The sequence below is a fragment of the Clarias gariepinus genome, chromosome 2, assembly GCF_024256425.1.
Source record: "Clarias gariepinus isolate MV-2021 ecotype Netherlands chromosome 2, CGAR_prim_01v2, whole genome shotgun sequence".
Lineage (NCBI taxonomy): Eukaryota > Metazoa > Chordata > Actinopteri > Siluriformes > Clariidae > Clarias > Clarias gariepinus.
The window spans coordinates 26,677,206-26,749,294 of NC_071101.1; the positions used below are offsets into that span (position 1 = coordinate 26,677,206).

Consider the following 72,089-nt stretch of genomic DNA (forward strand, 5'->3'; position numbering starts at 1 on the left):
GGTTGAAAAATAGTTCCAAAATGAAAGTTGAATGGACGTTTTTGGCATTATCTGATTCACAACAGCTGTCATAAATGGTCATCAATTGTCCAATTTTTTTGCTTGGATGGTATATATTAAACAATACTTAGCTACAAGTCAAAGTAACAGCTATACATGCCACCCCAGACAACTGTAGACGTGTAAAAACATCTTTAAATGTACTTTTAGGAAATGTTCTATGTCACATATTCTTACCAATTACGCCCGTCCTATCGCCTATTTTTAGCCGGGGACTCGACATCGCTATCAGACGAATGTTTGCTGGGTGACAGGTCAGCAATATCCTTACAATTTTTTTAATAATGTGTTGAAGGGTTCTAAACTTAGCTCCATTTATTTTAAATCTTAATTTTCTAAATCTTTGCTTGATGCATCCTTCTAAAATGGCACCTGTTTAGGCCAGGCTGTTTGAACAGGGATACATAAAGTCTAAAGACAAAAATAACTTTACACATTCTACAGTTTTTACATTTAAATCAAACAAATAAAACCCAACAGTCACTGAATGATCACATTAGAATGTTTAATTGTTAAAAATGATATGGAAGTGTCTTTCACTTTTCCTGACTTTCTTTTGTTTGTGAAGTAGGGCCCCTGCACTGCCAGAGAGCTCATGCAGATGGAGGGGTGTTGTGTAAAGCTAAATTCTTCCAGGGATCTTAGTTTGAACAGTGCACTTTGCTATGAATGTCAAACCTAGCATATTAAAGCTTTAACGCACAACCAAATGCCAATAGTAAAAAAATCCTTAATCTACTATATATATATATATATATATTTAGATATTTTATGAACAAATATTGCATAGGATAAAAGCCATGCTGTATAGTATGCATATGTAAAAAGCTGAGTCATAGATAGATAAGGTTTAGAATTAGAAAATGACATTATCAATTCAGAATTCATCTGAACACTTTGTGCATCAGAATGAACAACATTCAGCTAACTTTGATTATTTTCAATGGCATGTTACGTACATAAAAATAATTGATGTATAACATATGTAGAAATGAAACATTACAGGACATTGCAAAGCCCTTATCCATTATTGAAACCTATGACTTCAATAAAGTTAACTAAAGATGATAAGCCACAATACCAAAAGGTATTCAGTGAAATGATAAACTTTAAAAAACTGTCATACCATAAACATGGTGGTTGATTTGCCTGAAATATAAATATTATCTACATGGTGCTACTCTGAAATACACAAACAAAACAGATCTTCTCAAACAGCAGGTTAATATATTGCATGCACTACATATCTCTTATTGTTTAGCATGAAAAAGTAAAGGCATTGTGAATAAAAGATAAATATTGAAAGCAACACAATCATGCAATAAAATGTTCATAATATTTACACAGTTATTAATAATATTTCTCATCAGACATCCTCTTGCCATCACATTCATAAGGCATGCCTTGAGTCATGTATATTTAATCTCACCAATTAATTCTTAACATTAATATATACTTTCTTAAACATTGAACTCCTTTGTGTTACGTTCATATGGTCATGATGTGAATGTCTTCATCTGAAAAAAAAAATTAAAACACGTTTTATAACAGCAAGTGTCAATGGTATTATTATTGTTATTACTTTTAAGGTTTGTAAATAGCTTGTGTTACTTACTGTACTAATGGTTGGTTTAATTTGTATTCCTCTGACGTAGGTTTTTGTCTTTGTGATTGTTAGTTGAATTAGTTTTCCTGGAAAACATCACAGCAGCAGGTCAATCAGCCATACAAGACTACTGTATTACAATGTCTTAACAAATTCTTTACTTAAAACAAGTGCCTTGAGAAGAAGTGTAAAGGAACACATAACGTAAAAATTATAATTATAAAGATCTGCGCCAATATTTCACTGGTGTTCGGCATATTAATATTATAAAAACTGTCAAACATTAAAATATAAAAATAGACCCTTAGCTTAGTTTATAAGACATGAAGTTGGTATGTACAGAACAGTTCATTTTGAGCATGATGTAATAATATAATAATAAAGAAAAATGTCATTGCACCTAGTGCTATATATAAAATTTGCTTTTAAAACAAGTTGCGCACACACTATTAATTAAACTAGCTATTGATATATGAATGCAAATGTGTTGTCTGATACTTACATTGGCCCAGCTGATTCATCATCTTGTGCAGGATTAAGAAAACAAAATAATAACCATGTTAGACAATTATTTTTGGGAATGAAAAGTCTTAAAAACAAAGGCTATTACAGATCTAAAAGCATTAGAGCATATAAGGAATGTTCTAATGCACTGGAGTCAATCATGCACACTATCATTCATTATTCTTTTTTAGATAGATAATAGAGTGGGTTACATGTTAGTAAAACCATAACATAATGTTCACATTAAAAGACAAAAACAAATGCTATTTTTCGATCATCTAAACAATGCTTTTAATGGTATGATAATAATGACACATTTGCATTAAGAGTTTACGCGAATGATTTTCTCTAACTCTCTTACAAACACTTAAATCGAATGATGATGGCCTAATGTAAAGCATGTAGCAATGTCATGCTCGTGTCAACATAAATAATACATTTGAAAATGTATGTGAATAAAATAAAGTCCACATGATATCAGTTTAAATGCAAAGCACAAACAATGAAGAGTTTTTTTCAAATACAAGCAAAAACAGTGGATTAAAGCCACAAAACATAATGCAAAATAGTAGAAGATATTTGGTTTGACAGCAAATGTAAACACCATGCAGGTTCTCTCACTTACCACCCAGTGGTTTAGGTTATGCAAATCAGAGAGAGAAAGGTGTGTTATAGTATGATATCTATAAACTTTAAGGACTATCACTTTATGATGCACTAGAAATAATCTATTAAAAAAATAGCCACGAGATGGCGCTATTCAACAGCAATCCTGCACAATTTAACCGTAGTTAGACCCATTTAAATCCAGCCACCAAATAGAGAAAGGGCGCATGCATTTCATTTCTGGTTTTAAACAATCTAACTGTGCTATATAATTTAAAATGATTTAAAAGTGAAAATGGAGCTTTTCTACAATTACCTCAGCAGCATCAGTTATTTAATGTGGACATTTCTCCAGTCATATTAAAACCAGTTGAGTGAACTCATTTGTGTCTGTAAGTGGTGTGTGTGTGTGTGTGTGTGATGGATTTCCTTTAACTAAATTATTAAGTGTGAGACCGTATCAATATCAGTTCCATGAAAGAAACACTGTATGGCTGTAAGGACATTGAAGTCAAATCAGTCACAGGAAAGTCCCCAGGGTTTTGATCATGCAAAGCAGCTTACATGTAAACGTAAATGTATATATTTAATATTAAATGGCAATTTATCATATGCGTACCCAGATATGCAAAATTGAATGCTCATCTAGTCAAACATAATGTGTGAGTACAAAACTGTTTTAAGATTGTAAGCCTGCTTTCACATATTCACTCACCATCAGGAACATCATCAGGCTTCTTACGCTTCTCGTAGATGACAATGATGAGGACCAAGATCAGGATTTCAGCAAGAACGCCCAGGAAGGGCCAGAGGGGAGCCAGGTGACTCCGCACACGAAGCACGGAGGTCATGCGAGATGTGCCAACAATATTAGTGGCGTTGCACTCGTATTCTCCAGGATCGGACTCGATGTCTAGCTTAATAATGGACAGCTCTGTGTAGTTGTCCTTGTTGCTGATGAAAAAGCGGCCAGAGGAGTTGTCAATCTCCTGCAAGGTGATTTAAGTGGATGATTAATAGCAGTGTGATTTAATAGAGAGTCAGTAATTATGGGGTTGCACCTTGTGTGTCAAAATGCAGATGGACTAATCAGAGCAAGACTGTCCTCATTCGTATAACACTTGAATTCATAAGTTTCTCTTATTGCAGTCAATAATCCAAAGCCTGACCTTTTTAGATAAAAAAAAAATTTCTAAAAGATTCAGAGACATACAGTACTTAAAACTGCAATTGTGTTTACCAGTAGCAAATCTTTCAGGCTAAAACTAATCCTTATACAAAACAGTAGTAAGGGCAACAAACAAGCCATAAGCATAGAACATCAGTTATGAATGTAAACAAAATGAAGGCAGCTTTTTGTATTGACAGAATAAAAAGTGTCTTTGAAAAATTTATGTAGTTAGACCCTGGTTAGCCTGATGTCTTTCACAAGAAAAAACACAGCAACAGAAATTACATCCTGCTTCAGGGGGATTTAAAGAAAATGACTGTGCCAGATTTAGGCTGCATTATTTATGTAATGGCATTAATATTATTAAATTTATTTACGTAATGGAAGTCAGTGTGGTTTGATGGCTCTGTTATTCAGTTCCCGACATCATGATCATCATTATTACATCAAAGTCATAGGCTTTTTATTTGTTGCAACTGTGTGATGCGGTGGGTTTTAAGTGGTTATAATTCTAAGCAAATAAAAAATGACTGCCATAATGAGCTTGGGAAGAACAGAGTTTATACTGTATGCTGTAATAACAGTGAAACATACAAAAGAGCCACCATTGTCCAACTTGCGCCAGGACCAGACAGGATGAGGGTAGCCAACAGACTTGCAGTAAAGAACAGCGCGATCTCCCTCATTTTTATTCTCACTGCGCTTGTGTCCTGTGATGTCTGGAGCAGCTAGAGGAGAAAGACAAAAGGACATAAAGGACATAAAGGCGCAGTCACCACAAAATCCTTATTTTGAATATACCTATAACACAATTATTTGCTTATTTTAAAGTATGAAATATTTTAATATTGTCATTTAATTTAGCTTTACAATAACCTATGTGTAACGTAGGGCTGCTCGATTATGGAAAAAATCATAATCTTAATTATTTTGGTCATGATTGAAATCACGATTATTTTACACAATTACTCATTGACTTTGATAATATGTTGCATTTATTGAACAGAACAGTGAATTCTCCTTAAAACAAATTAAGACAGATAAAACAGATAAGGGCAAACAAGATCAACAATGTAGTGCACTTCCACAATCTTTTGAAAACAAGTAATAAATAAAATATAAATATTAAACAAAATTATAAATAAATTATAAATAACAAATTATTATTAATGGTGTCGAGATGGCAAAGCATAGCGCTTCTCCAGAGTATTTATAATTTTCCTGAATCCTTCGTTCATAACCGTGCTAATAGGGCACATGTCTTTGGCTAAAACTGAAGAGCGTGTCTTTGATGGATGACTGTGTTGCCGTGGATGTTGTGGGGTTTGCTCGTGTTCTTTCTGTTTCTTCATTAGTTGGTCATATGTCTGTCTGTGTTTAAATTTTAAATGGTTAGAAAGATTTGTACCAACCGGTGCCGCCACAACCGGTGCCACAACAAATCTTGCACCTAATATGTTTTTGATCCATGTCCGCATCTTTGAAACCAAACTGTTCCCAAACAACAGAATTGCTTCTACCTCTTTTGTTGACCAAAGACTTCTGTGGCTGCTCTTTTTCTGCCATCTTGCGCTGAGTTTTAAATGCGATCAGATACCACATCTTCGCTGACAGTATAGAGTTAGAAAGTTCGGGCTTCTGGAAGGGCGAAAGTGCGGATGCACAGGTCAAAATAAAGTGAATAATTGTTTTACTAGATTACACCATTTTGGTGATCGTTGAGACCCATAATCAAAATTCTATTAATTGCACAGCCCTAGTGTAACGTTTGTTGCAGTACATCCAATATTTGTGCTAAAGAATACTGTAATTACTGGATATACTGTATATACACACTAATTGTCATCAAAGATCATTGTATTTCATATCTTGTATATTATCATATTTTAAACTACAGCAGACTTTCAGCTGACTGAATTTTTTTAAGAAGAGAAACAAGTCTGCTATATTTCTAGTCAAAATTCAATTATATTATTATTTAGCCTGATGAAAATCTGCATAGTGCTACAATGAGGTCAGAATGCCACTCACATGAGGAAAGGAACCATTTTGTTCCCAATCCTTGGACAAACCACCATTTGACACTGCATTACAATTTCCTGTACACTGCCTAGCCAAATAAAAAAACTGCACATTTAGAAATCTTGTTGGATTACCTAAAATTTAATTACGGCTTACATTGTTTTGGCAACCAGATGCATTACGCCATTTATTTACGTCTAGAATTGCATTAGCTTTTTACTGAGAACCCACTTATTCACAAGTACACCTCACTGAATCTTGACTTTGTTGTCCTGTTATGTGCCCATGCTATGGCATTGAAGCACCTCAAACATGGACACGAGGCGGGGTCTTGTGGGGAAAAGTATTTATAAAAAAAGCAAAGGAAATTGTTTAAGGAAGGAGGGCGAAAAGAAAGGGAAGAAAAGTATAGGAAGGTGTGCCCAGCTGGCATGTGGGCAGAGTGGCAAAGTGGGCTCGTGTGGGCAGCAGCTCCTGCGTGTCCCATGTGCACTCTTCTTCCTGCTGACCTGGCCAGACGGCCGCTGCCAGCTCTCCATTGGGTGCGGCTTCAGGTGGGAGTCCCTTCTTGACGTCCAATGGCTGGGCGGCTTTTCCAGCAGGGAACGGCAGATGTGTAGCGGGCTTTTTCCTTTTGAGCGACAGAATCATGAAGGCTGGCTCTGTGCGGGATTTTGAGTGTCGTTGGTGCATTACATCGCCCCGTTCGCATGACACTTTTCTGGGTTTGTAGCGTCCGCCCCACAACTCTGCTCCTCGGATCCTCAGCGCGATATCAAGCAGACAGGACCAGACTGGACCGGACCGGACCAGAACAAACCACAAGCTACACTTCCTGCCCTGCTTTTATAACGTGGGTTGAAGCCCATGATCCATTAGCGCTAAGGATGCCGCAACGGTGCTCATGCTTCTAACAGCCCCACCCCTTCACTCACCTAGCCTAGGAGACTTAAGGCAGGAGGCTGGTAGCTGCTAGTACTATCCTTTCAGGTTTTAATAATAGATTAGACATTAATCTACACAGTAGATAATACAAAACAGTAAATACACTACAAAATGTAGCCTAATATGTCAAAAGCCTAATATAAATGGCATCTTATGGCACACTTCACTGTTTCTATACTGTCTGAAGCAATCACGGTAGAAACATTAAAGGGGTCATCCAGTCCCATTTTTCATAAGTTAATATGATTCTTTAGGGTCCTAATAAAAAGTTTGTAATATACTTTAATTAAAAATTCTCAATGGTTGTGTAAAAAAACCCACTACTTTTACCTGGTAAAAAGTAGCTCTGTTCTCAGCAACCTATTTTAGTACATGCTCCTTTAAATAATAACGACCTCTGCTGAGCCCGCCCCCCAGTCCTGTGGGCCGTGTCTTCACAACACACGTGGGGTATAGCCACGGGAGTGTAGTCCAGTGCGGGCAATGCTTTGTGGGTAATACAGTCCAAAGTGCGAAAACGCGAAAATGTGAGATAAACTGGATTATAGAGCCTGAGCCTGTTTTCTTAGGAAGTTTTTGGTTTGATTTAAGTACGGAACCCACCCGAAAGTTTGTAATATCGCCTGACAACGCAGAAATTAAAAGAATCAACTCGTTTGTCTTTCTCATCACTGCATGGGCATGAATTAACGGGCTGTTTTGCTGCCGCGAGCAACGACAAAAAAAAGCGGAGAAGCTAACACAGGGTAAGTAGCGTACTAAAAGAGATACGAACGCGATGTGTTTACTGATGTGTTTACATGACTTCTTAATCATTGACAGACACCGTTATAAAGGTAAGCATAATATAGTTTTCCGACTACGTACACAGTTTGCAACTAGACAATCACCTTAATGCATTGTTTATTATAAACGTGCAATTAGGGATTATATAGAGACGCATATACATAGAGAAGACGACATAGCCATGGTCTATGAAAGTGTAAGTTAACTTACATTCTGCATTCATCGTGATTATTAGAAAAGGCGATCCGCAAAGATTCATAGAAAAAGAAATTACACTCACTGAGCCTGGTGAACACCAAGCGTTAGTACAGATCCCTTTTTTAGGAGCAGCTTCCAAGCAAAACCTGCTTTATATTGACCCTCGTTTATAAAGCAGTCTAGTGAAAAATTATTAGCGCAAACATGAACGCATTTAGGTAGATCGGCGGGGACGCTAGCTTCAAAAACAAAATTCAGCCACTGCGTCCTCAGCGGCTCAGATCTCAGTAGTGAATGACGACTGCTGTGTTCGCTATTACACCCAACAACTGTACATCACACTCGCTTAGGCGACATTTTGCTCCAGCGTCGAAACAATGGCTGACAGCTCTTCTCACTCGGGTCTATGCTAAAACACCAGTGTCAATCAACTATAGTAGGAGCGGCATCTGTCGGTGTGGCATCACACCCACAGGCATTTGAGATTGGCCTGATTTCAGAAGGGGCATCTTATTTTAATAAATAAAAAGAAATCACTGGGCGGCTCTTTATCATTGTAGAGTGATTGTGTACGCACTCTCCTAACACGCATTTCAGTCCAAACTGCATGTGCATAAGTGCATGTAGGACCGTATGACCCCTTTAAGGAGACTGCAGAAGAGCTAATAATCCTGCACAGTCATCATGGCCTCTATTTTACCACCTTGTTTCATGACTTTGTCCTTCAGTCTCTTTATGCTGACTGAGTTACATGATTTTCAGCTTTTGTTGCTTGTCTGCCATAACATGAGTCAAAAACATGTAATTAGGATGATTTCTAGTGCTAATTATATAAAAGCGCCATATGGCAAACCCATTGTTAAAAAGGACATCAGAAGTGTTGCCCATTTAAATATGCTGACTCAGCGTGACCCATTTGAAATTAGACCTCTTTAAAACACATAAAGGTGCACTATACGTATTAACTAGTGAAATAACTTTTGGAATCCTTGTTTAATCCATACAGAGAAAAACAGTATAGGTCGGCATATATCTTTAAAAGGATATAAAATCTATTAAATGTTTGACAAAACATAAAAAAGTCCTACCTTTCACTTCAATGGTGGCATTGGCAGCAGGATCCAAAGGAAATTCGTATACACACATATACTCCCCTGCATCATCTGCCCTTGGTCGAGTGATTCTGTATATTTAAAATAAATTCATTAAATTCATCAATGATATAGGGTGCTATCACTTGTCCTCAACTGCAAACTCTGTGAGCTGGAGTTTTTAGTGACTGCATTCAGTGACAGCATTAATGTAAGTCAAATATTTATATCTGTCAAATAAAAGGTGATCTAAATTGGAAAAACCCGAAAAATGTAACATAAATTAGATAAACTCTATTTTAAACCTTTAGTTGAGCCATTGAGTATTGTGGATATAAACACTGTCATCCTGGAAAAAAAAACACTCTCATCAAAAGAGAAATATTTCACTTTAGGATAAAGAAAATCATTTGGAATTATGACAAATTATATAAACTAGATGAATTTTATTTTTTAACTTGTGAATGGAGTGAAGTTTCCTACAGTCTACCTGAGCTTTCAATAATGAACTGGACTCCATCTTAACTTAAAGACATTATCTGTTATATTGAACTTTCAGCCACCCAACACACAGTATGACAGCAGATCAATCCCTGCTGTCTGCTATCACCCAAATGAGGATGGATTACCTGTTCATTTAAGAATCGAGAATTATATTTTCTCATAAATTCTTCATTTATTTATTTTGCCCAAATGAATTTGCTAATAGTTTCCAGTCAAATCAAGATTATTGGGGTTGGCCAATATGAAACTTCAATGAAAATGTCAATATGTCCAAAAGAAATCATGGACATTTAAATAAAAAAAAAACTTAAAAATGTTCTTAAAAAGGTTATAGGACTTTGGGTTCAAAGGCTTAGCTTTTTAGTACAAATAGAATTCAGCAAAAAATATAAATTTAACAGGCAGGATGAAGGATCACATGCTTCCTTTGAAATGAGAGATTTTTGAACTGCTGCACATGCATTGTTAGGACTGACACGCATGATTGGCTAGTGTCGCTACAACTGAAATATAAGTACACCCCTCTTCCCTGAGATCTCATGTCATGGCCCTCAAACTCTAGATGATTGAAAGAATATCTTTCTGTTTTGCCACTTGGGATTGTGTGTGCAATTGCCATGGAATAATATCCTGATCACGGTAACGGGTCATCATTGCATCTCTACAAAAAATACACCATTCATTAAATATGCTGTCATAATTTAAGTGATATATGTCATAGTGGGCAATGCCTACGTGTACTCAATAGCCCTCTGCTCTGCCCGTGTCCCTTGGATCTCCTCTCCATTCTTCATCCAGTAGCTTTGTTGGGGGCTCAAGGAGGAAGTCAGGTTACATTGCAGTGTAACTGATGGTCCCTGTTCTGCTGGTAGGGTGAGGTGGTCTGACGCATTGATTGATGGGTCTAAAAAATGAAAAGACAATAGAAAGTGCTCCATTGTATTAAAATTGTATTAAGATAACCATATTAATTAATCTTAGAGATACTAAAATGACATTTAAAGGGATTTATGCTAACTACAGTATAAATCTGTAGTAGATAGATAGCTAGATAGATAAATAGCTAGATAGATACAGTAGATAGATAGATAGATAGATAGATAGATAGATAGATAGATAGATAGATAGATAGATAGATGTTATTTATAAGAAGGCATGTACATTTTTGTTTACTTTGACATTTTTGGTCCATTCAGGTTTTTCCATTCCAACCTTGGCAAACCATTTATGGACCACATTTTGTGCTCAAAAGCACTGTCAAGCTTTAACAGCTTTGGGCTTCCAAAATGTCCTATACAATTTTGTGCTTCAGTTTGTGGCAACTTTGTGCAACAGTTTGGGAATAGCCTCTCCTCTTATGGGTATAATCAGGTGCAAAGGTGGATAGTAATGAGTTACATTTACTCCGCTACATTTACTTGAGTAACTTGTATATGTAAATGGAAATTGTACTTCCATGAGAAGTTCAACTGCACCATACTTTTTACTTTTACTTGAGTAGATCTGTAAAGAAGAAACATTACTCTTACTCCGCTACAATCCGCTACTGTCTCCAATGCTACAACAGAAGAGGTTGAACACCTCTTGCCTCATATACAGTACAAAGCATGTTTCGCTTAACTTCTAACCTGAGGAAACGTTGAGGTAGTTTAGCCGTTTCATTGAATGTTGTTCTTTCCACTGCTGATCAGATGCTGATCAGATGTACACAACATATTGTACCTGAATGTAGCTCTTCCCGATTGAACCCAGAGATTGTCAGAAATTCTGCCTTCTTAAAACGTTATTGTTTTTGTTTGAACTTGCCTCTGATATTATCTAAAAAACTTAAGTGCTTGCAGTTCCCAAAATGTAAATTATAATTGAAACCACAGCAAACCTCACCAGATTTACGCCTTAACTGATGATTAATGAATAATTACAGTAAATCCTCACAAGCACCATACTATTAAAACTGTTCTTTAATATTAATTTACAGTATGTGGAATTTATTTGTTATAAACAATTTCTTTTTTTTTTATCTTGATGTAAGACCAGAGCAAATTATGTGATGATTGTAACAATTATTGCCACCAAATGACAAGAAATAAGCTGGTAAATTATGTTGGTTTACTATGTGCAGTGAAAACATTTTTAGTAAGCTGTAATGATAAACTCATTGTCACATTCTGAACACTAATAATAAAAAAAGCTAATGTCTTGTAGCTATTATCAAATACATAAAATATCAGGAGAACAAAAAAAATTGAAGAATAAATGTTACAAATGAATGCATCAACTATTATATAATAACGCATCAACTATTTAATACAACCACACAACAAAACTGCTAGAATGCTGAGATAATGTGTAGGATGTTCTGTTCTAGACTTTTCTCGAAATTACTTTAAACTATAGTACACATTTCACATACTCCTGCGTGTTGAATGTGTTAGAGCTTTCACCTAATTCGTAAGTATATACTTTTATCAGCCACAAAGATGAAGTAGATGTGTATCTAGATATAGTGTCTGTTAATCATTAAATCTTAATGGAGCCCATATTATTATGACTCAGCTAAAACAAATGCCAAACCAAAGTTCATCTAAATTTTGCTGCCATTACAACCTTCATTCTACTGGGAAGACTTAAGACTAGGTTTTGAATAGAAGTGTCTACAGATGCCCATTTAGCCAGAACAGCATTTATAAGTTAAGGCAGTGGTGCTAGGTGACAAGACCTGCCACAAATTCAATGTTCCAGTTCATCTCAAAGGTATCCAGTGGAGTTGGGCTCAGGACTACGTGCAGGCCGCACATATTGTTCATGAAAGAGCAACATATGGGTGTAATGGTTGGGTGTCCTTATACTTTTTGCCATAGGGTGTACAACTGAATGCAATGTACAACAAATGTACAACAAATGATGGCCCAGCCAGCAGCCAGCAGCTCCACAAGACACAAAAAAACATTTGGTATGCTTCAAAGCAAGCAGGAGGAAGCACAAGACAAGACAGCAGTGAGCAGCGACAGTGCTACTGAGCTAGCCAACAAACAAAAAATGCATTTACATAGTTTAACATGATGGATTGGTAAATGAGACAGCGGGCATGTTGGCCTAGCCTCACGGTTAGTGATGGAAAAGTAAATTTGCCTCTCTAAGAAACCAAACGTTTTATTGTTAATGCTCTCTATAACATACAGTAACAACAACTCAGAATCAGATAAAGAAACAGGTGAGAAACTAATTGAATGCTGCTCGAGACAAGAATGTAGCCCTCTCTCCTTAAGAACCACAGTGGAAGCTAGACAGGAGATCTGTCCTGAGCAGACAGGCCCACATTTCTAATTAGGTAAGTGCATCTGGCTTGGTGTCCTAAATATTTTAGTGAGATGCATTGTTTATATTGTATGGGTTAAGATAAAAATAGCTGACCACTAAGAAGCCTGAAAAAAGGTTGAAAACCTCTTGTATAAACTATGTGACATTTTTATTGTACCCTTATAAAAGACTGTGCCCATATTTTTTTTTAGTTTATCGTATGCACATTTTATGGTATACAGCTCGCAGGTTTACTGACCACCCAGTCAATTTTTGTCTTAATGTGGAAAAAACACTTTTAGTTAATCACTCTCACTGACAAGTCTTTGCCTGTTTTCCTTTAACTGATATCTACAGTGGACTGTTTCTGACATTTTGACCCTGGCCTTAATACTTCTTTGAAATGTAAACTGTTTGCAAACTTGTTTTTTACTGTCTGCTAGTAACTATAACCTATTCTGCAAAATGATTATGTAGCAATCCCAATTACAATTAATCATTCAAAAAGAATATATATATATATATATATATATATATATATATGGCAATAAACACTTATTTTCAGGGATTTTAATGAGACCATTGTGTTGATTAACATTTTTTTGCACCCACACTGGCCCTTTATGAATATATCAATTAGCCATAACAATAATATTAAATGCCTAATATTGTGTTGGTCCCTCTTGTGACACCCAAACCAATTCTGAACCATCAAGACATGGACTCCACAAGACCTGTAAAGGTGTACTGTAATATCTGGCAGCAGATCCTGCAAGTCTTGTAAGTTGCAAGGTGGGGCTTTCATGGAGCAGACAAGTTAGTCCAGTACACCCCATAGAAGCTCGATCAGTTTTAGATCTTAGGAACTTGGAGGCCAAGTTAACACCTTGAACTCTTTGTCATGTTCCGCAATGACGAACCATTGAGGATGAAACCAGTCCTAAATGATTTTTGCAGTGTACTGTAGCAGGGTGCAATATCCTGTTGAAAGAGTGTCTTGCCATCAGGCTGCAAAAATTTTGGGTAGGCGTTACATATAAAAGTAACATCCACATGAATGTCGGGACCAAGGTTTTTTTTTTTACCAGAATACTGAGTAGAGCGCATCACGTCGTCTTTCCTGAAATGCATTTTCCCATAGTGCATCATGAAGCTATCCATTGCGCAGATAAATGAGACACATGCACCCAGCCATCCACCTGATATGAAAGAAAACATGATCCATCACACAAGGCCACATTCTTCTACTGCTCAGTGGTCCAGTTTTGACATCCATCTGCCCACTGTAGGATTCTAGCATTAAACAAGTTTTGGTGGTATTCTCTGGGCATTATGAAAAGACTGTATCTTTAGTACAGTAGTATTGCTGCAAGCTGTACATCTGATAGACATCTACAACAAAGTCCAACATATACTATCCAGTATCCAGTTAAATTAAGCATTCAGGACAGAGCAGCACTCTACAGTCACTGCACCCATAAATCCGTGAATCCTCTGTAGTAAATTGCATGATGACAAGCTGTGTTATCATCAGACAATCCCTGAGGTGATGCAATAGTTTTCTAGCCACTGGCTTTAGGATCATGAAGGCTGTGATCTCAATTTGCACTGTGAAATAACGAGATGTTCAGAAGATGATACAGTCACTATACTAACCTCGTGGTTAGCACCAAGTCTTTCACATTTTTTTCAAGGCTGTGGGTTAAACAGGTTGACTGGTCTAGGACATTCCATTAAAGAAACATATCAGATAAAACTACAGGTCAGGCTAACAAATATAGATGTTTTTAAACTATTTTGTTAGTCTTATATTTAATGTTGCTCGACATATATTCAGTGTTCTATCACATAGCTGGAAAATGAACCCCCCCTACCTTTAAAAAAAAGAAAAGCTAAACCCACAACGTCACAGTAAAGTCAATGGTTTTACCAATCTTCTGTGACATAGAATCTTTGACAATGTCTATTAAAATAGGAATAAAAGTTCATGGATGAAACACGATGACCTTGAATAATGCTTCTTCATCTAGAATGCTTTGATGTTCCATGTTTCATTGAGATATTTACCTACTCTAGTGTGGGTGTGCTCTGAAAGATGACCTCTGTTTCCATAGTAGCATCCTCCACCAACAGAACAGGTAGAACCCATGTCATCAGGGAAGGGAGGGATAGGAGCCACGCACCCCCTCCACACACACACACACACACACACACCTAACCACTCAATATTCCATAACCAAATAGACGCTACTCTCAAGGCAGCAAACATTAATGTGCAGAATTTACCTTGTTGCACATTTAGCTGGGAAGTAAATCAGGTAGTCGGTATTAGTGAGTATGAGATCCAGAAGGTTAACCTTAAGCACACTCTAAGAATATGTTGTTAAAGATACTTGAAGACCCTCATAGGAATAATACAGGCCATTTCCCTACAGCTCTGAAGATATCATATTCTTTAATAATGTAAGTCATATTCTCTAATAATGTACTTTTGGTCAAATTAACTAAATGAGCAGAGAGTTGAGGCTTGTTGCATTTGGAGAAATGAAAATGTTCCAATAGGGAAAAAAATCTGGGAAAGTACTTGATCTATTTATGAAATATCCAACATTTAGGAGCTTTGCCTTCTTCCAAGGTAACATTCAACAAATTCCCATACTTTTTTTTTTTATTAGAAAGGTTTCTGCATCCACCACCTCCCTGTCTCCCTTACAAGTCAGCATTTCTTATCAAAAATGTTTTAGTTCATGAAATTGATTTCATGGTGTTAACTTTACTTACAAAATATGAAATCTTGATTTACTAGGGAAAAAATGTGGAGAATTGGAGACAATTCCTATTTACATGCGCACTGAAATTCTGCCAGAATTAATGATCAATTATCTAGCAGGTAAAATAAAAATCGCCAGCCTATAACTTCTTAAATACATAGAAATGCTTTTGAATCAGCCTTAAAAACATAGACTGTAAACAAAGTGTATTCCATTTTTTAGAAACTGGATCTATAATGAATAGGTGGCATGGTACATACATTCATGGCCACTCCATTAGGTCCACCTGTTTCACTGCTTGTCAACATAAATAACCAACCAGCCAATAACATGGTAGCAATTCACTGCATTTAGGCATTATCAAGATGTTTAGCTGAAGTTCATACCGTTTTAAAAGATTCTCTGGGTGAATCCCAGAGAATTCAAGGTGACACCATGGCAACAGTAAATCAAACATCCTGTTGAAGAGCCTCTCTGAATGCACAAGTACCAATTGAGTATAGTAAATATGCCACAGCCTACCTGAGTATTGTTGCTGATGATAGCAACTTGTGTGATGCTATCATGTCAATATGGAACAAAATCTCTAAGGAATCTATGCTATGAAGAATTAGGGCAATTCTGCAAGAACCCAGTATAAGCAATGTGTACATAATAAACTGGCTGGTGAGTGTAAATTTAGGAAATTACCACAACATCACATTTTTCATTGCATTTTGTGCATTTAACATACAGTGGAACCCTGGATTACGAGCATAATTCGCTCCGGAAGCGGACTCGTATTCCAAAACACTCATAAACCAAATCAATTTTTCCCATAAGAAATAATGAAAACTTAAATTATTCATTCCACAGCCCAAAAAAATTAATACATAAAAATAATTAACACAAAATATAAAGTAAAAATAAAACACATTAACCTGCACTTGACCTTAAAAAAAAAAATACAAATAAATCCCGACAGATAAGTGTTTCCGTCTGTGCACGCAGGCGCTGTGTATGTGTGTGTGAATCTAAAGTAAGCTCTCTCACAGTCTACACAGTTGCCCTTCCTCCACTCTTTTCACACACGCGCGCACACAACAGAAACACTGTTTTATCGGAGAAATAAACAAGAAATCTCTCTAATGACACTCGATTGAGCGACACACTGACGGAATCACCTGTAAAGTGAAATAAACCTGCTGTAAAGTAAAAATAAAACAAATTAACCTGCACTTTACCTTTAAAAAGAATCGCGACAGAGCAGTGTTTCTGTGTAGAGCAGAGAGAAAGAGTGTGTGTGTCTGTAAAGGAGAAAGTAGGAGGGGTCTGTGTGTGTGTGTGTGTGGCACGGTGTTCAATGACGTGCACACACACAGACACAAGGAGCAGGCTGAGCCTTGAGCAGAGAGAGAAAATGGATTTTTAACCTCTCTAATAATATTTGCTTTTGCTTTACAGGCGCGCTGTACACACACGCATACAGACACAAAATAAAATATGTTTTGTGCACACACACGTGGTCAGTGTTATAGTAAACTTAATTAGGCTTAGTTGTGATCATGTGATGCTCGGCGTCAAAACAAAAAGAGTATGCGTGATACATGATACTCTGTATTCGTAAACAAAGACTTCATTTTTCATAAGTCTTTCCTTGTCTTGCAGAACACTCGCAAAACGCGTTACTCGCAATCCAAGGTTTCACTGTATTTTGACTGCTGAATAGAAGTACAAGATCAACATCACGCATACTGAACAATTAGTGGAAGGGCTACGGTCCTAATTGATTTTTAAAAATGCTGACTGTCATTTTCGCTTCGTATTTATATGAAGATAATTATGAAGTTACACATTCCTACTTAAGACTACTACAAGTATATGTACACACTGGGTTTTTTTTTTTCTTCCCAAACATGGGTTAGAGCCTGTCACATCATTTTGCAATTTCTTAGCATGTGTTTTTTTTTTTTTTTTTATCCAGGACTTACCTATTACACACGTATTTATTTTCCTCTGGCACAGAAATATAAATTTAGTGAGATAATTTATTGCTATTATTATTGTTATCATTATTATTATTTTTAATTAAATATATTTTTTGAAGATCAGAACTAGCAGAATAGTCAAATTATTTAACACATAAAAAAATGTAAAAATAATGCATGTGTTGTCTCTATTTACCCTGCTTGGATCCTTTTAAACACAGAATTGTATTATATGTATTAGTGAACAAACTTAAATAAAATGGCCTGTAATAAATTACATGCAAACATTATTCAAATCATGTAATCTATTCAACAATGAGGAAAATAGTGGTGTTTAGTTCTGTTTGTGTGTGATACAGATCTGAAGAGTGGCGAGGTCATGTGGGTAAGATTTGCATGTGCTATACTGTATATAGCAGGTCAGATCAGGTACACATGACTGGAGTCAGCTTCAGAAACAGGAGTCTGAATCACAGATGCCTTTATGGTAGGCTCCCAGTTCCATACCTTTCCTCCTTTTATCTCAACTTTTATTTATTATTTATTCATATCTAGGTCAGTCTCATTTGACCTCCAAAAATTAAACTCTCCTTTTTTCAAAGAGAATTTGGTTTGTTCCTCTTTAACTAGAGTATTGACCACCAGTGCTGACGGCTCAACCCCTCCACTCTCCTGCCAACAGCCATGCCCCAACTGTCCACAGCACGCTCAAATCCATTAAAACAATACATTTACCAATTTTTATCTCTATTACACTTCTCTCTTTCTTCCCCCATGATCTCAAGATTACATGTCATATAATGTAGTATAATATAGAGTGATAGTGTTAGTTGTAGTAGTGATAGTAAGGGATAGTAATGGATTTGATTACTGATTGCTGATTCCTTTGTTTTTTAGGTTTAAAAAGAGAAGTCTGACCATCTGTGCTCTGTGTCCGAAAAAAAAAAATGGAACTGAAAGTTATTTCTATAACTTTTTTTTAAGCGTCTCTGCTAGTTTGGCAAAATACTTTCCGCTTTTTTCCATTACACTCTGTCTGCAAATTCCTTATTTCTTGCTCTACGTGTGTAGGCGTCACCCTTTGGTTATGCTCTTGTAGAGTTTTCTACAGTTTTCTACTTGATTAAGGTTAGAAAAGAATAATAATAATAAAATTATAATAATATAAAATAAATAATAATATAAATAATAATAATATAAAATAAGATAAAATTAGTAAGTATTATTAGTACATTGTAAGTTTAGATATTATATTAGGTTATAATATTTGTTGTTAATATTATGTTTTAAATCTATCTCTTCCGCCTCTGTATTTTCTACTTCCCCAATTTAAGTGTCTGGCCCACAGTAGGGCTGCTCGATTATGGAAAAAATCATAATCACGATTATTTTACATGATTACTTATTGACTTTGTAAATATGTTGCATTTATTAAACAGAGCAGTGAATTCTCCTTAAAACAGATTAAGACAGATAAAACAGATAAGGGCAAACAAGATCAACAATGTAGTGCACTTCCACAATCTTTTGAAAACAAGCAATAAATAAAATATAAATATTAAATAAAATAATTAATAAATTATAAATAAAAAATTATTATAAATAGTGTAGAGATGACAAAGCATAACGCTTGTCCAGAGTATTTATAATTTTCCTAAATCCTTCGTTCTCAACCGTGCTAATAGGGCACATGTCTTTGGCTAAAAAGTATGCAACGGCATCTTTTATTTTTTTGTGCCTTTCTGAGTTGAATGGATACGGAGTTGCACTGAAGAGCGTGTCTTTAATTGATGACTGTATGGCTGTCGTTCTTTCTGTTTCTTTATTAGTTGGTCATATGTCGGTCTGTGTTTAAATTTTAAATGGTTAGAAAGATTTGTGGTGTTACCAACCGGGGCCGACACAACCGCGTAGCAAATCTTGCACCTAATGTTTTTGATCCACGTCCGCTTCTTTGAATCCAAACTGTTCCCAAACAACAGAATTGCTTCTACCTCTTTTGTTGACCAAAGACTTCTGTGGCTGCTCATTTTCTACCATCTTCACTCGCGCTGATCTCTAAATGCGATCAGATACCACATACGCAACTTCTTCGCTGACAGTATGGAGTGAGAGAGTTTGGGCTTCTGGAAGGGCGAAAGTGCGGGTGCGCGTCAGAACGCAGGTCAAAAAAAACTTTAAAAAAATAAGTAAATAATCGTTTTTTTCCTTGATTACACCATTTTTGTGATCGTTGAGACCCGAAATCGAAATTGAAATCGAAATTCGATTAATTGCAAAGCCCTTGCCTACAGGGCCTGTTTCTTTCTTGTACGGTTCTTTCACAAAGGCCTTCTGAGTATTGGGCATAGCACTATATATGGCATAGCACTATATTTCAATATAGTTGAAAATTAATCAAATTGACTAAAGAAAGCCTTGATTGTGGGCTAAATAGGTTATTGCATTTGTGTTTAAATGTGTTGTAAGAAAAGAATGTGCCAACAACCTAATAAAATTTTGCAACCTGATCTCATGGAAAATGTGTGATGACATTTGGGTTGTATAAATGAGGTCACCAGAAAAGCTGCAAACATCTTAATCATTTTGCAGTTGGTCAAGTAAATAATTATTCTTCCAGATATATAATATATGCTTTTTCCATAATAATTATCACAAATGATCAAATTTCTCCGTCTTCCCTCGTCAGTTTCCCAGTGTATGTACCGCTATATGATGCAGTCACACTGTGCGGCCATGTTCTAGACTGATGCTGCAAGCTGCATTTCCACTGATCTGAAACCAGCCTAGTGCTTTCTTTCTGACGATTACTAGAAGAGGTGGCGCTGGTCCTCTGTCTGTGACTAAAAAGGCCACTTGAGCACATTCCTCAGGTTTAACACCAGATGCCTCTTCGGCCACACACACACACACACACACACACAGACACACATTAGTCTACTAATTACAGCGTTAGTTCGTTAATTTACGACTAGTTTAATAAAACGGAGGTGCTGATGATCCTCGTTTATGGTCCACTCCGGAGGCTGTAAGAGGACCACCTCGAGGATGCTCCAACTGCTGCAGCGCCTCTATAAATAGCACCATGCAGCAGATCGAGCTGCTATTTTCAGTGCTGCAGGGCGCCTGTGCGCAAGGACTTGTCCCATCTTAACATCATTTTCAACATTAAAGTATGTTATATTTGATTAACACTGTTGGAGGACAGTATATTCTAATGCCCAGGTGATGTATGGAAATAGTACATATCTCAACACAGGTATCTATGCGTCTAATATGGATCCATGAGACGTAATGTTTGTTCATTTCAACCCGAAAGACACCTTTACTATATTTACAGATACCTTTTAAAATAAAATATTTGTTCGGTTGCTTATAGTTATTTGCCTTTTTATAATAAATTAAGGTACTATCATAAAAGCATCTTGTATCTTGACGAAAAAGGGTCGCCGGGTTTAGCGTACAACTCCTCCTCCTCATCATCATCCTCATCATTATCAGCAGCAGTATGAGAATGTCATGTGCAAAAAAAACCCCCAAAAAACAAAACAAAACAAAAGAAAAGAAAAAACAACCTGGCAGCCACAAGAAATTCACACAGATCATAAATAAGCGTTACCGATCATAGCAGACACCGCATGCAGCACCGCCACTCCGAGCAGCAGCATCACTCCATTCCCCGGACCAGACATCCTCTGTCTCGGCTGGCAGGCAGGCTACCTGTCCCTATGTGTGTGAAACCTTGCGTCGTGTTTAGCGGGGAGCTGATGATAAAGAAAGGCTCGTTGGAGCGAGTGCGCGAAGTCTCGGCGGAGCCTGAACGAGGTCACTGAGAAGGCTGGTCGCTTAGCAATAGCTCGCGGTAAGCAGAGAGCACCTGCTCCATCCACCCGCTGTGAAACACGAGAGCGCAGCAGCGCACCAACAGCCTGCTCTCGCACAATCCCGCGATACTTTCTCTCGTGAACGGATTACGGTTGATTTATTTATTTATTTATTTATTTATTTATTAAATAAGGTGCCAAAATAATCACTTGTATGCATTTACACAAATATAAATATTTCATAAACAGTTTAGGGAAAAAAGATACGAAACGATAAATCATATTAAAATAGGAAGGAACTATCTATTCTATCTATTTAAAAGATCTATGTTATTACTATCAGGCTGACGAAAATGAAAATAATGTATTACTTTATGCCTATTGTATTTTGAATTGCTTTTTATTACACATTTCTTCAGGTCTCTATATGAATACTTTTCTTTTTTAGTACAGCCTATTATAAGTCAACACACAAAAGTATAAATACTAAATACATTATTAAGCATAATCAAACATGGAGCTGTTCCTGATATTTATGCGACCATTAGGCCAATGGACTGTAAATTAAAGGCAAGGATAACTCAAGGTCTTGTTTTTAAACACTTACTATACTGCCACCTGCCGAACGCTTGCGGTAGTTACATGTCTTGAGATATTGCACGTAGAGACTCTGGAAACGTTTTGTGCAGTGTCACTGTTTCAATTTAATAACTGGTTAATTTTTTTAAATGTAATAAAAAGTTTGATTTAATAATGTATTTTGAGGTGTATTATCTCGCTGCAGTTATCCAGCCTTGTTATTTGGAATCAATATTCATCACTGCAAATTCTCCCAATAAGATGAAAATCTGTAAAAACAAAAGTTGAAGTGTTTATCATCTAGTTTATCACGTACATAGATTTAGATGAATTTACACAAAACTGCTATTTTATGAAAATGGAAAATGTGGTGTCGGTTGGATTTAAAAGAACGTATTAACTTAGCATAAGTACTTAATACTTTTGTTCAGTATACAGTTACGAATGGTAACTCATTTGCTGCTTTTAGTTGGGTTTATTATTAGTTGGGATATTGTACTCGAACTACTGTAAAATGGTGGATTTTGGATTTATGGATTTTATAAGTTTTATTAAATGAGGGAATGTTATTATGCCTTAGGCCGTAGATGCATCCGAAAGTTCCACCCACTGTTTTCTTTCAAATAATGCATTGGTGTTTTTCATTGTAACAGTTATTGCATGATATAATTACTGTAGTTATGTATACAATAGCACAATCAATTATCTATATTTGCAAAGTAATACAGTGTTCAAGTGGGTATTGTTATCCTCTGTTTGACCCGCAGCGCAAATTACATTCTTTTTGCAGTTGAATTATTTAAAACACAGACATTGTAAGTCATTACTAGTTACTAGTTTATTTTAAGTGATTAATATTTAGAAGCAGGTTATGGAGCCTAAATAAGTCACAGACAGTATAACCACAGTATGTTTAAATAAACAATGTTTACTGTTAATTTGATACATCTAAATCAGTTGTACACAACTTTATGTGGAGAAGACAAGAAATACAATGTTGTAATTGGCCACCATCCCTATTGATTTGTCTCACTGGTAACAATTTTGTTAAATCAAGTTTATAAACGAGTTAAAAACATAGTAGATACTTATATTAATTTTATCCCATACATTGGTCCATAACTACAATCTTGCTGTCTACAAATTATGAGAAAATATATTATTCAGGTTTGAGTTTCTTTTTGAAGATGACTGTAAAACAAAGACATCTTAGCAACAAAAAAGTCAGCCAGCAAAAAAGCAGCACAGCCCCAAGCAATGTAAGCATAACATCTACAGAGTTATATGTAATCCAGGACATTCTGAAAGAGTGTGAGCGCAAATGAGGGGCACCTCCATTCCTTATAACATATTCAATCCAGAAGATTGCATGGTTGAGAGGCTTTATGGGCTGGTCATGATGCAGTCGAGACAATTTCTGCATGTTCTCTCTGTAAGATGGATTATACAGCACCTCCTTCAATGCCTCTAAAAATATTGATCTGTCCAATTCAGAAATATCCAGGACTTTAGCTGTTCCCTTTTTTCTCATTCTTGACAGGTTATCGGGTTGATCAAAGGCTATAGGTAGACCTAAAATGGGAACTCCATGATAAATCGCCTCCTGTATCCCATTGGTTCCTCCATGGGCTACAAAGACCCTAGTCTTGCTGTGTCCAAGTAGGTCATTCTGTGGCATCCAGTTCACTAATAACGTGTTATTGCCAAGGGTAGAAGGTCGAGCTCCTGTGTGTCTCCAAATAACTTTTTGAGGTAGTTGGGCAAAGGCTGCTGCTATCTCATCTGTAATGTTACCTAGAAGTTCTCCAAAAAAAACTCCCAAAGACATTATGATGACCCCATGTTTCCCTGAACTCTGGACAAACTTTTCTAGATCATCAGGAAGTGGATTAGAGGGCTTGCACTGGAAACCACCCATATAGACCACATTTGGCATTGTGGGGCGTGGAAATTCAAAAGTGAAGTCATTTCTCATTAGCCAAATATCTGCATTCTGTAAAATGGAAAGGTAATCTACGCCAGGTCCAAAATATTTCTGGCAAAAAGCTCTGTAATGTTGATCAAAATAAATAGAGTGTTGATAGTAACTGATAAAGTAAATCAACACATTTGTAACTCTCTCAAAAAATGTCATTTTGTCTGTGAGCTCTGCTCCAGGAACAGGTACATAAGATAGAGGGGATGGAGCAATGGCAAAATGGCCCTCTCCTTGAACAGTCCAACGAACATTAAACACAAGAGGGAGGCCAAGTTTGTGTGCTAGTAGCGCACCTCCTCCCATAGCGGGGTCAGCTAAAACCAAATCAAATTTAGCCTGCTGCAAAGATGTCATCAAGGTCTCATTTTCAAATATCATGGCAGTCATGTTGCAAATTTTTTCATGAGTTTCAGATAACTTTTTCATAACCTCCTGTTCAAACATAATTTGGCTCCAAATGGATCTTTTTTTTCTTCCAGCTTGTAGCAAATGTGACATAAATGTGCTAAAAAAATCATCATCATATACACCCACATCAAGAGAGATGGAAGTGTAGTAGGGTGACTCTTCTTTAATATGTTTGCTACGTGAATCTTGAAGCACTGTGATGTCGTGGCCTTTTGAGTGTAATTCCATAATGAGAACTTTCATATTAATCCAGTGGCTTCCGTCAACTGGATATACCAAAATGTGACCAGAGTAGACCATACATGGAAGAAATAACAGCATCAAAATTCTCAGAAGTGCTGAGTGATACATCTTCTTTCACAACCTATAAAACAAATGATCAAAATTTAAGAGTAATTCAAATTAAATGCTTTTACATAGAAAAACATACACTGATCGGACATACAGTAACATTCAAATCAATGGTATCCAGCAACAAAGAACAGCAAATCCTTTAAGTGAGGATCTTAATAAATAATATGGTGAGCTCTTCAAATACTTTGACTTAGTTATCCAGCACATCCCACAGATCCATAATCAGATTGCGATCTGATGAACTCAGACGCAAAATCAACTCATTGAACTGTTTGTCATGTTTCTGAAACTGAGCAATGTTTGCAGTGTGGCAGAGTGCATTATCCTGCTGAAAGAGTGTTAGCCAGGACAAGAAAAAACGCACGCAAAGTGCATTAAACAATAAATAAATAAACAAAAGAGGTGCACCAAAACCAACAAAACTAATAATAATAATAATAATATTTACAAAATATATACAAATAGCGATGGTGAGTAAGTGTGTGGAATAATTGTCCAAAGTCCGGGTTTTTTATGAATGTTGTTGAGTGTGAGGGGGGAGAGCCGGATCGGCCTCACCGGAAGTGTTGTTAATAATCCAGGAGCACGATCGTGGAGCAAGAGCGAAATTATGAAGCAGACCGGGGGTGATAATCCAACTGGAAAGGATACCCGCCAACGACAAACTCCTCGAGCTTCTCCTTGTGTGTCATTTTATGTCCTCGGGATGACCTCGTGCCACGGTTCCGCACTCTCGCGAGACTTCCTCCCCAAATCTTTGGGACACATAAACCTTCCCGGGAGCGATTTATAAGGCACAGCAGTTTTCTTTCATTTTAAAAATCTGCTTATACAAAGCCTATATAAAAAAAAAAACTTTATGTGGCTGCGCTACAAGGTAAGCAATTAAGATGTAAAAAGGAAGAAACTCTAACTGGTTGGCAGCTATGCAGCAGTACATAGCAAGTTGTGATGCAGTGTGTTCAGACAAATGTCTATCATAGCGCCATTAAACCTTTGATTTCTGCTACAGTAGCTTTTCTGTCGGATTGACCCAGACAGATTAGGCATTGTTACCCACACAAATCTTTTGTCCTTCTTTAGACCTCATTTTGTACGTACCAACCACTGCATACTGGAAACATCCCATAAGAAGTGCTATATTGAATATGCTCTACTTCAGTCATCACAATTTCACTCATGTTGAGGTCATGCAGATCCTCATGTCTGCATTTTTTTTTCCTGATTATGACACATCAACCCCAAGGCCGGACTGGTCATTGCTGCCTGATATTTCCCACCCTTTGACAAATCCCATTGTAACAAATCAATTAATGTTATTCACTTCAACTGACAGTGGTTTCAGTGTTACAGCTGGTCGATGTATATTGTAACAAAAATTGTTGGTAAGTTTAATGAGCTTCTTGGAGAATCTGCTATGCAAGTTTTTTAGCAGGGTTTTTAATTAAAAAACAAACATGATGCCTACAACCTTTGCACTGTATTGTATAAAAGTAAACCCTCCCTCTGGGCATAAGTAGATTTCCAATCAAACTTTTTATAAATAGTCAGAATCATTGAGTACCTGGTTTAGGGGTACTTTTTAAACCCACTATTATATTATAATATAATACATACACATTCACTTTATTGGAGGTTTTTTTGCTACAGAAAGAAATATAGATACATATGAGGAAATACAGATACTCACCCAAGTACAAAAAAATCCTGCTGGTTTGTCTAGAATCTAGTATTGTAGGAAAATCCTTCAGCAGAGAAGATACAGTCTACACAGTTTGAACACGTGTATGTACGTACTGTAGGTAAAAAGCTCATGAATGCATCTGTATAAAAAGCACACAGTACCTCTGAACATAATGTCCAAAGATCATATTTTATTGTTAGAAAGGAAAACTTCTGATATAATCTACAGTAATAAAGCTGTTCAGGTTTTACTGTACCTATTTACTTCTGTTGTGTAAGTAAATAGGTAAATAGTTATGTATTTCTTAAAGATTTGTTATCTACAGAACATTCATCCAAAGCATGTACAGTACTTTGTCAAAATCATAACTATGATTATTATTAATCCCACCCTGACTTCTAGTTGATCATTTGGAAATTAGAAGTGACTTATATGAAAGGCAAATGCCTCTAGATTACTCTTATTTTAACAAAATTAAATCTTATTATGCCATGATTTTTAATTATTTAATTAGGACAGAAGGTGGCACAGTGGTGTAGTGGTTAGCACTGTCGCCTTGCACCTCCAGGGTCCGGTTTCGATTCCTGGCCAGACTCGATTCCTGTGCATGGAGTTTGCATGTTCTCCCCATGCTTGGTAGGTTTTCTCTGGGCACTCCGGTTTCCTCCCACAGTCCAGAAATAGCAGGTTAGGCTAATTGGCGTTCCCAAATTGCCCATAGTGTGCGAATAAATGAGTGTGTGTATGTGTGTGCCCTGCTATAGATTGGCACCCTGTCCAGGATGTACCCTGCCTCATGCCCTAAGCCTCCTGGGATAGGCTCCAGGTCCCCGCGACCCTGAATTCAGGATAAAGCAGTATAGAAGATGAGTGAGAGTGAGTGAGTAATTAGGACAGAAAAGTCAGACTTTGCTTTAGAAAAAAGGCTAGTCACTTTAAAAAAATAATGTACAGTACAGAACATAAAGTCATAGTGCAGTGGAAAAGGAATTAATATTGTGTCTCCCATGAGCTTGTGTTTCCCATGAGCTTGGCATTTATACTTTCGGCACTGACTCAAATATCTTATTAATAAAGTCATCTCAAATGGCAAAGAAAACATTCTTGTAGGACTTCCAGAGTTCATCAAGATTCTTTGGATTTATCTTCAATGCCTTCTCCTTCATCTTAACCCAGACATGCTAAATAATGTTCATGTCTGTGACTGGGCTGGCTAATCCTGAAGCCCATGACCTTTTTTGCTTTCAGGAACTTTGATGTGAAGGCTGAAGTATGAGATGGAGTGCCATCCTGCTGTAGAATGATTTACACTGATTTTTGGTGACCAGTTCTTATGTTGGCTTGCCCTGGACTGTCGAATCAACGAATGGTCCTCCTGAACAGTTGTCTTACGGGGTCTGCCCGACCTGGGCCTGTCATGAACTTCACCAGTTTCTTTTAATTTTTTTCTTATCCTCTCCACTTCACGTTTAGATACATTAAAGATGTCTGCCACCTCAATAGGAGACTGGTCTTCAGGCTCTTGATGATCAGCACTTTGATCTGTGGTTAAATCTTTGGCATGCTGTCAGGGCAGGATGCATTTCAAGTGAAGGTTGGGTGTGCTAGGGTTCTTATTCTAAACACCTGGGAATGTGTTAACTACAGTATTTGTTACAGGTGACACTTTAATCTGTAATTGGTTAATTCCTTTAAAGATGTGACAAGACATTTGTCTAAGCAAAGTCTGACATTTCTGTCCTAATTAAATAATAAAAAATTATGGCATGATAAGATTTTATTTTGGTAAAAATAAGCGTAATCTATAGGCCTTTGCCTTACATATACTGTAAGCCACTTCTAAAGCCAAATGAGCAACTTGGATGGGCGACAAGACTTTTGTCAGGGTGTGTACATTTAACTTATTAACCTTCCTCTTATGTTAGATTTCTGTTACCGTCTCTTATGTTAATTGGTCGGTTTTGACCCGTGTCTTTAATCAGCCATATTATCCTCAAAACAATTATTTATCATCCAATTTTTTTCCTTAACTCTTGGTTACAATGTTATGCTTCCTTGACCATTAAAAGAATGTTTTTAATATTTTTGGAGTGACCTCATGAGCTTTTAATTTAACAGCATATCTCTCGTTTTCAATTTAAAAAAATGATTAAATGAACCTCAAAATAATTATTTAAATAAATAAAAGGTTGTTATGTTACTTGACTATTCCTGAGGGGAATTAGAACACATTTCTTAAATAAATTTGTTATATATATTTTTTTCTATAATATTAATTACTATAGTAACATCTATGGTGTTACGGGTCAAATTTGACCCATATATATTTAATTTGAGGAAAAAGTCAAAAAAGGATTTTCAATAATAACTTTAATATAAATGGAAAGCTAAACAAGTAAATCTCAAAATGTGGATGTGCAAGGTCAAACAAACAACGAACAATCAAGCAAATTAAACCAATAGAAATAAGCCACTAGTTCCAAAAACTAGTGCTGCCAAAGAGGATGCTGTCACTGATGCTCTTTGTGTTGCTGATGGTATGGAAGGAGTGCTACGTGAGCTCTGCAGCTGTCTGACCAACGCTGCAGTGGCTGGGTCCCGGGGGACTCGTTCCCTTCGCTCAATGTGTGCCTTGACAAGGGAACTTCCTAACTCCTCAAGAAACATTCTCCGCTTGTTTTTTCTGGTTGAGTTCCACCCTAGGTGAATGTGGGTCCAGAACACAAATGCATTGTATGCAGACATATCTCGAATGTTATAAAACACAACCATTGGCCATCTCCTGTTCATTCTTTGGCAAGTGTAGGTGGAATGACCAGGAGATGGCCAATGGTGGTCAGCTTGTCCAGGTTGTCCACTGCACCTTTGTTTTTATTGTAGTCCAAGATAATTATGGGCTTTTTGTCACTTGTTGATGAAACAGCTGCGTCTTTGTGAAAAGTAAACATACCTGTAAGTATCACACTCTGGTGTTTTTCATTATGAAACAATATGAAACCACCGTGGTGGTGTCTGTAAAACCAAATTTTGAAGAAAGTGGAACCCTGTCCTTCACCTGCAAAATTTCAGCAGGCAGCTCAGGTTTAATTTTTTTTTCTGTGCCCACCATGGTAAGTTTCCACCTGAGAAGTTCTTGTCCAAGGTCATAGCTGGTAAAGAAATTGTCACATGTAATATTATGACCCCGCAGTCCAGTAGTCATATCGAGGACTACACGTTTTTCTTGGTTTTTCTCAGGAATGCCACTTGCATGCTTACATGTGTAAATCTGCAGATTCCATGCATAGCTGGTTTTTGCATCACAGGCTGCCCAAAATTTTATGCTGTATTTCCCTGGCTTACTAGGCATGTACTGCCGGAAAGGACATGTTCCACGGAAAGGGACAAAACGTTCATCTACTGTTACCTCTGGCCCTGGGTTGAACATCAGTAGAAGAAGCTGCACCCACCTTTCCCAGACATCCCTGATGGGAGCAAGCTTGTCAGATTTTTCTCAAGTTTTTCTGTTGTCAAATCTAAGAACTCTTGATATCATTCGAAATGACTGAAGTGACATTGTTGCTCGGAAAATATTTCTTCCTGTTGAGGCATCCCAGAGACTATCAGTGGCCTCATTGCTGGATTTGTAAACACCAGCAAGAAGAAGAACACCAATATAAGCATCCAGGTATTCCTCATCAATGTCATTCCACATGTCGCCATGAACCTTTTTTCCTTCAAGGTCTGTCATAGCAATCATGACTTTCTTTAGTGACAATGGCATAAACAGATCAAAACGTGTCTTGATGTCACTTACTCTCGTCACAGCAAACCTTGTGATTCCAGAGGTCATTCTTATGGCATTTGCAGCAGCTGCCCTGCCATGTAAGTCAGGAGGTACTGAGCTCCAACAGATGTTACCACTTACCGCAGGAGTGAGTGCAGCTTCAGCATCGGTGACCTCCTCATCAGACTCATCAGATGTGTCTGTGCCTTCTGGTAGATACTTTACAATATCATTTTCCTGGTAAACCTGCTCATCTGTATCCCTATGCTGTTCTGTGGCCTCATTTTCAGAAAAGATATAATCCAGAGCTTGGCTTACTGTAAATCTTCTTCTCATTTTGACTGCTGCAAACAGGAGATGTGTACTCTGCAAGTCACCAACGCTAAACTAAATTTGTCTTATGCAAGCCTTACATGTCTGAACATGTCTGTCTTTGTTTGTTTGTTTTGTTTGTTCAGGTAAGGACACACAGGCAAAGAGAGAAGCCCCTCAAAGTGTTTATCCTAACTATTGTTTTATAACCTTAAATTATAACTGGGTCAAAACTGACCCCTATCAACACAAATGTATTAATTTTCACCATGAGCATTTTATAATTTAGTACAATTGTTTTTTGTTTCATTTGAATTAAATACAGATTCCTGACAAAATCAAAAAGCCTTGATGCAATAAAAAAAATTTGATAGTAGTTTTATGCATTTAAAAAGTAAAACGGCTCAGTGCTGACCCTAACACAAGGGGAAGGTTAATACAAGAAATAAAATTCAGGAAGGTTGAGTCTTATTTTTCCTTCTTTACGCTAAGTTGTACTTTTTTTATTGTCAGCCAAATACACTTCCTGTTCGGTAATTGGAGAGTAAATCACTATCGAAATAGTTGATCAGATAAATGAAGAAGAGGAGGAAGGCGTGTTCGTAAGCAGAGAGAGAAGAGGAAAGGCAAGAGTTTAGGAGTGATAGTGGGGACTTTGAATGTTGGGACCATGACAGGGAAGGGAAGAGAGTTGGTTGATATGATGCAGAGAAGAAAGGTGGATATACTGTGTGTACAGGAGACCAGGTGGAAAGGGAGCAAGGCTAGAAGCTTAGGATCAGGGTTCAAATTGTTTTACCATGGTGTGAATAGGAAAAGAAATGGAGTAGGAGTTATTCTAAAAGAGGAGTTTGTAAGGAATGTTCTAGAGGTGAAGAGAGTATCAGATAGGGTGATGAGTCTGAAGCTGGAAATTGAAGGGATAATGTTCAATGTTGTTAGTGGTTATGCCCCACAGGTAGGATGTGAGTTAAAAGAGAAGGAGAAATTCTGGAGTGAGTTAGATGAAGTGATGCAGAGCATCCCCAGAGGGGAGAGAGTGGTGATTTGTGCAGACTGCAATGGACATGTTGGGGAAGGGAACAGAGGTGATGAAAATGTGATGGGCAGGTTTGGTCTTCAGGACAGGAATGTAGAAGGACAGATGGTGGTGGACTTTGCAAAGAGGATGGAAATGGCAGTGGTAAATACTTTCTTCCAGAAGAGGCAGGAACATAGGGTGACATATAAGAGTGGAGGCAGAAGCACTCAGGTCGACTACATCTTGTGTCGACGTTGTAACCTGAAAGAGATCAGTGACTGCAAAGTGTTGGTAGGGGAGAGTGTAGCCAGACAACACAGAATGGTGGTGTGCAAAATAACCCTGGTGGTGAGGAAGGCGAAGAGGACAAAGGCAGAGCAGAGGACAAAGTGGTGGAAGCTGAAAAAGGAAGAATGTTGTGAAGTCTTTAGGGAGGAGTTGAGACAGGCTATGGGTGGTCAGGAGGTGCTTTCAGTTGACTGGACAACTACAGCCAATGTGATCAGGGAGACAGGTAGGAGGGTACTTGGTGTATCATCAGGTAAGGGGAAAGTGGACAAGGAGACTTGGTGGTGGAATAAGGAAGTGCAGGAGTGTATACAGGGAAAGAGGCTAGCTAAGAAGAAGTGGGACACTGAGAGGACTGAAGAGAGTAGACAGGAGTACAGGGAGATGCAGAGTAAGGTGAAGGTAGAGGTGGCAAAGGCCAAACAAAGAGCATATGAGGACTTGTATGCTAGGCTAGACAGTAAGGAGGGAGAGGGGGATCTGTACAGGTTGGCAAGGCAGAGAGATAGAGATGGGAAGGATGTGCAGCAGGTTAGAGTGATTAAAGATAGAGATGGAAATGTACTGACAGATGCCAGGAGGGTGATGGGAAGATGGAAGGAGTACTTTAAGGAGTTGATGAATGAGGAAAACGAAAGAGAACAAAGAGTAGAAGAGGTGACTGTTGGGGAACAGGAAGTAGCAAATATTGGTAGAAGTGAGGTGAGAAGGGCGTTGAAGAGGATGAAGAGTGGAAAGGCTGTTGGTCCTGATGACATACCTGTGGAGGTATGGAAGTGCTTAGGAGAGGTGGCAGTAGAGTTTTTGACAAGTTTGTTTAACAAGATCTTGGAGAGTGAGAGGATTCCAGAGGAATGGAGGAGAAGTGTATTGGTGCCAATTTTTAAGAACAAGGGAGATGTGCAAAGCTGTGGCAATTATAGAGGTATAAAGCTAATGAGCCAGACAATGAAGCTGTGGGAAAGAGTAGTGGAAGCTAGGTTAAGGGCAGAGGTGAGCATTTGTGAGCAGCAATATGGTTTTATGCCTAGAAAGAGTACATCAGATGCAGTATTTGCTTTGAGGATGCTGGCGGAGAAGTACAGAGAAGGTAACAGGGAGTTGCATTGTGTCTTTTTAGATTTAGAGAAAGCGTATGACAGGGTACCAAGAGAGGAGCTGTGGTATTGTATGAGGAAGTCTGGAGTGGCAGAGAAGTATGTTAGAGTGGTGCAGGACATGTATGAGAGCTGTAAGACAATGGTAAGATGTGCTGTAGGTGTGACAGAAAAGTTTAAGGTGGAGGTGGGTCTGCATCAAGGATCAGCTCTAAGCCCCTTTTTGTTTGCTCTGGTGATGGACAGGATGACAGATGAGGTAAGACAGGAGTCCCCATGGACTATGATGTTTGCAGATGACATTGTGCTCTGTAGCGAGAGCAGGGAACAGGTGGAGGAAAATTTGGAGAGGTGGAGGTATGCTCTGGAAAGCAGAGGAATGAAGGTTAGCCGCAGCAAGACGAAATACATGTGTGTAAATGAGAGTGACCCAGGAGGATCGGTGAGGCTACAGGGAGCAGAGGTAAAGAAGGTGCAGGATTTTAAGTACTTGGGGTCAACGGTCCAGAGCAACGGGGAGTGTGGAAAGGAGGTGAAGAGGCGGGTACAGGCAGGTTGGAATGGGTGGAGAAAAGTGTCAGGTGTGTTGTGCGATAAAAGAGTATCAGCGAGAATGAAAGGAAAGGTGTACAGGACAGTGGTGAGACCAGCGATGCTCTACGGCTTAGAGACAGTGGCGCTGAAGAAAAGACAGGAGGCAGAGTTGGAGGTAGCAGAGCTAAAGATGTTGAGGTTCTCTTTGGGAGTGACAAGGATGGATAGGATTAAGAATGAGTTTATCAGAGGGACAACCCACGTTAGATGTTTTGGAGATAAAGTCAGAGAGGCCAGATTGAGGTGGTTTGGACATGTTCAGAGGAGAGATTGTGAATATATTGGTAGAAGGATGCTGAGGTTGGAACTGCCAGGCAGGAGGTCTAGAGGAAGACCAAAGAGGAGATTTATGGATGCAGTGAGAGAGGACATGAAGTTAGTTGGTGTGAGAAAAGAGGATGCAGAGGACAGGGTTAGATGGAGGCAGATGATTCGCTGTGGCGACCCCTGAAAGGGAACAGCCGAAAGACAAAGAAGAAGGAGATAAATATTAAGTTTTGTCTTAAAGCAACTCCAGTGCTTTATTTTAAATATACAATTTCAGCGATGTTATTTCAGTGGTGAAAATATCAGTTAATCCCAGTAAAAATATTCTGTTTAGCTTTTTTAATAATTGTTGGTTAAAGTGTTTACATTGAGCAAGTAGCTAATTAGTAGCTTGTTTTAAAGTTGATTATTAAATCTGGCACATAACTATTCACTCAACATTAAGATTACACTTATGGTGCAGGTTAAACTTTTGGTAGAGATTTAAGTACATTAAATTCGGTCCAGCCAGTTTTGCATGATAAAATTATGTTGTAATAGATATTTTTATAGTGATCATGGAGAGGAGCAATTATTTTCCAAGGAGGAAACATATGAAACAATCTGGTTTTAAACTTCCCGCAAGAAAAAAATAAACATATATGGATTTGTCCACTCATCATTAAGCTTACATTTTTATAGTCTACTTTTCATTTTTTTGGAGTGAGCCAGGCTGTGTAAATACTGTTTCGTTGGCGTTGCTGGAGTGGTTGTGGGTGAGGAAACATATTTTGGTTGTTTATAGGGATGACCTAACTCAGTCTGCATCTGGATGATGTGACACAGGATGGCCTTTTTGAGGAAGCCTATTATCTATTATTTATTGTCCCTGAAACTGTAATATGGGAAGGGACTTATTTATTTAATTGTTTGTTTAGTCTGAGTAATTTAAGCTCGTATACTTAGGAGTATAAATTGATTGTGCTTCATGGGTATAACGAAGACCTAAGTGTATTTCATGAATACTTAAACTTTAAAGTGCTGGATAAACGATGAAGCACAGTTCTCAAATCAAGCCATTTTAAAGCTGGTTTTGTCAATGTATAGGTACACCAAGAACATCAGTTCATGTTAGCTATACAACACAAGCTTGAAAAAAGACTAGATAAGTTAAGAATTGTTGTTTTTATTTAATATGAAATATACTATTTGTAAAAACACAATGATGTTGCTGTATTTAATTTAATGAAAAAGTCATAGTTAAAATTTAAAACTGAATGTCTTATATAGGAATGTGAACTGGTGTACAGTGTGATTTTTCTGACATTTTAGTGTGACAACTCAGAGGGGTAATGTTAAATATGAGATTCTACCATTTTATTAAATAATTCACAATCGCAATCATTAAATTGTTTAACCCAGTGCTGTTAACCTTAACTAGATAATTGTTGAATTAACTTGTTGGTCCAACTTCTTACAGTGGTACAGTATTTGTTGATATAACAGTTAACATTGTGTTCTTTAAAACTTTGGAGACAAAGACTGAATACTATGGCGTTATATTCCTGCCACAATTCTGAGCGCGTGGTTTGACATTTTGAGAGCAGACAAAGCACTCTATGCCCGTGCAATGTCTCCTCTGCGCGCCCAACAGCTCGATTCTGCGCGTGCAGTTTCTCCCCTGCTCGCTCAACATGTTCTCTGCTCGCTTAACATGTTCTCCGCGCACTTCTCGAATGTGCGCGCGCGACTCTGTCTGCACGCGCGTGCAACATTTCTTTTCTGTGCGCGCTCGACTCTGTCTGTACGCTCGCTCAACTTTGACCAGTGTTACAAAACTGCCACAAAACCAGCCAATCACAGACATCCACACACTACTTCTGATTGGCTGTTCATTCTCTATCATAATGCATAATGCATAATGCATACTATAATTTGTATAGCGCTTTTAAAATGGTCATTGTCTCAAAGCAGCTTTACAAAATCAAAAGAAAATGATAAGAAATTAAAATTAAATATAATTATATACAAATTAAAAGAAATTATATAAGATAAGCAATGTAAATAAAGTTGTTTTTATTTATAAATAATATAAACAAATATTATAGTATTTATTTTTATTTAATGAAGTATTAGTATATACCAGTTTCGTTTGTCTATTGTGTGTTTTTATTTACTTATCTAATTATAAATAGCTTATTGTTAGACTACATCGACTAAAATTTAAATCGGACAACTCAGTCGCTTTACTTATAAACCTTTATTTGCAACGCTTCCGTTAAAGGGTCGATAGTAGTGCCACTTAAATGGAGGAGAAACAACCAATCAGGGGTTTGTTCTTCGTACGTCGCTAACTCAGTTAGCTGGATTTGATTGTTGTGGATTTGTCCTGATCTTGGATTGTTTCGTTCTTCGATGCGCTTCTAGCATTTGTTGTCATAGCAACATATCCGTAAGCTTGAACCTGCTCGGGAGCAGGTTTATTTCATGTAAACAGGATTTAGCCTGCGCTCCTGGCGGTTTTCTATTAGACTTGGAGAGACACACTCCCCTCAGATTTACATGTTAAGAATCAAACTTTTGTTTAATTTGTGTCTGACACACTGGGGGGTAAAAATGTTCATATTTGCTAGCTTTTAAAAATGGTTATGATATTGCAGTATAAAAGAATCAGTAAGATACTTATAAGCATCTGGTGTTATCCAGGTATTTTACTGATTTTAAAAAAAAGTTAAACCTGTATTTTTGTTGTTTTATGCAAATCACTCATTTAACTTGTTAGAATAAAGTTTTTTTAAGTGATGTTTGCATGTTTAAATTGTTGGGATATTGTTATGCCAATTTGTTTTTATAGAAAAACAATTACTTGAACCAACTCCATCAATGGGCAACAACATGAGACGAGCTAGTTTTGGGTAAAATGAGATGAAAAGTTAGGCTAAGTCAACCCTAAAGAAATATAATTAATTGAGCCTACAACCAATACAACTTGAGCTGACTTAAATATTTGAATTACAAGTTAAGTCAATTTAAGATTTTGAACTGAGTACATGTTGTGTCAATTAAACCGCAATGTGAAATATTTTTGTTTTGTTTGGTCAGCAAATTCCTTGAAAGTTAAGTAAACTTAAAAACGCTGTGCAACTTTTTTTATACAGAGGTGGCTTTTTTAAAACTATTTTTTTGTACAATTTATGACTCATTAATTTACCATATTTTAAATAAAACAGTGGTGCAGTAGGTACAGTAGTAGGTAGTGTTCAGCTTCACCTACAAAAAACAAACAAACAAACAAACAAACAAACAAACAAAAACATGCCAACAGGTCAGAGGTCCGTTCTTCGTACGTCGCTTGACACATCCGAGATGAACTGACACATCTAAGATGAGATCATCGTGCTAATTACGATCTGGCTAAGTCGGTTCTTCGAGCTCACCTGTTGTTGATGATTAGTAGAGCTGGATTGAGTTGTCTAGGATTATTGCGCGCTCGTGCGTTGGTTTAAAAGGCGATATGCATCGACAGTAGAAACACTGATCACGAGCCCTCTGATTGGTTGATGAAATGGAAAAAGAGCGGCTCAATTTTTTTTGTAAGGTGTCATAACGTGTTATGCGCTGAAATGCCCCACTGCCATGGATTGCCCCCCTACGTAATCGCTATCAAATATTATATTAGAACATAAATTCATAAGTTTATGGTTTACAAATTACATGAGACAATAAAATAAAATAAGCAATATGAAAATAAATATGTTGTACATGAAAAAAATTGAAATATTATGTATACTTTTATATTGTTTATTTTATAATAAAATTAGTTTCGTCCAATTTATCATTATAAAATATTTATTTTTAATATATAATATTATATATAGCATATTTTTATGACAAACCCCTGAAAAATAAATGTCTTACAAAATAAACATTATACACGAATTTGTATTAATGGTCTTGACGGCTGTCTCGTGCCTAGGGTTTATTATAATAGTAATATCATATTTGATAACAATAAACCTATGAATTTATGTTCATATATAATATTTGATAGCGATTATGTGTGTGTGTGTGTGTGTGTGGGGGGGGGGGGGGGTCCATGGCAGGGGGCATATACTTTTCTTTTTCCACGTGAGTCAGTCGTGCTCTTTAACCAATCAGATGTGACCTCGCCATTTCAACCAATCATAACCCGCCAGGAGCGCAGGCTAAATCCTGTTTACATGAAATAAACCTGCTCCCGAGTAGGTTCAAGCTTACGGATATGTTGCTATGACAACAAATGCTAGAAGCGCATCGAAGAACGAAACAATCCAAGATCAGGACAAATCCACAACAATCAAATCCAGCTAACTGAGTTAGCAACGTACAAAGAACAGACCCCAGCTCAGTTAACAAATAGCCCCTATTTGTGAATGAGTCTATGAATGACATGTTGTGTCAACTAAACAGCAATGTGAAAAAATTTTTTGTTTGGTCAGCAAATTCCTTGAAAGTTGAGTAAACTTAAAAAAGCTGTGCAACTTGTACTAAACTTTTTTAGACTGAGGTGGCTTTTTTTTAACTATTTTTTTGTACAATTTATGACTCATTAATTTACCATATTTCAAATAAAACAGTGGTACAGTAGTAGGTAGTGTTTAGCTTTACCTTCAAAAAGACAACAACAATAATAACAAACAAACAAACAAAAACATGCCAACAGGTCAGCTCAGAGGTCCGTTCTTCGTACGTCGCTTGACACATCCGAGATGAACTGACACATCTAAGATGAGATCATCGTGCTAATTACGATCTGGCTAAGTCGGTTCTTCGAGCTCACCTGTTGTTAATGATTAGTATAGCTGGATTGAGTTGTCTAGGATTATTGCGGGTTCGTGCGTTGGTTTAAAAGGCGATATGCATCGACAATAGAAACACTGATCACAAGCCCTCTGATTGGTTGATGAAATGGAAAAAGAGCGGCTCAATTTTTTTTGTAACGTGTCATAACGTGTTATGCGCTGAAATGCCCCACTGCCATGGATTGCCCCCCTACGTAATCGCTATCAAATATTATATTAGAACATACATTTATAAGTTTATGGTTTTCAAATTACAAATTACATGAGACAATAAAATAAAATAAGCAATATGAAAATAAATATGTTGTACATGAAAAAAATAGAAATATTATGTATACTTTTATATTGTTTATTTTATAATAAAATTTGTTTCGTCCAATTTATCATTATAAAATATTTATTTTTAATATATAATATTATATATAGCATATTTTTATGACAAACCCCTGAAAAATAAATGTGTTACAAAATAAACATTATACACGAATTTGTATTAATGGTCTTGACGGCTGTCTCGTGCCTAGGGTTTATTATAATAGTAATATCATATTTGATAACAATAAACCTATGCATTTATGTTCATATATAATATTTGATAGCGATTATGTGTGTATGTGTTGTCCATGGCAGGGGGCATATACTTTTCTTTTTCCACGTGAGTCAGTCGTGCTCTTTAACCAATCAGATGTGACCTCGCCATTTCAACCAATCATAACCCGCCAGGAGCGCAGGCTAAATCCTGTTTACATGAAATAAACCTGCTCCCGAGCAGGTTCAAGCTTACGGATATGTTGCTATGACAACAAATGCTAGAAGCGCATCGAAGAACGAAACAATCCAAGATCAGGACAAATCCACAACAATCAAATCCAGCTAACTGAGTTAGCGACGTACGAAGAACGGACCCCAGTTGTCAAATAGCCCCTAGTTGTGAATGAGTCTATGAATATACTTTATATGCTTGGTGTCTTGCAATGGACTAGCAATCCATTCAGGGTGGATTTGTGCATTGCATCCAGTCTTCCCAGAAAGAAATCCAAATCCAGCACAACCCCGACCAAGATAAATCTTTTACTGAAGAATTGTAGTGAACAGTGTAGTAGTGAATTAATTAATCAAGTTTATATTGTGCTTGGTCATGTCTATCTAATTTCACTCCACAATAGGAACTGGTAATTGACAAGTCTACATGAAACTGACAAGGAACCATTTTTGGTGGATTTTACTAGCTGTAGGCTGGGAATTACAATTACAAAATAATTGCAACTTTGCCTCAACTGCATCATTAGAATTGATAAAAATGGGATTTCTAACAATTGGCAGTTGTTAGAATTTACACACATTTTACAATTAATTTTGCATGCATACACATTCATTACTATATGAAACATGATTAATTATGATTAATAATTTAAATCTTAAAACATGAGATGGTAATAGATGGCTATACTAATTTAACCAATATATCAGTACACTGTAAAAAATCGTATGTGCTATCTACTTAAAAAAAATATGATAACAAATTTGAGTTAAGGCTAGAATTTACTTGAATAAATCATGTAAAATATTCTTAATTATTTAACCAGACGCATGATGACTTTAACATTATTAGTGAAATAATCTTTTTTTAGTTTAAGCAGATACAACAAAAGGTACTCATATGTATTAAGAAAAATTACTTAATAATATAAAAACCATTTTATAATGAAATAAATACATAATGCATTTTGGTGTTAAACATGCTTTTATTTCATGTTTGACTGGTATTAAAATATTAAACACTGTAAAATAGTGTATATAACATTTACAGCAGTTTTAAGATCTGTAAAACAATTTGTAAAACAGTTTGTAACTGACAATTTCTATATCATTGAAATCAACTGTTTAGCATTACATTTTAACATTTTTTCTTGTGTGAATAGTCACATTCTGTACTAAAACCTGAGAGAACTTGTACAGTAAACCATTTCTAGGTTTATATCTTTGTAACATTGTAAAACACTAACTCCCCAAAACTTGTTTCAGTGAACTGTGGAGACTGACACTACAACAAACTCAAGCATGCTGATGGCGGACAGGATGTTTTTTTAGAAATGTTCACAATGTTTATTTTATTTATATTTATTACACTAGTGCAACAAAGAAGCTTATTTAAGAAATAAAAATAAAATATAAAAATTAGTAAGGGGCTTAACTTGCTTCTTAACATTTTACACTGTTCGTCTGTTCCTTCAAAATGGCATCTGATCACTGCTGTTGTTGAGATTCAAGTAAAGGTGACTTAATCAAACCCAGATAATTGGGCCAATTCTCTTAAAATAAATAAGAAGCCTTTTTTTCTCAAAGTTTTTGACTAAATGGTTCCTCAAATTAAACCTAAAAATTGCACTAATTTCCTTATAAAAATAGTACAATTTATTTCCTAATTTTATTTGTGAAATGTTTTCAATATATTATAAAAAACACAGAAAACCATTTTTTTATTAAATATGCAATTTTTTTTTAAGGATTACATAATTTTTAAAAATAAAAATTTCAAGCCTCATGATTCATTTTGTACAGTGTATATAATTACAGCTTTCATGTATACAAATGTTAGGCAATCACATTACTGAAGTTTGAGTTTCTTTTTAACGATGACTGTAAAACAAAAATATCTTAGCACCAAAAAAGTCAGCCAGCAAGAAAGCAGCACAGCCCCAAGCAATGTTAGCATTACATCTACAGAGTGATAAGTAATCCAGGACATCCTGAAAGAGTGTGAGCGCAAATGAGGGGCACCTCCATTCCTTATAACATATTCAATCCAAAAGATTGCATGGTCGAGAGGCTTTATGGGCTGGTCATGATGCAGTCGAGACAACTTCTGCATGTTCTCTCTATAAGATGAATTATACAGCACCTCCTTTAATGCTTCTAAAAATATTGATCTGTTAAGTTCAAAAATATCCAGGACTTTAGCTGTTCCCTTTTTTCTCATCCTTGACAGGTTATCGGGTTGATCGAAGGCTATAGGTAGACCTAAAATGGGAACTCCATGATAAATCGCCTCCTGTATACCATTGGTTCCTCCATGGGCTACAAAGACCTTAGTCTTGCTGTGTCCAAGTAGGTCATTCTGTGGCATCCAGTCCACTAATAATGTGTTATTGCCAAGGGTAGAAGGTCGAGCTCCTGTGTGTCTCCAAATAACTTTTTGAGGTAGTTGGGCAAAGGCTGCTGCTATCTCATCTGTAATGTCATCTAGAAGTTCTCCAAAAAGAGATCCCAAAGACATTATGATGACCCCATGTTTCCCTGAACTCTGGACAAACTTTTCTAGATCATCAGGAAGTGGATTAGAGGGCTTGCACTGGAAACCACCCATATAGACCACATTTGGCATTGTGGGGCGTGGAAATTCAAAAGTAAAGTCATTTCTCATGAGCCAGATATCTGCATTCTGTAAAATGGAAAGGTAATCTACACCAGGTCCAAAATATTTCTGGCAAAAAGCTTTGTAATGTTGGCCAGAATAAATAGAGTGTTGATAGTAACCGATAAAGAAAATTAACACATTTGTAACTCTTTCAAAAAATGTCATTTTGTCTGTGAGCTCTGCTCCAGGAGCAGGTACATAAGATAGAGGGGATGGAGCAATGGCAAAATGGCCCTCTCCTGTTTGTGTGCTAGTAGCGCACCTCCTCCCATAGCAGGGTCAGCTAAAACCAAATCAAATTTAGCCTGCTGCAAAGATGTCATCAAGGTCTCATTTTCAAATATCATGGCAGTCATGTTGCAAATTTCTTTATGAACTTGGGAAAAATTTTTCATGACCTCCACTGCAAACATGTTTTTTTGCCACGAGGATATGTTTTGTCTTTGAGCTTGTAGCACCTGAGACACAAAAGACGTTAAAAAATCATTATCAAATGATCCTTGATCAACTGTGATGGAACTGTAGTGGGGTGATACTTCTTTAATATACATGCTACTTGAACCTCGAATCACCGTGATGTTATGACCTCTTGAGTGTAATTCCATAATGAGAACTTTCATATTAATCCAGTGGCTTCCATCAACTGGATGTACCAAAATTTGACCAGGGTAGACCACAGATAGAAGAGATAACAGCATCAGAATTCCGAGAAAGGCAAAGTGATGCATTTTATGTCAACCTATAGATAGAAAAAAAAATTAATATGCTTGATTGTTATACCTTGATATGTAAAAAGAAAATATAATCAAAATGTATACGGTATTATTCAAAAGATTTGGAATTAGTCTGTTATTCAAAATGCAAAGAAGTGTTGTAAAACATAGATGCTTACATAAAAATGTACTATAGAAAGTAGTAGATGGTAATAAATTAAACAAAGTCATTATTTGGTGTCAACCACTTGCACTTATGCACACGAAACTACACACACACAAGCACACAAACACACTTATACCACACAAATACACACATAAATACACACACATTACAAATGTCAACACTCTCACCCAATTAAAAAAAAATATGCTAAGTATATTAAATCCAAGCATATTTAAGTATGCCTGCAGCAGACTAATGATTAGTATACTTGAAGTTTGCTATTTTGGAACAACTAATTTTGTACTAAGTGTATTTAAATTGTACAAAAGCACAATTGTATGTGTTAGTGTATTAAGTATACTTTTGTGTGCTAAAGTGGAACAACTTTAAGTATACTTAGTACACTTTAAGTATATGGCTGCAGGCACGTAGCCAGCCTAGTGCAGGGGGGGGACCTTTTTTCTCAGTATTTTGTATCATTTTAAGGTTTAAATACTGCATTCTAGTGACATGTGCTGGATTAGCTTGTCTGCTGGTATCATAATGTGCATGCTTTTGATGCACCAAAAATATTTACTACAATGTTGTCAAATTGCTTATCAAGATCATGTGTGACTTTTTTCACTCCAAAAACACACATACAGAGTTCAAAGGTTTAAAAACCACACTAACAACAAAATACATTTAAGGAATTTTTACTGGAATATTATTAAACTACAAATTCAACTTCTCTCATCAACATGCTCTCTCATTTCTTTGTCTTTGCCTCTTCACTTTATTGAACTTATGGAATAAGAACACTGGTCAGCGCCTGGCTTCTTAGATACAACTTAGAGAATATGTTCACAGCTTCATCCAGGTTGACTGCCATGTTGTAGTGTGTATGAATGAGGGCCAGGGCTGCCAAGCGGTCCTCTCCCGTACTGCTACGCCATTCAGACTGCTCAAGAAAAGGCAGAAGAGAACTATTCTGTGTATGATGTGGAGTTTGACCATTAGCTACCACTTAACTAGCGTTAGCAATTTGATCTTGAAGTAGTAACAGACTCACTCTGTTTGGCAGTCTTTTTGAACATATGTTCAATATTCTGTGATAATGACGCTGCTGCCTGCTTTCTCTTCAGTCTCTCCTGCTCTTTTCGACCCATATTATACACCGCTGGATGCCGCCTCACAGATTTAGAAAACGTTTTTTTTTTGGAATAAAGTGTTATTTTAAATAATGCCCAACAATTTTAATCTGTCTCAAACATAAAAAAAAATTATAATAATAATAATAACAAAAAAATCTGGACCTTTGGCAGTGGGGGTGCCGGGGTGGGTCGTTCGAACCACGCGAACCCCCCCTGGCTACGGGCCTGCGTGTGTGTATACTAACGTACATAGCTGACGGTAATTAATAAAATTTAAGAATATATTTAATGTATCATAAGTACATTACAGCTATTTTTACTGTGTTACAAATACAAGATTAATATACTATGAGTTTATTCTTATTGCAGCAGTAGTCAGCCGCGCAACGAAACGACGTGCACGCTACACGCGGGAGAGTCCTACAGTGCTGTCGTTTTTCTGTGAAAAAGCCAAAACAAGCCGATTTAAATGAGTGCTTTCGCCCATAAGCATAGAAAAAAGATCGCAAGAAGCATTCATGCCTTATATGAAAGTGAAAGTCAAACGCACCATGAAACAGCACGCGCACTCTACAAACAGGGTTGATAATAAAATACCTCACTGTTAATAAGTCCAGAGGAAACCTAAGGAAAACATTTAAGTAAGTACCACTGCCCATAAGCATAGTTAAGCGATATAGAGAAGCATTCTTACCTGTGGCAAAACAGGTGTTATGGGAAATTCAGTCTCCCTATGTTTCCCCGGTCGCGCACATTGCGCGCGCAGATTCAAATCATGACGTCACTCGCTACCAAACGCTGGGAAGGCGAACAAGGATTTTAACAGTTTTTCTCTCGTTTTAAAGTGTTTTACGAACTTTGTGAATTAAACAGATAACCTATGCAAAATAATCGAGTGTCTTTTCGCTTTTTTTGTATATTCGAAAATAATTCAGACGTTTTAAGCCGCTGCAAAAGACTGAGCAAGTACTGACATCACGACTACTTTTATTACACACACATTAGCTGTGTGATGACAAATGTGATCCTGATTTATTCTAAATATATTTAAGGTTATACTTTGTAATTTATTATAGCATGTACTGTAACTCAAGGGTAGAGTGTCAACTTGTGATAACCACCATACTCTTTTTTTTTTACCCACTTAAACATCCAGTTCTATGGTGTACATATCAAACACACAGGTACAGCGATTATAGGACACCACACTCAGAGTTATTCATCTTATTCACATCTGTCTATCTGTCTGTCTGTCTGTCTGTCTATCTATCTATCATACTTGGCACATAATTGGCATACATACATAATTGGCACAGCACTTATTACAATAGCATTTTTACATTAAATAATGTATCTGAATTGGTTATTTTTCTTTAATTTCACAAAATATGAAAACTTGAAGTTTATTACAAATGTTAACTGGGTGAATTGATTTCCAGGAGTCTCTTGTTAAAAATAGTGTTTTTTTAAAAAAAACATCATCTCACTGTATTACCTAAGCACTAAGCTCTAAGGCAATTTCCGACATCCCTGATACTTCCTCAGCTAGTAGGGAGGGGGTAACCGATTTTTTCTAATGTTCAGGAAGATACGTTTCCCATACTTTAATTTAAATGACAGTGTTTTTTAAAACATTCTGTGCACTGTGTTACCTTTGCCCCATAGACACATGTCTTTGAGGCAATTTTAGACATCCCTGATACTTCCACAGCCAGTAGGAATAGGGAAACCGACAGGAAAATATGTTTCTCCATACTTCAATTGAAAGACTCTTTTTTAAAAAAAAACATTTTGTGCATTGCCTTACCTGTGCCCCATGTACACATGTCTCTTAGGCAATTTCGGACATCCATGATACTTCAAAGGCAGTAGTGTAAGGGTCCGCCACTAGAGGTCACTGTTTTTCATTTTGTATTTTTTTGTTGGCTGACTCAGTTTCCCAGCAGGCACCTCGGTCAGGTGATGCGAGTGCACACCTGAACCGAGGTAGCCATCAATCCTTCTCTATAAATAGCTGTTTAGACTGGGAAACTGGGTCGAGCATTTTTGGTATCGTCACTGTCACTTGTGTGGGCATTTAGTTTTAGTTTGTTTTTGTTTAGTTTATTTTGATTTTAGTTGTGTTGACTTGGGCTTTCTTATTGGCAATGTTTCTGTGTATGTTTTGTGTGTCTGTGTTAGTGGAGCTGATGCATACATTTAAGACAGGACTGAAAGTACTGTGGTTGTTGTCCTCCTGTGTTCTTATGTGTTTAGCTAGAGCCAGGTAAGTAGTTAGGTATGTGTTTGGCTAGGAGCGTGTTTAGCTAAAATCTATGTTGAGTTACAGTAACTAGCATGCTTCTAGTCATAGCCCCTTTGTGTCTCTAGCTATCCTGTGTTGCCTACCTCCCTAGTTGCGCAGTGTGCTTAGCTTTAAAATGCCGCCCCTCCTAGCTTTGGAGTACCGACTAGCTTGTTAGTGCCGCCTCGCTTAGCCTTAGAGGGCCGCCTTGCCTAGCCACTGGGTATCCTCTGTCTGTGTTTCTGTGCCCCCATTCCCTAGTGTGTGTTAAGCTATTAGGTAAGTGTAGCTTAGTGCATGTTTAGCTAAAAGCCATGCCTAGCTGATTGCCATGTCTTTAGCCCTCGTCCCGTCTCCCTCTAGTCTCTACGTGTCTCCCTCTAGTCTCCAGTTTCAGCTCCACGCATAGTTTGTGTGTCCTGTTATGTGTTTGTCCTCCCCCTGCCTGTGTCTCGCCACAGGATGTCATTTGTCCCCCTGCCTGTGTCTCGCCACAGGATGTCATTTGTCCCCCTGCCTGTGTCTCGCCACAGGATGTCATTTGTCCCCCTGCCTGTGTCTCGCCACAGGATGTCATTTGTCCCCCTGCCTGTGTCTCGCCACAGGATGTCATTTGTCCCCCTGCCTGTGTCTCGCCACAGGATGTCATTTGTCCCCCTGCCTGTGTCTCGCCACAGGATGTCATTTGTCCCCCTGCCTGTGTCTCGCCACAGGATGTCATTTGTCCCCCTGCCTGTGTCTCGCCACAGGATGTCATTTGTCCCCCTGCCTGTGTCTCGCCACAGGATGTCATTTGTCCCCCTGCCTGTGTCTCGCCACAGGATGTGTCATTTGTCCCCCTGCCTGTGTCTCGCCACAGGGCGTGTTGTGTCTCGCCACAGGGCGTGTTGTGTCTCGCCACAGGGCGTGTCGTGTCTCGCCACAGGGCGCGTCGTGTCTCGCCACAGGGCGCGTCGTGTCTCGCCACAGGGCGCGTCGTGTCTCGCCACAGGGCGCGTCGTGTCTCGCCACAGGGCGCGTCGTGTCTCGCCACAGGGCGCGTCGTGTCTCGCCACAGGGCGCGTCGTGTCTCGCCACAGGGCGCGTCGTGTCTCCCTCTGCCTGTGTCTTGCCAGAGAGCCCCTGTTAGCACAGAGTTGAGTATTGTTTGAGTTTGTTCCTTTGTTTGTGTCTTTATTTATACTTTGTGTTTAACCATCATTAAAAGACTCTTTTTTTTTTTTTTTTTTTTTTTTTTGATTACACAACCACTCTGCCTCTATGCCTGCTCATTCCTGATGCTCAGGAAAATGTTTCCCATTCTTTAATTTAAAAGACAGTTTTTTTTTTTTTCAAAACATTCTGATCAATATTTTATCTTTGCTACGGACACACATGTCTCTGAGGTAATTTCAGACATCCATGATACTTCCAAAGCCAGTAGGAGGAGGGAAACCGATTTTCCTAATGACCAGGAAAATGTTTCCCATACTTCAATTGAATGATGGTGTTTTTAAAAAAACATTCTGTGCATTGTTACCTTTGCCCCATATATACATGTCTCTGAGGCAATTTCAGACATCCCTGATACTTCCACAGCCAGTAGGAATAGGGAAACAGATTTTCCTGATGGCCAGGAAAATGTTTTCCATACTTTAATTTAAAAGACTGTTTTTTAAACCAGTCTGATCACTATTTTATCTTTGCTACGGGCACACATATCTCTGAGTCAGTCTCAGACATCCCTGATACTTTCACAGCCAGTAGGGAGGGGGAAACAGATTTTCCTGATCGCCAGGAAAATATGTTCCCCACACTTCAATTCAAAAGACAGTGATTTTGAAACATTATTTTATTGTGTATGTATATATGCACACGTGTTGGGGGTATCTGTTCAAAAGGCTTAGGTACAGTGTTATCTGTAGTACAAATGTTATACAGAACATAGTTAGTCTTTACGCAGATGATGTTACTTTTTCTCCAGCATTCACAAACCACTCTCTCTGAGGTAATTACATTAATAAACTCTTTCTCAAGAATCTCAGATTGTTCAATAAACTGGTTAAAATCTACTGTTCTTCCGATTAACTGCTCCTTTTAGTCCTCCACTCCACTACAATCTGGAAATATTAAGTATTTAGGTATTAATGTCTCACCTAGGCTGGCAGATTTAACAAAATTAAACCACATCCCACTTTCAAAGACGATAGAAGATGATCTAACCAGATGGAAGTCTCTACCCATATCACTCATAGGAAGGGTAGCTTCAATAAAAATGATGGTTTTGCCAAGAATTAATTACTTATTTGCAATGATCCCAAGCAAACCGTCAACTGACTGGTTTAGATCTCTAGACTCCTCCATCTCTAAATTCCTTTGGAAAGGTAAACCCCCGCGTATTAGCTTAAAAACACTACAAAAGACCAAGGACAAAGAAGGACTAGATCTGCCGAACTTTCACCACATATCAGGGTGGTTAAAACACACCCTCTTAGATGAGCCTTGGCTAGATGTAGAACAGGCACTATGCAATAATATAGAGATTTCAGATCTACCATTCATTAGCTCAAACATCAAACGACATGTTTGCTTCAAAAGCATCAGTATCAGCTCCTCTCTGACAGCATGGTGGGAGTTTCTTAAAATGACTGAGTCTTCACTAATCCCATGCAAACGCACTCCCATATGGAACAACCCTGACATAGTACAAAATAATAATATGATAAACTTCAGGGACTGGGGTGGTAAAGGTATTAAATACTTGGAACATATATTAGAAGGGACAGTTTTATTCCTTTTGATATATTGGTCAATCAATATGGGATTAACAAGAACAGATTTTTAGAATATCAACAAGTTAAATCTATAGTAAAAAAGAATTTTAATTCAGATCGTATCAAATTACAAATACCACCAAGAGTGGCAGAATTCCTTAATCTCAGGACCCCCAAATTATTATCTAAAATATACAGGACACTATCCAAAATAGATGAATCAGTATCGATTCCTATTGCAAAATGGGGGGCAGATCTATCAGTCAGCTGGGACCACAATTTCTGGTCTCAGATATGTTTAAAACCTTTTGAACTGATTAGAAATCCCAGTTTACAATTAATACAATACAAAATTCTGCATAGAGTGCACTACACAGGCCATCGGATGTTGTGGATGGGTCTTACAGCTTCTAACAACTGCTCACACTGTCAAAACAACACACCTGACAATTACATACATGCTCTATGGTTCTGTCCACCTGTTCAGAAATTCTGGTATGAGATTTGTGAAGACTTATCAAAGTGTCTTAAATGTTCCATTCTAGCCTCTCCTTCAGTTTGCTTGTTGGGTGACCTAGAGGGTGTCACTACAGAGGTCAACACAATCCACATGGCTTTCACCGCCTTATGCATTGCTAAGAAGACTGTCCTCATGAACTGGAAAAATAGAAATAATCTTAATATCAACCAATATAGAGATCGTTTGTTAGACTATATTAGTCTTGACACGGCGTCTGCTGCCACATTAGATCAATCTCTCTGGGCTCCTTTGATCGGCTCCATTACCTAGTGTGGCTGGGGGCCGCAGTTCTGTCCGGTTTTGGTCCTGGTTGCTGCTGCGGCGGGGGGCATGCTGGCCTGGGGCGTCTAGGTGTTCTCGGGGGGTGGGTTTCTTGGGGGGTCCGGCGCTGGGGCTGCGGTCCTGGCCTGGATGGGGCGCGGGTGGCTCCTGGGCGGTGGGTGTCGGCGGACGTAGGGTGCCGGCCTGGCGGCCGTACCGCTCCGAGGTAGGTCCGGGGGGGGGGGGGGGGGGGGTTGGGGTCCGGGGGGCGCTCTGCCTCTGGGCTGGGGTTCCGGCTGGGCCTGGGGGGCGTGGGTCCTGGCTGGTGTGCTGCCGGGATGTGGGTTGGTGCTTGCCCTGGTGCCCGGCCCTGGGCGGGGACCTTCGACGCATCGGTGGAGCTGGGGGGGCCTCTTCAGCTGGTGGGTGTGTTTCTACCATCTGCGAGTATCCTCTTTGCAAGGGGGGTCCATTACAGGAGGAGGACGGGCCTAACTTGGGTGTCTATTGTTCTATGTAGTCTGGGAGTCGACTGAATGTGGGGGTGGGAGTAGTGTTTTTTTTTTTTTTTTTTTTCCTTCTTCTTCCCCTCTGTTGTGGGGCCTGGTGGGCTGCCCCGGGCTCTGCGGTGGCCGGTGGGGCCGCTGCCATGGGCCCTGGTTTGGATGGGCCTGGGCCCCCGGCCCTGGGCGGATTTTTGGGCAACGGGGGTGCCTATGGGGGTCAGTAGGGGAGCTGGTCCCAAAGGGGGGGGTACTTGCCCCCTCTGATTATTTCCTCCCCATCCCCGATGCTTCCCTCTTCCCGCTCCATCACAACACCATACAGGTAGGGCTTTGGGGTGCGGGGGTGTTGCTGGGATGCAGGGGAGGTTTTCCTCCCCGTCTCCTTGTGACCACCTGCATCTCAATTTTATATCACATCTTAGACACTCTCATTACTTACTGTCATGTAGGGCCTTGGGGGTGGGCACACTGAATGGCGTCCAGAGGGTGGGCTGTTTAATCAGCCTGACCTCTGGTGCCAGTGCCCACTTCCCAATTTTAAGTGGCACGTAGACATTTAGGGTTCTTGGGAGGGGCAGAGCTGCCACGAGCTGCCGGAGGGTGGTTAGTATCTTGCCCCTCCCTTGTTTTAAAGCTCCTTAGAACAACACACACCAACACTACATTAGAGCGGGAGGAGCGAAGCGGGGGTCTTTTTTTTTTCCACACCCCCGTTCTCTATCCGCGGTCCAGGGCCGGGGGCTGAGAGGAGGAGCTGGGTCTGGGCTGGTGGTCCTTTCCGCTGCTGCGGGGACCGGGGGGGTCTTTCTGTCCCCACGGCGGAGGGAAGTGGGTATATGGGGAGTGTGAGTGTGTATACTGTCTATTTTTGTGTCTACATGTGTGAGTGTGTGAATATTTGTTTCTGTGTATGAGGGTGGGAATGTATGTTTGTGTATGTGTGTGCCTGGCTGTCTACGTTTAGGTGTCAGGTCCTAGACTCCACCTCTCTCAACATCCCAGGCCCCCCCCTGCTCTGCCACCACACCCAGCTGTGGGGTGCCCCCAGCCGCTGGTGGGTTGTTGGTTTCTCGCTCCGGGGCGGGGCGCTCGGGTGAGCGCTGGCTCACTCGCGGCGGTCGCTGGGCGGGATCTGGCTCTCCTGGCTTGGCTGGGCACTGGCTGGGGGATGGAGGGGGCCCTGGGATCTCTGGACCCAGGGACCGGACTGCCTCGGAGTGGACGACCGCCGGCGGAGCCTGCGGTCCTGTCGCCACGGCCCCCTGGGGCGTCTGCACTGGGGCTGCTAGATGACCCCCCTCTGGGCTCTCCGCTGCCCCTTTTGGGGTGGGAGGGGCTGTCCCTGCGGTGGTTCTCCTGAGACTCCTGTGCTCTGGGGGGCCTCTGGATGTCTGGGACCCGTGTCTGCTCCATGCCTTGCGGGACGGGACTGTTGTTCCCCACACACACTATTAAACATTTACATGGAGGAGCCTTATGAACACAAGCGCACTCACACACACAGGTGTGCGCACAAACGTTCACACTGGTGTACAAACAGGTGCTCACACACTGTCTTTGCTGTTGCTTTAAAACAAAATGTTTATTTCAAAATATTTTATTATGTGCGCGGCTCATAGGATTTATGATTTACTGCGAATCATACAGATGTTGGTTGTGGCTGCAATTTCTCTGCTGTTGTGTCTTCTGTTGTTTTCTCTCTTTTTCTTCAGCAGGTACGGAAGCAGATTCTGACTATATTCTCCCCCCCCCCCCCCCCCTTTTTTTTCTCTCCTTTCCTTTTTTTTTTCCCCTTAAATGTTTGTTTGTTTATTTATTTTTATTTATTTATTTTTTATTATTATTATTATTTATTTATTATTATTTTTTGGTTGATTTTTTTTTTTTACTCTCTCTTCTCTTTTTTTGGTCCCCCGGTCTTGTCTGTCATAATATGGGAAATAAACAAAAAATAAATAAATTAATTAAAAAAAAAAAATGGCTGTGAATGATGATAGCACAGCTACACATACACTCTGCTATGTGTTATCTGTGATACTGACTGGCCGGGAAAAAAAAAAAAAATGTTATACAGTGTAGCAAAAAAGTATTTAGTCAGCCACCAATTGTGCAAGTTATCTCGCTTAAAAAGATGACAGAGGCCTGTAATTTTCAACATAGGTATACTTCAACTATGAGAGACAAAATGAGAAAAAAAAAAATCCAGAAATTCACATTTTTTGTGAGTTAATTGGTAAATTCCTCAGTAAAATAAGTACTTGGTCACCTACAAACAAAGATTTCTGTCTCTAACAGACCTCCTCTGTCCTCCACTTGTTACCTGTATTAATGCCATTTGTTTCAGAATCAGAATCAGAATCAGAAAGAGTTTTATTGCCAAGTACGCTTACACGTAAAAGGAATTTGTTTTGGTGACAGAGCTTCCAGAACAGAAAACAAATGACAAGACAAAAACAGCACGACAAAAAAAAAAAAAAAAAAAAAACATTTGACATCAAATGGAGTAGGGTGTGAGATACTTTTTAAATAAGTTATATAAATATCTGAAATCTGTGGTATTATACAGTATATTGCACTGTGATACTGTACACAATATTGCACATATATTTATTGACAGTTGATGTTTAACTGTTCATGAGGGAGATTGCCTGGGGAAAAAAACTGTTTTTGTGCCTGACTGTCCTAGTGTTAGGTGCTCTATAGCGTCGACCCGACGGCAAAAGTTCAAATAAAAGGTGGCCTGGGTGTGAGGGGTCCAAAGTAATATTCCGAGCCCTTTTCCTCACTCTGGATGTGTACAGTTCTTGTGGCGTGGGCAGGGCAGTGCCAATAATTCTTTCAGCTTTTGTTTGAACTTGTTATCAGTATAAAAGACACCTGTCCACAACCTCAAACAGTCACACTCCAAACTCCACTATGGCCAAGACCAAAGAGCTGTCAAAGGACACCAGTAACAAAATTGTACCCTGCACAGGCTGGAAAGACTGAATCTGCAATAGGTAAGCAGCTTGGTGTGAAGAAATCAACTGTGGAAGCAAATATTAGAAAATGGAAGACATACAAGACCACTAATAATCTCCCTCGATCTGGGACTCCATGGAAGAGCTCACCCCGTGGGGTCAAAAAGATCACAAGAAATGTGAGCACAATCCCAGAACCACACGGGGGGACCTAGTGAATGACCTGCAGAGAACTGGGACCAAAGTAACAAAGACTACCATCAGTAACAAACCGCCGTCAGGGACGCAAATCCAGCAGTGCCAGACGTGTTCCTCTGCTTAAGCCAGTACATGCCCAGGCCCATTTGAAGTTTGCTAGAGAGTATTTGGATAATCCAGAAGAGGATTGGGAGAATGTCATATGGTCAAGTCATGTCAAGTGACTGGCTAACTAACTAAGAAGAGACAAACCAGATTAACATTATAAATAACAGAAACCATCCTATCTAAAGTCCTATGCAGAAAAAGACAAAGACAACAAAATGCACATGCAAATGTGCAGACAAAAGTGACAACATAACAACATATGTTTTGATGCTCTGTGGTAGTAATTTGTGGTAGTGCAATGAGAAACAGTAAACATTTACTTGTAGATAGCAGCAGAAAAGAGTTTTTTGTGCAAATAACAAATATTGTGCAAAAGAGCTGTCCTCATATGGCACAATTCCCAAACCAGACAGTGATGCAGCCGCTCAGGATGCTCTTGATAGTTCTTCTATAGAAGGTGGTAAGGATTGGTGGTGGAAGCTGGGCCTTCCTCAGTCTTCTCAGGAAGAAAAGACGTTGCTGGGCTTTCTTGTGCAGAGAGCTGGTGTTAAGGGACCAAGTGAGGTTCTCCTCCAGGTAGACAAGCAGGAATTTTGTGCTCTTGACGATCTCCACAGAAGAGCTGTCAATGCTGAGCGGGGAGTGATCGTCCCCCTGAAGTCAACAACCATCTCTTTTGTCTTATCGACGTTCAGAGACAGGTTGTTGTCTTTACACCAGTCCTTTAGCATCTGCACTTCCTCTCTGTACACTGACTCATCGTTCTTACTGACCACCACGGTCGTGTCATCAGCAAACTTGATATGATTGGAGCTGTGTGTCGCTACCAGATGAAACCAAAATAGAACTTTTTAGTAAAAACTCAACTTGTTGTTGAGTAAGAATGCTGAGTTGCATCCAAAGAACACCATACCTACTGTGAAACATGCTTTGGGGCTGTTTTTCTGCAAAGGGAATGAGGCGACTAATCCGTGTAAAGGAAAGAATAAATGGAGCCATGTATCGTGAGGCTTCGTAAGAAGCATTTCTAGGTCCTGAAGTGGCCAAGCCAGTCTCCAGATATAAACCCCATAGAAAATCTTTGGAGGGAGTTAAAAGTCCATGTTGCCCAGCGACAGCCCCAAAACATTACCGCTCTAGAGGAGATCCGCATGGAGGAATTGGCCAAAATACCATCAGTGTGTGAAAACCTGGTGAAGACTTGCAGAAAACATTTGATCTCTGTCATTACCAAAAAAGGGTATATAACAAAGTATTGTGATGAAATTTTGTTAGTGACCAAATACTTATTTTCCACCATAATTTGCAAATAAATATTTTTTTTCTTATTTTGTTTCTTATAGTTGAGGTATACCTATAATGAAAATTACAGGCCTCTCTCTTATCTTTTTTAGTGGGAGAACTCGCACAATTGGTGGCTGACTAAATACTTTTTTGTCCCACTGTATAACATTTGTACTACAGATAACACTGTACCTAAGCTTTTTAAACAGATATCCCCAACACACAACCATACAGTATACACGTGTGTGTGTGTATACATACACATACAGTACAGGCCAAAAGTTTGGACACACCTTCACTCATTTAATGTGTTTTCTTTATTTTCATGACCATTTACATTGGTAGATTCCCACTGAAGGCATCAAAACTATGAATGAACACATGTGGAGTTATGTACTTAACAAAAAAAGGTAAAATAACTGAAAACATGTTTTATATTCTAGTTATATAAAAAGCCACCCTTTGCTCTGATTACTTCTTTGCACACTCTTGGCATTCTCTCGATGAGCTTCAAGAGGTAGTCACCTGAAATGGTTTTCCAACAGTCTTGAAGGAGTTTCCAGAAATGTTTAGCACTTGTTGGCCCCTTTGCCTTCACGCTGCGGTCAAGCTCGCAGCGATACAGCTTTCAGCCGTTAATTCAAACTAAAAGGGGAGGACTGGTGAGCCAATCAGGCAGTCCCAATCTGCCCGCCTCCAATTTCTGATTCGCTGGTGTGGCCCAAAAACGATATTCAGCGCACAAAACCGAGCATGAGATCGCTCGAGTGAGAGAGAGATTCAGCGTGCAAAAACGAGTCTAAAAGCGTGCATGCACGAGAGAGTAGTGCACTAAATATAAGTACATATTAATAAGTACATTAAACATTTTATTGATAATATACTGTGACTACCATATATAAAAATTTGTATTCTAATGTATACTTTCTGTACATTTGTACAATGATTATTTCAAGCTTATTTTTTTTAAATATACTTAAAAAAATTAATTGAAAAACAAAGTTTAAATAAGTGTGCTTTGAAAATTAGACCAACCTTTCACTTAAAGTATATTTTTCTATAATATATTTTTAAAAAGTGTACCATAATACAATTATTTTTAAGTATGTTTAAAGTTTAATTTTTAAAAAATGGTAAAAGTTTGATGTTAGTATACTTTTTATATACATATTAACTGAAAGTACAACTTTTTGTTAGTATATTTGCAGAGTACTATCAAGGATTTCAATATATTTGTAATACACTAAAGTGTATTTTTTTTTCACGGGGGGTGTGCAAGTCGCACGGTGCACCTGGGCAGCGATGGCTTTTTTTTAGGTCTTAAGACGTTCAAATAACACACAGGTTGTGCGTTGCACCCGGATGGCGATGAAGCAGGGTGCTTGGGCCTGTCATCGTTTCTTGCAACTAAATTTTTTGTGGAATTTAATTTTTACTAATTTATTTATTTACATTTTATGGGCATGTGTCTCAGAAGGAGGCATTTATTTTAATTGTCTATTGGTAAATTAATTTTTCTCTGGGTTAGTTATTCACAGCTAGCTCAATAACGGTAGAGTTCCTTAAAAAAGTTGACAAATATAACATGAGTAGCTATTGAATTACTTCAGTCCATCATTTTTCCTTGCATAACTAGGAGGAGGTGTGACAGTCAGTGTCTGCAAAAGAAGGGTGGCATACTCTTCATATGTAAAACCTTTAAGCCAATTTTCTTTCTTAAGTTTTCATACATACACATGCAATTTTCCATATCATTACACTGATCAACAACATTAAATCCACCAACAGGTGACGTGAATAATATCTTATTACATTGTCACCTGTCAAGTGGTGGGATATAGTTAGCAAGTTCTCGAAATTAATCACTTGTGAGCAGGGAAATGGGTAAATGTAAGGGTCTGAACAACTTTGAAAAAGGTCAAATTTTAAAAGATCACTGGGTCAGAGCACCTTCACAATGGCAGGTCTTGTCGGGTGTTCCTAGTTTGCAGTGGTTAGTAACTACTAAAAGTGTTCCATGGAAGGAGAGCTGTGGGCATGGGGAGTGAATGTTAGCGCAATTTGCTGGAAAAGTTTATTCTGGCTTTAATAAAACCTTTAAAAACACACACTGCTTTGCAGCTTGCTGTCTATTAGGCTGCATAGCCACAGACCTGCCAGAGTTCCCCTTCTGTCCACTGCCAAAAGCATCAAACATGGCAATCCAACACCTGCTATTTAGATATACTGTAATCATGAAGTGTATAATAATGTAACATGCACATAAAATGGGCATATAATGAGGAAAATCAGAAGTTAATATGTAAACATAGAATAAAAACATCAGCACTGATTTAGTCAGTACTACTTCAATACAATTCAATACCTACAGTACTACTGTTTAAATACTTAGGCTACATTAATTTTATAACTAATCCTTTGCTTGCTCTAATGTAGCTTAATTTATAAACACAGTAACTACCCAATCACTTATAATATTGTCCAGCTAGAATAATTTGCATTTGAAAATTATTATTTAGTACTAAATTACCTGTTTTAATTTACAGTTACTCACCCAAGTAAATGCAAATCTTACTGAAGATTAATACAGCCAACAAGGTTTGAAGATATGTAGCTCCAAAAGCCTACGTTAATACATGTGCACAAGTAAAGCCTATCAGCAGTAATTAAACATCTGAACATAATGTCCAAAGATCATATTCTAGTGTATTCAAGGGTCAAACACCTTTATTGCTCTAGTTCATTCTGCTATGGAAATAGTTACATAAATGGTAAATTTATTATAGATTTCTTAATGGCGTGTTATCTACACAATATTTCCCCAAAGCATGTGACTCCAGTCCTTTTTTGAAGCTCATGGATATAATTTTACAGAGAGTAAAAAGGCTATTATTATGTATGCTCATCTCCTAATGTTAGTAAAGAGTTAGCAGGTAAAGAGTTTTTATACATAATTAAAAATGAACTGATTAGCTTTAATGTACTCAGATATATTATTATTTCAGGTTGAAGCCCACATACATGTTTGCCTGTCATTTTGTACGGCAGAACTCTTTGCCTAACTTATTAATACAAAGAAATAGGTTAAATATATATAAGAATATAAAGGTTGAGTATCTCACCTCTTGTTTGCACTAAGGTTTACTTCTTTCGTAGTCAGAACCCCCTGTTTCATAAATACACTCCCTGTTTAAAGTAGATTACTTAATCTGGCACATAACTGTTTATAACATTACTCAACATTGTGATTTTAGCTCATAATAATGTGCTTCCAGTTCAGGTATTTTACCTGAAAAAGTAAGTAAAGGTGTTTTATCTCATAGTGACATTTCCAATGATTGCTAGTTATTAGCACCATGGTTTCAGAACATATAAGACATGCTTGTTTTAAAATTTTGTCATGAAGAATAAACATAGATTGATCTGCACATACTGTAGCACTGTCGCTTTGCATCTCCAGTGTCTGGGTTTGATTCTCGGTTAGGCTCGATTCCCAGATTACATTGCACCCAGTCTTACTAGAATCTAAAGCCATCACAATCCCTGACCAGGATAAATCTTTTACTAAAGAATTGTAGTGAATAGTGTAGTGAATAAATGAATGAATGAATGAATGAATGAATAAAGATTATATTGTGCACGGTCATGTCAATTTAATTTCACTCCACAAAAGAAAATGGTAACAGACAAGTCTACCTCATATTGCCAAGGACCATTTTTGGTGGATTTTATTAGCTGTAGGCTGGGAATTACAAATCGCAACTTTGTCCTCAACTGCAGCATTAGAATTGATAAAAATGGGATTTAATTGGTATGTCATAAATTTGCTTCTAACTGTTAGAATTTACACTTCATACATTTTACATTTGATTTTGCATGCATACACATTCATTACTATATGAAGTATGACAAATTATAAATAATAATTTAAATCTTAAAACATGAAAACTTTGTAGATGTTTATACTAATTTAACCAATATATCAGTACATAATTACAGGTTTCATGTATACATATGTTAGGCAATCATATTACTGAGGTTTAAGTTTCTTTTTAACAATGACTGTAAAACAAAAATATCTCAGCACCAAAAAAGTCAGCCAGCAAGAAAGCAGCACAGCCCCAAGCAATGTTAGCATTACATCTACAGAGTGATAAGTAATCCAGGACATCCTGAAAGAGTGTGAGCGCAAATGAGGGGCACCTCCATTCCTTATAACATATTCAATCCAAAAGATTGCATGGTCGAGAGGCTTTATGGGCTGGTCATGATGCAGTCGAGACAACTTTTGCATGTTCTCTCTATAAGATGAATTATACAGCACCTCCTTTAATGCTTCTAAAAATATTGATCTGTCCAGTTCAGAAATATCCAGGACTTTAGCTGTTCCCTTTTTTCTCATTCTTGACAGGTTATCGGGTTGATCGAAGGCTATAGGTAGACCTAAAATGGGAACTCCATGATAAATCGCCTCCTGTATACCATTGGTTCCTCCATGGGCTACAAAGACCCTAGTCTTGCTGTGTCCAAGTAGGTCATTCTGTGGCATCCAGTTCACTAATAATGTGTTATTGCCAAGGGTAGAAGGTCGAGCTCCTGTGTGTCTCCAAATAACTTTTTGAGGTAGTTGGGCAAAGGCTGCTGCTATCTCATCTGTAATGTCATCTAGAAGTTCTCCAAAAAGAGATCCCAAAGACATTATGATGACCCCATGTTTCCCTGAACTCTGGACAAACTTTTCTAGATCATCAGGAAGTGGATTAGAGGGCTTGCACTGGAAACCACCCATATAGACCACATTTGGCATTGTGGGGCGTGGAAATTCAAAAGTAAAGTCATTTCTCATTAGCCAAATATCTGCATTCTGTAAAATGGAAAGGTAATCTACGCCAGGTCCAAAATATTTCTGGCAAAAAACTTTGTAATGTTGATTAAAATAAATAGATTGTTGATAGTTACTGATAAAGTAAATCAACACATTTGTAACTCTCTCAAAAAATGTCATTTTGTCTGTGAGCTCTGCTCCAGGAACAGGTACATAAGATAGAGGGGATGGAGCAATGGCAAAATGGCCCTCTCCTTGAACAGTCCAACGAACATTGAACACAAGAGGGAGGCCAAGTTTGTGTGCTAGTAGCGCACCTCCTCCCATAGCAGGGTCAGCTAAAACCAAATCAAATTTAGCCTGCTGCAAAGATGTCATCAAGGTCTCATTTTCAAATATCATGGCAGTCATGTTGCAAATTTCTTTATGAACTTGGGAAAACTTCTTCATGACCTCCACTGCAAACATGGTTTTTTGCCAAGAAGATATTTTTCGTCTTTGAGCTTGTAACAACTGAGACACAAAAGACGTTAAAAAATCATTATCAAATGCTCCCAGATCCCCAGTGATGGAAGTGTAGTGGGGTGATTCTTCTTTAATATACATGCTACTTGAACCTCGAATCACCGTGATGTTATGACCTCTTGAGTGTAATTCCATAATGAGAACTTTCATATTAATCCAGTGGCTTCCATCAACTGGATATACCAAAATTTGACCAGGATAGACCACAGATGGAAAAGATAACAGCATCAAAATTCCGAGAAAGGCAAAGTGATGCATTTTATATCACAACCTATAGATAGAACAAAAGATCAATATGCTTGATTGTTATACCTTAATATATAAAAAGAAAATATAATTAAAATGTATACGGTATTATTCAGAAGTGCAAGGATTTGTTATAAAAACATTGATGCTTACATAAAAATATACTATAGAGATGTTAATAAATTAAGCAAAGTCATTATTTGGTGTGTCAACCCGTCATAAAATGGGTAATTTTTGCACAGTTTTAATGTTAAAAGTTTAAGAATGAATAATATGAATAATCAAAATATTAAATAAAACATTAATGATGCAAATGTAAAAAAATATTTTGCAAATGCAAGCAATAAGAATTACAAAAAGAAAAATAAGAAGTAAAGATAAAAATATATACTGCTCAAAAAATGAAGGGAACACTTAGTCCAGGTTTGACTTGAACCATGCATACACATACTGTATAAGAGGCGTTCAAGTCAAACTGGGACTAAGTGTTCCCTTTATTTTTTGAGCAGTATATATTTTAATTTTTACTTCTCATTTTTGCTTTTTTTTTTTTTTGTATTTGTGGAATTTCCTTTTTGTCACATTTTATGGGCATGTGTCTCAGAAAGAGACATTTATTTTAATTTTCTATTGGTAAATTGATTTTTTTTGTGTGGGCTAGTTATTCACAGCTAGCTCAATAACTGTAGAGTTGCTTAAAAAGTTGACAAATATAACATCAGTAGTTATTGAATTACTTCAGTCCATCATTTTTCCTTGCGTAACTAGAAGGAAGTGTGACAGTCGGAATCTGCAAAAACAGATTGACATACTCATATGTTCTGTAAAACCTTCAAGCCAATTTTCTTACTTATGATTTTATACATACACGTGCAATTTCCCATATCATTACACTAATCAACAATAACATTAAATCCAGCAACAGGTGACATGAATAATATCTCACTACATTGTCACCTGTCAAGTGGTGGGATATAGTTAGCAAGTTTATGAAATTGATGTCTTGGGAGGAGGAAAATGGGTAAGCGTAAGGGTCTGAACAACTTTGAAAAAAGTACAATTTTGATAGATCACTGGATAGATCACACACACAGTCAGAGCACCTCCACAATGACAGGTCTTGTCGGGTGTTCCTAGTATGCAGTGGTTAGTAATAACTACTAACAGTGTTGTATGAAAGGAGAGCTGTGGGCATGGGAAGTGAATGTCCAAATTGCTGGAAAAGTTTTCAAAGAATTCTGGCTATAATAAAACCTTTAAAAACACACACTGCTTTGCAGCTTGCTGTCTATTAGGCTGCATAGCCACAGACCTGCCAAAGTTCCCTTTCTGTCCACTGCCAAAAGCATCAAACATGGCAATCCAACACCTGCTATTCAGATATAATCATGAAGTGTATAATAATGTAACATGCACATAAAATGGGCGTATAAGGAGGAAAATCAGAAGTTAATATGTAAACATAGAATAAAAACATCAGCACTGATTTAGTCAGTTCCAAAAATTCTATACCTATTACTGTTTAAATACTTACATTAATTTTATAATTAATCCTTTGCTTGCTCTAATGTAGCTTAATTTATAAACATAGTAACTACCCAATCAGTTATAATATTGTCCAGCTAGAATAATTTGCATTTAAAAATATATTTTTTTAGCACAAAATCACCTGTTTTGATTTACGTATTTTTGAGTTACTCACCCAAGTGAACACAAATCTTACTGAAAATTACCGGCCAACAAGGTTTGAAGATATGTAGCCCAAAAAGCCCACGTGAATGCACATGCACAAGTAGAGCCTATCAGCAGATATTAAACCTTTGAACATGATGTCCAAAGATCATATTCTAGTGTATTCAAGGGTCAAACACCTTTATTGCTCTAGTTCATTCTGCTATGGAAATAGTTACATAAATAGTAAATTTATGTTATCTACACAATATTCCTCCAAAGCATGTGACTCCAGTCCTTCTTTTAAAACTTATGTATATAATTTTACAGAGAGGAAAAAAACTATTATTATGTATGCTCATATGAACATCCAAGAGTGTTTTACACTAGGAATGTGAACCCTCAGGATCTGCCCTTTTACCCATCTGCCCTTTTACCTAAGAAAAAATGTGAACAAAAGGTGAGACTAAACAAAGTTATTTGTTATTTGTATAATTATTTATATATTATTTTAGGTTGAAGCCCACATACATGTTTGCCTGTCTTTCTGTACAGCAGAACTCTTTGCCTAACTTATTAATAAAAAAATAGATTGAATATATAAGAATATAAAGGTTGAGTATCTCACCTGTTGATTGCTTGTTGTACTTCTTTCATCGTCAGGCTATTAAATCTGGCACATAACTGTTTATAACATTACTTTTACTCAACATTTTGGTTTTAGCTCATAATAATGTGCTCTTAGTTCAGTATTTTACATGCTCTGACCTTGGACTGCAGAAGATATGTTTGTTCTAACAACCAGTGTTTTATCTCATAGTGGCGCTTCACATTACTGCTAGTTATTAACACCACGGTTTTGGGACATATAAAACAAGCTGGTTTTAAAATTCTGGCATGAAGAATAAACATAGATTGATCTGTCCATTCATCTTTGAAGGTTCAATATTCTTAGTCTACTTTCCATTTTTTGAGTAATCCATGCTGTGTTGCACGTTTGTTTGTAATTCATGAGTATTTAAGTGCTTTGTAGATACATTACAGTGTGTCGTGCTACATATTTTGCGTATTTATGGTAAATTAACATGTTGATTGGCTCTGTTGAGCAACGAGTATAGCCATGCCCCCCACGAGGTGTATTATATTGTATTATATACTGCTCATAATGTCCCTTTCACTCAACATTTTGATTTAGTTTATGGTGCAGGTTTAACTTCATGGAAATGCTGAAGGACTGGCAAAGTTTCATTAAATTCTGTCCAGTTTTGCATGATGCTTTGACAAAATCAGCTGGACCCTCCCATGTATAAAAATTATTGAAAAAGTGAGTTTTGACCAATGTACAATATATTGACTTCAATAATTTGAGCTGCGGTAGCTCTGCTATTTGATAGGACCAAACGGGCCAGCCTTCACAGTCATATAGTGTCATACCAGTTAGCTGTTTTTGAAGACAGAAAAACTGGCAAACGTAAGAATGTGAGTGACTTTGACAAGGCCATATTACTGGCCCTGATGTGGTGGCATAGCTTACATCAGGTTATGGTCACTGATCTTTTGGCTGTCCAGGTGCTCAGAAAACAATGCTGGCTTCATAGATTACCTTTGAGGGCAAATATGGCCACTCTGGAAGGTGCTGCTCTCATTTTTTTGCAGCATATCTCCCAGATTATGCTGAGTTAATCAGAGACTATTTAGAGGCCAGGCCAGAGAGCGGATAAAAAGTATAATCCGATCATCTTCTAGCTGCATAGAGTCACTCAGTTTCCCCCAGATGTGCCTGTATCTGTTCCCTGAGCTAATGTAGAAGGACTCAGAAAGTCTGTTTTAGTAATCTAATTACTATTTAATTAGACCACACTGAATACACATCCAACACATCTGATTTGAAGCTAGAACTGTTAAATATTAAATCTCACATCTAAACGCTTATTGTAAATTAAACTACCACTGATCAGGCATTTGATATGCTATGTCTACCAGAAACGTGGATTAAATTAAACAAGTATATAGCATTAAATGAAGTCCTCCAGGATACAACTCCATGCGTCATCCACAGCTAACTGGTAGAGGAGGAGTTTGTTCTAATGATAATCTCACCATCTTATAAAAAACATGGACACAATTTTAATGCATTGGAAGGTCTCTGTACTAACATAACAAACACAGCCATAAATAATACTTTTGCCCAGTCAATTCCACTAATTATTATTTATAGACCCCCTCGATCGTACTTTAAATTTCTTTTTGAATTTGTGAATTTCCTATCAAAACTGGACATTTCTGTAGACAAAGCATTAATTGCTGGAGATTTTTATATTCATTTTAAAGATTCAGAAGACCCTCTGTGAACAGCATTTATGTCCATTCTGAACCCACTCATAAGGCTAAAATTTAAAATCTGGAATTAGAACAAAACGTTGGATTAAATGTATAAAGTGTAAAAATTTCAACAGTCTGAAGTTATCTCTAGCGCATTATAAAAGTTCATTCACATCAACTACTGCACAGAGCTTTAAAAGCTTTAATCTAAGCTTTATCAATACTTATCTCCCAGAGTTATCAGTTATGATTGGATCATTCAATCAGTTGGCTGAATGTTTAAAATCAACGCTGCATTGTACTGTACATTATATAGTACATTATATTACCTTCTCTCTTACCATTCTTCATCTGTACAGATATACTGTATATAATGTACAGACATACTGTACACTTTATCATCTTCTCTTTTACTATTCTGACCGTAGTAAAACTAGACGTGGTCATCTGTTGTTGTCAATCCACCACAATTTTCTGCTCACTACAGTTGTAAATAGTGATTATTTGAGTTACTATAAACTTTCTGTGAGTTCAGATGGATCTGGTCATTCCCCTCTAACCTCTTTCGCCAGCAAGATATTTTATAACTTGCACGTTTCATTTTTTCATGTTTTTGGAACAATTCTGCACTCTAAAAAACGCTGGGTTGTTTTTCCTACCCAAGCGCTGGGTTGCCTCTGTTGGGTCATTTTTCTGGGTTATTTACAGAGAGTTGGGTAGTTTTTGTGTAACCCAGCTGCTGGGTTGAAGTTTGATTGGCTCCTCCCCCAAAGGTCACCGGTGGATTCAGCGGCTGTCAGTCAGAGCTTCGTGTCTCTCTTGAGCTCCCACACCGCTGATGACGGTTCATTTAAGGGAAAATGGCGTTAAATACAAGGTCTGTATACACGTTCACTCACCTAAGTCACATATGACTGAAATATTATTACTATATGTGAGATTTATTACTGTTACCGTGTTAAGGTTACACTCAAACTTTCAGGCTGGTCTGAGGTAAGTTAATTTAGCTGACAATAGCTGCTATAGTTAGCCAAAGAACCCCACCTGTGTGTGAAAGAAACGGATAAGATGTCTGAGCTTTTTATCTTTCTCTGTAGAATGTTTGCAGGGTGAAGAAACTGTAACTGTAGTATTAGCATGACGCTAGCATTTAGTTAACATTAGAACTGTATTAATCTCACTGTTTGAGACAATAAAATGCTGAGGTGTTACAAAACACTGACCCTCTCACAAATATACACACCTGCTAACCCTCCCGTTTTTCACTAGTTAGTAATTTACTCCGAGGTCAAAAGTCGCCCGCGTTTCTCCCGAGTTATAACAATATTTTATACCTTTACCCCTTTGGCAAGTAGTATGTAAATATGACTGCTGCATGTAAGCTAACCAGGTAGCCCTCTTTAAACAAAGTTGCTTGTGACTCAGACTAAATTAACTATCAGTCAGCTGTACAGATAACTACTAGATGGAAGTATTAATATTTGGGTGATTATAATGTGCCAGTATGACCCCAGATATGACAATGCATCTCCTCGGTAATACCGCGGTGAAGTTGGTTTTATATTGGACATTCGCCACACATTCAAGATTATCTCATCTGTTTATAAAGAAATAAATACCCAAAAACGACAATTTGCATATTTTCTTACTTTCTTAGTAGACAGAGAAGCTATTACAAATAAATGTATTTTTATATCCTCTCCTGTTACCTCCTGCTGGACCTAAATCTTTCAGAAACGCTGCTTACCGCCGCTTTATAGCGATGGAGTCACTAAGGGACCGTCTAAAAAGTGCATGACCAAGACCCAACCGTACAGAAGAATACAAAGTTACACAGAAATACCTCACAGGACATCAAACATATTACACTGTTAGGCTATAGTATGGATTTTTGTATATTTATTTATTTGTTTGTTTAATTGATTAATAATTATTTTAAGGTACATTATGAAACAAATGATTATACAGACAATTTCTGTGCCAAGAGATTTTGTTAAATGAGAGTCGGGGGGTTTTATCATAAAAATAATAATAATAATAATTGGAAAGGTATGTATCAAAATGAATGCACTTTGGTACAGTCTAATATGAGTTGTAAAAAATGACAATTAAATGAAAAAAATTCAATAACTTTTTTTGCTATAGAAATTTCACATGTAAAATCAACTGTACTATAATCCACTCTATCATTGCTAATAACTACAACCATCCTCTTCGCAATATTCAGTTTAATATTTTTTAAATTAATTTTTACAAAAAAATTATGAATTTTCAATAGCTTTTTCGTTAAGTGGGTTACACATGTAAAAACAGTTGTACTATAATCCACCCTATCAATGCTAATAACTACAACCATCCTCTTCGCAATATTCAGTTTAATATTTTTTTAATGAATTTTTTACAAAAAAATTATGAATTTTCAATAGCTTTTTCGTTAAGTGGGTTACACATGTAAAACCAATTGTACTATAATCCACCCTATCATTGCTAATAACTACAACCATCCCCTTTGCAATATTCAGTTTGATAATTTTTTTTATTGATTTTTTACATAAAAAATATGAATTTTCAATAGCTTTTTCGTTAAGTGGGTTACACATGTAAAACCAGTTGTACTATAATCCACTCCATCATTGCCAATAACTCCAACCATTCGTTTTACGATATTCAGTTTAATATTTTTTTAAATAAATTTTTTATTTAAAAAACTATGAATTTTCAATAGCTTTTTCATTATGTTGATTACACATGTAAAACCAATTGTATTATAATCCACCCTATCATTGCTAATAACTACAACCATTGATTTTACATGTGTAATCCACATAACGAAAAAGCTATTGAAAATTAAGAAATAAAAAAAAAAAAATTAATATACATTATAAAAAAATATTAAAAAAAAATATTAAAGTGAATATTGCGAAGGGGATGGTTGTAGTTATTAGCAATGATAGGGTGGATTATAGTACAATTGGTTTTACATGTGTAGCCCACTTAACGAAAAAGCTATTGAAAATTCATAATTTTTTAAAATAAAAATTAATATACATTATAGGAAAAAATTTATAATTTTTTTTTTTAACTGAATATTGCAAAGAGGATGGTTGTAGTTATTAGCAATGATAGGGTGGATTATAGTACAACTGTTTTTACATGTGTAATCCACTTAACGCAAAAGCTATTGAAAATTCATATTTTTTATGTAAAAAATTTATTTAAAAAATTATCAAACTGAATATTGCAAAGGGGATGGTTGTAGTTATTAGCAATGATAGGGTGGATTATAGTACAATTGGTTTTACATGTGTAGCCCACTTAACGAAAAAGCTATTGAAAATTCATAATTTTTTTAAATAAAAATTAATATACATTATAGGAAAGAATTAATAAAAAAATTTTTTTAACTGAATATTGCAAAGAGGATGGTTGTAGTTATTAGCATTGATAGGGTGGATTATAGTACAACTGTTTTAACATGTGTAACCCACTTAACGAAAAAGCTATTGAAAATTAATATTTTTTATGTAAAAAATTAATAAAAAAAATATTAAACTGAATATTGCGAAGAGGATGGTTGTAGTTATTAGCAGTGATAGGGTGAATTATAGTACAACTGTTTTTACATGTGTAATCCACTTAACGCAAAAGCTATTGAAAATTCATATTTTTTATGTAAAAAATTTATTTAAAAAATTATCAAACTGAATATTGCAAAGGGGATGGTTGTAGTTATTAGCAATGATAGGGTGGATTATAGTACAACTGTTTTTACATGTGTAATCCATTTAACGAAAAAGCTATTGAAAAGTCATATTTTTTATGTAAAAAATTAATAAAAAAATTATCAAACTGAATATTGCAAAGGGGATGGTTGTAGTTATTAGCAATGATAGAGTGGATTATAGTACAGTTAGTTTTACATGTGAAATTTTTATAGCAAAAAAGTTATTGAATTTTTTTCATTTAATTGTCATTTTTCGCAACTCATATTAGACTGTACCAAAGTGCATTCATTTTCATACACACCTTTTCAATTATTATTATTATTATTTTTATAATAAAACACACCCGACTCTTATTTAACAAAATCTCTTTTTTGGCACAGGAATTGTCTGTATAATCATTTGTTTCATAATGTACCTTAAAATAATTATTAATCAATTAAACAAACAAATAAATAAATAAACAAATAATCCATACTATAGGCTAACAGTGTAATATGTTTGATGTCCTGTGAGGTATTTCTGTGTAATTTTGTGTATTCCTTTGTACGGTTGGGTCTTGGTCATGCACTTTTTAGACGGTCCCTTAGTGACTCCATCGCTATAAAGCGGCGGTAAGCAGCGTTTCTGAAAGATTTAAGTCCAGCAGGCTGTAACAGGAGAGGATATAAAAATACATTTATTTGTAATAGCTTCTCTGTCTACTTAGAAAGTAAGAAAATATGCGAATTGTCGTTTTGGGGTATTTATTTCTTTATAAACAGATGAGATAATCTTGAATGTGTGGCGAATGTCCAATATAAAACCAACTTCACCGCGGTCTCGGACATTAGCTTAAAATCACAGATCAACTAGTCTGACTAATATATATATATATATATATATATATATATATATATGAGCTTTATCCCAAAAGCCATGCTTATTTTGCTTATTTTATTTTTGGTAGTAGCTGTCTCCATGTTTTTGTTTCATGTTACCTATACCCTAGCTTTGTCATTTTTTTATTTAGTATAAATCCTATTACACATTAAACTGATAGTCTTATTCAGTTTAATCTTTGTTATTCAACCAATTTTTAACTTTATTTCATTTCTTTCTAAGGTTGGCACCAACATGGTGGAATACCTCCAGCAGGCTGAAGTGTCAAGGCCGTACCCCTACATCCTGACGTTGGGAGATGATGACCAGCGCTGCTCTCAGGCATTCGTCATTCTGGTGGGACAGACTCTGGAGCAATGCACACTACTTGGGGCGGTTGATGTGTGCTTCAAGGCATTTTATATTTTTGACATTAACTATTTAAAGTAGTGTGCTCCTGTATAGGACTTTTTGTAATGTTGCTATGAAATAGCGAGGCCTACTTGAAAAGTCATAGACAGTGTTTGTATGTTAAAACGGAACCAGGGCTGGATAGTTTTGTTCTGCAGAAAAGATATCTAATGTCACAAAGAGATCCTGCTCTGTAGAAGCTGCCTCAGCCTATTTGTGTTATTACTCCATTCTGCCCTTATGAGTAATAGTATAGTAATGATGTCGCTGTTGATTATCTGTTCTTGTGCTTTTGAAAAATAAACGTTTTTTTCTATGAACATTTAATAGGATGTTGTTTATTGCATATATGTATGTTTTTTTTGTAATAAACCAGTATATCAAAGTAATTTAACTGTTTAATAGACGTGGGTAGTTTTTTTTTTTTTTTTTTTTTTTTTTACAGATTCACTGTAAAACATGAAAATAATAATAACCTATTTGTGAGGTAGAATTAACTCAACATTCCAGTTAAAATCTGAAAACATCTGGGTAGAACATTTAACCAATTCATGTGGTAGAATTTACCCAGCATTATAGTTAAATATGACCCAGCATTTGGGTTGAATATTTAACCCATTTTGCTGGGTTAAAAAAATAACCCATTTTGCTGGGTTAAATTAACCCAGCATGTAGTAAGTCCAATAGTTACCCAGCAGCTGGGTTAAAAACAACCCAGATTGGGTTGTTTTTAACCCAGCATTTTTTAGGGTGTGTGTAAATGTTCTGTGGATGTTTTGTGTAAAATCATCAGCTTATCACCAACAACCATGTTATGGTTAACACTTTTCCCACTTCTGATGATTGCTGTGAACATGGACTGATGCTCTTTCTTTTATTTGCATGATTTCATGACTAGTTCATGATAGTAGGCATAGCAGCCATTTTTAATAGTGACCAGTTATACAGGTCCTTCTAAAAAAAAAATGCATATTGTGATAAAGTTCATTATTTTCTGTAATGTACTGATAAACATTAGACTTTCATATATTTCAGATTCATTACACACAACTGAAGTAGTTCAAGCCTTTTAATTGTTTTAATATTGATGATTTTGGCATACAGCTCATGAAAACCCAAAATTCCTATCTCAAAAAATTAGCATATTTCATCCGACCAATAAAAGAAAAGTGTTTTTAATACAAAAAAAGTCAACCTTTAAATAATTATGTTTAGTTATGCACTCAATACTTGGTCGGGAATCCTTTTGCAGAAATGACTGCTTCAATGCGTCGTGGCATGGAGGCAATCAGCCTGTGGCACTGCTGAGGTGTTATGGAGGCCCAGGATGCTTCGATAGCGGCCTTAAGCTCATCCAGAGTGTTGGGTCCTGCGTCTCTCAACTTTCTCTTCACAATATCTCACAGATTCTCTATGGGGTTCAGTTTAGGAGAGTTGGCAGGCCAATTGAGCACAGTAATACCATGGTCAGTAAACCATTTACCAGTGGTTTTGGCACTGTGAGCAGGTGCCAGGTCGTGCTGAAAAATGAAATCTTCATCTCCATAAAGCTTTTTAGCAGATAGAAGCATGAAGTGCTCCAAAATCTCCTGATAGCTAGCCGCATTGACCCTGCCCTTGATAAAACACAGTGGACCAACACCAGCAGCTGACATGGCACCCCAGACCATCACTGACTGTGGGTACTTGAAACTGGCATTTCCCTCTCCCCAGTCTTCTTCCAGACTCTGGCACCTTGATTTCCGAATGACATGCAAAATTTGCTTTCATCCGAAAAAGTACTTTGGACCACTGAGCAACAGTCCAGTGCTGCTTCTCTGTAGCCCAGGTCAGGCGCTTCTGCCGCTGTTTCTGGTTCAAAAGTGGCTTGACCTGGGGAATGCGGCACCTGTAGCCCATTTCCTGCACACGCCTGTACACGGTTGCTCTGGATGTTTCTACTCCAGACTCAGTCCACTGCTTCCGCAGGTCTCCCAAGGTCTGGAATCGGTCCTTCTTCACTATCTTCCTCAGGGTCCGGTCACCTCTTCTCGTTGTGCAGCGTTTTCTGCCACACTTTTTCCTTCCCACAGACTTCCCACTGAGGTGCCTTGATACAGTACTCTGGGAACAGCCTATTCGTTCAGAAATTTCTTTCTGTGTCTTACCCTTTTGCTTGAGGGTGTCAATGATTGCCTTCTGGACAGCAGTCGGGTCGGCTGTCTTACCCATGATTGCGGTTTTGAGTAATGAACCAGGCTGGGAGTTTTTAAAAGCATCAGGAATCTTTTGCAGGTGTTTAGAGTTAATTAGTTGATTCAGATGATTAGGTTAATAGCTTGTTTAGAGAACCTTTCCATGATATGCAAATTTTTTGAGATAGGAATTTTGGGTTTTCATGAGCTGTGTGCCAAAATCATCAATATTAAAATGATTAAAAGGCTTGAACTACTTCAGTTGTGTGTAATGAATATAAATATATGAAAGTCTAATGTTTATCAGTACATTACAGAAAATAATGAACTTTATCACAGTATGCTAATTTTTTGAGAAGGACCTGTATACCAGTGTAATATAATCTCAGTAATACTTCCTCCAGTGTGTCACACATTAACTTAAGTATTTGGTACATTACACATATAAATTTAATTTTATTACATGAATTATAGAATATCTGTTCAAATCAGTATAGTAAAAAAT

The 72,089-nt window shown here is 37.4% G+C and overlaps 3 protein-coding genes and 2 pseudogenes across 4 annotated transcripts; all 5 read right to left on the bottom strand.

Annotated features, from left to right (window-relative positions):
* Positions 1-548: 548 nt before the first annotated feature.
* nptna (neuroplastin a) lies at positions 549-21,455 on the bottom strand. Its single transcript, XM_053512822.1, has 8 exons — positions 21,151-21,455; positions 10,229-10,397; positions 8,987-9,081; positions 4,542-4,675; positions 3,492-3,765; positions 2,169-2,190; positions 1,676-1,752; positions 549-1,577 (listed from the first exon to the last, which is right to left on the bottom strand). The coding sequence occupies exons 1-7, from the start codon at positions 21,221-21,223 to the stop codon at positions 1,692-1,694; spliced, it is 828 nt and encodes a 275-aa protein (XP_053368797.1). The 5' UTR covers positions 21,224-21,455; the 3' UTR covers positions 549-1,577; positions 1,676-1,691.
* A 1,387-nt stretch (positions 21,456-22,842) lies between these two features.
* Positions 22,843-26,481, bottom strand: LOC128514422 (UDP-glucuronosyltransferase 2A2-like). Of its 2 annotated transcripts, none has more exons than XM_053488281.1 (2): positions 26,365-26,481; positions 22,843-24,684 (listed from the first exon to the last, which is right to left on the bottom strand). In XM_053488281.1, exon 2 carries the CDS (start codon positions 24,669-24,671, stop codon positions 23,094-23,096), a length of 1,578 nt encoding a protein of 525 aa, XP_053344256.1. In that variant the 5' UTR covers positions 24,672-24,684; positions 26,365-26,481; the 3' UTR covers positions 22,843-23,093. The 2 variants fall into 2 exon arrangements, with proteins under 2 accessions (XP_053344256.1, XP_053344248.1); XM_053488273.1 differs by lacking the exon at positions 26,365-26,481 and adding an exon at positions 25,233-25,372.
* Positions 26,482-28,809: 2,328 nt separating this feature from the next.
* LOC128540659 (piggyBac transposable element-derived protein 4-like) lies at positions 28,810-30,460 on the bottom strand (annotated as a pseudogene).
* Positions 30,461-40,295: 9,835 nt separating this feature from the next.
* Positions 40,296-42,591, bottom strand: LOC128507059 (UDP-glucuronosyltransferase 2A2-like; annotated as a pseudogene).
* Positions 42,592-58,455: 15,864 nt separating this feature from the next.
* Positions 58,456-62,214, bottom strand: LOC128507053 (UDP-glucuronosyltransferase 2C1-like). Its single transcript, XM_053477690.1, has 2 exons — positions 62,126-62,214; positions 58,456-60,448 (listed from the first exon to the last, which is right to left on the bottom strand). Exon 2 carries the CDS (start codon positions 60,433-60,435, stop codon positions 58,858-58,860), a length of 1,578 nt encoding a protein of 525 aa, XP_053333665.1. The 5' UTR covers positions 60,436-60,448; positions 62,126-62,214; the 3' UTR covers positions 58,456-58,857.
* Between the last annotated feature and the right edge of the window lie 9,875 nt (positions 62,215-72,089).

Coding starts and splice junctions, on each gene's coding strand:
- LOC128514422 (XM_053488281.1), bottom strand. CDS start 24,671: ATGTATCACTCAGCACTTCTGAGAATTTTGATGCTGTTATTTCTTCCA.
- LOC128507053 (XM_053477690.1), bottom strand. CDS start 60,435: ATGCATCACTTTGCCTTTCTCGGAATTTTGATGCTGTTATCTTTTCCA.
- nptna (XM_053512822.1), bottom strand. CDS start 21,223: ATGTCTGGTCCGGGGAATGGAGTGATGCTGCTGCTCGGAGTGGCGGTG. Junction 9,082..10,228: donor CAGAGGGCTATTGAGTACAC/GTAGGCATTGCC, acceptor TTAAATATACAG/AATCACTCGACCAAGGGCAG. Junction 4,676..8,986: donor TGCCACCATTGAAGTGAAAG/GTAGGACTTTTT, acceptor TTTCTCCTCTAG/CTGCTCCAGACATCACAGGA.